Genomic DNA, 72089 nt, shown 5'->3' with positions numbered 1-72089 from the left:
GTGGATGTAGATGTGGATGTATAGATGTGAATGGGAATGGGGATGTGGATGTATGTGAATGTGAATGTAGATGTGGATGTATAGATGTGAATGTGGAATGTGGATGTATAGATGTGGATGTATGGGAATGTGGATGTGGATGTATGTGAATGTGAATGTGGATGTGGATGTATGTATGTATGTGGATGTAGATGTGGATGTATGTATGTATGTGGATGTATGGATGTGTATGTATGAATGTGGATATGGGATGTGGATGTATAAATGAGGATGTGAAAATGGAGGTAAGCATGTAGATGTGGATGTATGGATGTGAATGTGGATGTGGATGTGGATGTATGGATGTGGATATGGATGTGTATGTATGAATGTGGATATGGGATGTGGATGTATAAATGAAGATGTGAAAATGGAGATAAGCATGTAGATGTGGATGTATGGATGTGAATGTGGATATGGATGTGGATGTATGGATGTGGATATGGATGTGAATATATGATATGTGATGTGAAGGAATTTGAAGTGAAGAGATGGAAAATGAGGTGATTGGATGAGTACACATATAAATGGAATGTGGAATAAGTAATGTGGATTAATGAGGAACAATGTGGAAAAATGAGAGTTAATATAGAAACTGTATTTGTAAACTGTTTGTAAATGCTGTTTGTAAATGGCTGTTTTATGTCAAGAATGCTGGGGAAGCATTTTGACCGTCTTGTGATTAAGGTCGTGGAGACCTAACTGATAAAGTTGCAACTGCTGACGGAGAGTCAATGGAGGACGTCTCGCGTAGCAAGGTCGACCGAGGTCTTGACCAGCCTCGGTTCGATTAAAATGGTGAGCTTCCGGTACGGTGGATGAGGGACCAAGGAAGCGGCCTATGAGTGAAGCGCTAGGTCACCTGCGAAGGATCCTAGAGGGTGCTGACCATACGGTGCTCGGGCTCTGGGTCGCCTAGGATACCCACGCGTGCATCGAGGAAGATATTGGAACAAGGAGTAAGAGTTGTTTTGTGAAACCGGGCATGGATCTGGTTGACTGACCTTGCTGGTCCTCAACGGATGAGTCCATGGCTCTTTTATATGGATCTGTTGGTTGATCTTGCTGATCTTCAACGAGAGTCCATCTTGATAAATGATTATATTGCCGAGTATTATGGGCTAGGAACTATGGAAACGGCCTTTGAGTGGACAGGTGGTGAGCGTTCTAGTTGCCAATGATGCCATAGATACTCTGATGATGAAGGAATGATGGGAAATTTGAGAATCAACCGGATAATTTGGAAGACTGTGATCAGTGGTACTATGGTTTCATTAAAGGATTGTTTTAAAGTTAGCTGATGCTAAAAATAAGGCAATTTCATATTGGGTGTGTAAGTGGTGTGCCTAATTTTATGTTTGCATGAACTTCCGGCTAGGGGGCCTTGGAACTCTTTTCCTTGGTACCCGGGACAAAACCTAACCAAATTCCAAATTGGATCCCATCACTACAGTGGTTGGGCGGTTGGCTAACCCATGGGATCGGATGGGGTTAGGCTGGACTGATGGATCCGTAAATCGAGACTCAACTTTTGTTAATACGATAGATAAAGTAAATCCCGGACAGTAATTGTTCTATGGATAGGAATCAACGGCTGTGCCTCTTGAATGGGGAAAAAAGCGTTGATCCCAATGATCCAAGTGCAAGTTTCTTCCTTGATCTGATCTAGTATCTTGAAGATACAATTGGATCAGCTTGATCAGAAATGATCTTGTCTTCGTTAGAGAAAAAAATTATCCTGGTGGAATCGCCCGTGCTTTCCGGTAAGGGAAGTTTTTTCCGGGTTCGGTTTTGGAAAAACCGACGGATTAGTCTCTTGTCCGGATATCCGTGGACGAGGCCCCAAATGTGGGACCCCTGTCCCGCGCGAGAAGTGCTACTTCCGCTGCTAGTACCCGAATCCGTTGCTCGGTGGGAACAGGGGGACCTCACACCACTAGCTAAGAGGAACCACCAGGAACCCAAGGACAAAGAGGCAGTACCCCCACCGCCCAGTCCATGCCCTACACAGGAGGAGCTGGTAGCAGAGGAAGCAAGCAGAAAGGCCTGGGAGGAGGAAGAGAAGCAAAAGTAAGATTTCTTCAAGCAAAACCTCTATGAGACACCACTCCCATACCACTTTACAAATTTCCCATCTTTCATAGAGGCTGTGTAAGATTCCTCCCCCACCCCCTTTTTGATGTCTAGTATCTTCCCCTGTAATCAATCCCTCTTCAGAAATATAAAGACCTTGTTTCTAACTATTTTAACCTAGAGAGAGAAAATATTCTAGAGAGAGAATATTCAGATTTTGAATATTTTTGGATAGAAAAATATCTCTTATAATTAAGATGAATTTCCCTAAAACAGAAATTCAAAAAGAATTTTCCAATGTGTAATTGGAATTTATTGGAAATGTGTATAAAGGACCTTAGCCTAAGGGTCTAGATTTTCAGAAATTTATGTAATTCTTAACTATCATTAATCAATTAACTTCAATAGCATTCATCAAATTATGTAACTCTTCACTACCATTCATCAATTAACTTCAATAACATTCAAAAACCATTCTAATTAAGCTTCTCAAGCTTGAGAGTGGTTGAGAAGAGAGAAACATTGAGAAATTATAGAAAATGATCAAAATTCACTAATTACCTTACAAATTGCTTGATTCTTTGTTCATGGTAGAGGCTCCCAACCAATCAATTGGTTAAGTATGTTGATGGAGCCACCAATGGGGATTGAAGAAAGAGGGAAGCTCCAAAAACTAGTGAATTATTAATGAATTCACAGTTCTTGGCTTAGGTGGAGTAGAGTAACGATGTATAAACACTATATATTTTTCAATAAGGGGTAGGCTTCTATTTATAGGAAAAATTGAGCTCCTAACCAAACAAACTGATTCTAGAATTTTCCAAATCAGTTTGGTCAATTTTTGACCATTTTTAGGTCAGTTAAGCTAACTTTTTGGAACTAGACTTGAATGAGGAGAGAGGAGAGATGAAATATCTCAATTTTTATGAGTTTAAAACTCATTCAAGCATGTGAAATATGCACCTCCTTTAAAGAACTCCCCTTCCTTACATATGTATCATAGTTTTTTTTTACTAATAAACCTTGTACATTTTCAACTCTTCATCTTATGTGAAATATACACCTCCTTTAAAGAACTCCCCTTCCTTACATATGTGTCAAAATGGAATCATTATACCCAAAATATCTCATATTTTTAATATTGTTCATAGTTTTTTACTAATAAACCTTGTACATTTTTAACTCTTCATCTTATGTGAGCATTTACTCATTTTTGGATACCCAAAATATCTCATATTTTTAATATTGCTCATAGTTTTTTTACTAATAAACCTTGTACATTTTCAACTCTTCATCTTATGTGAGCATTTACTCATTTTTGGGTATCTTCTTTTACAAATTGGATTTATCTCCTCCCTACACATGGATTGATGCTATTGGCCCATAAGAAACTTAATTGGACCATAATCCAAAAATTTCTGAAAATCTAGACCCTTAGGCTAAGGTCCTTTATACACATTTCCAATTAATTCCAATTGCACATTGGAAAATTCTTTTTGAATTTCTGTTTCAAGGGAATTCATCTTAATTATAAGAGATATTTTTCTATCCAAAAATATTCAAAATCTAAATATTCTCTCTCTAGAATATTTTCTCTCTCTAGGTTAAAATAGTTAGAAACAAGGTCTTTATATTTCTGAAGAGGGATTGATTACAGGGGAAGATACTAGACATCAAAAAGGGGGTGGGGGAGGAATCTTACATTCTACCCCACTTAAAAAATGCGAGATGTCCTCATCTCGCAAACTAGGGTAATTTCGCAAGATGCACGAATATGAGACTTAGAGAAAAATTTTAATCAAGATTAACCACCAAGAAAAGTCTCAAAGAGAGCAAGATAAGAACAAGATTTAAACTTTATTCATTCTCAGAACTTATACAGTAAAGATAGAAGAACTCTTTACACTTCCATAAGCCCGTCCATCATATGGTCACAAAAGCAGCACTCACAAGCTGCACAAGTATAAGGTAACTCATCTATGGGAATAATTTTGTTGGTTATTGCCGCACCTGTCTCAGTGGAATGAGGTGATCTAACAAAAGGACCTCTGAGAGGCAAGCCAAAAACGGGGTAAAGGCATATCTTCTCATGAGGAAGAAAACATGCCAGTAAGAAGACCCGCTCAGAAAACCCAAGATGCCTTGATCTCATGACGCAGTAGTATCGGGGACCCAAACCCAAAGCTTCAATAACAATGGCTAAGCGGACATTGTTACGAAAGTGCTGCTGACCCCAGGGTGTTACCCTAGTTATGTCTTGATAGGTCCGCCATTTGGTCTGAGCTACAGAAGTTCCCAAGTGAGGGAAAAGTGAGCGCTCATATTGTTCTATAAAATCCTTCTTCACAGACTCACTTGCGTCTTGAAGGTGAGGAATCATTATGGATAAAACTAATTCTTGTTGCCAAGCCATGAAGGAGATTAAGAAAGAAAGGAGATCGATGGGAGTAAGATTACTGTGAACGACAAGTAAAAGTTACGACTTATATAAAGGAAGGAGCTAGCGTAACTTAGAAGCCAACGGTAACTTGCCACTGAAGTTTTACCGTCTTTCCATGATTTGGGTTTGGCACATTTTTCTATAGAAGGCATTCAGAACTTTGAGATGAGGAGATAAAATAAGGGGCCGTACTCGAATGAAGACCAAAACCTTGATATCCAAAACATCGATTCTCACTTCTGAACTCATTGTTTTGAATCCTTAAAACAGGCGGGACTCTTGAGAAGTATTCAGGGAAAAGGTTCTTCCTTTTTTAAATAGAAGGCATTTAGAACTTTGAGATGAGGAGATAAAAGAAGTTCGTAAGCTAAATCACCTACTTTCATTGGTCCACAATATCTGGGAGATAACTTCTTATACTTCCCAAGAGATAAAGAACTTCTTTTGGGCCGTACTCGAATGAAGACCAAAACCTTGATATCCAAAACATCGATTCTCACTTCTGAACTCATTGTTCTGAATCCTTAAAACAGGCGGGACTCTTGAGAAGTATTCAGGGAAAAGGTTCTTCCTTTTTTAAATAGAATCTTTCTTTTATTTTAGAGAGAGAATAATTATAAGATCAGAAAGGGAGATTCTTACTCCTGTATACCTCGAAGGCTGGGGGAGAATCTTACATACCAGGAATGATAATAATGATTTTAGCAAATCACTATAAGATTAGTGGATTGTGCTGTCAGATTGCTATTGTTAACACTTGACCCGTAGATCAAGTTAAGGGATGACAAATTGAGAACTTCCTTCACTGAAATTTCCGTGGAGGAATCTTCAGAAGGAAATTTTCGGTCTAATGGACCATTATCATGTTAAAGATATGAATGATATGATTTGAATGAATTGTCATTTAATGATGAGTTCCATTTAAAGGGATAATTATCCCAGTATTCTGTTGGGTTGACCAGAATATAAGGAATCCAGGAAAAAATTGGGTTGACCACAATATAAGGAACCCAGGAAAAAATTGGATCTTAAGAAAAAGAGTTATCCTCTACCTTGCGAGATGAGGACATCTCGCACTTTTCAAGTGGAGTAGAATGTAAGATTCTCCCCCAGCCTTCGAGGTATACAGGAGTAAGAATCTCCCTTTCTGATCTTATAATTATTCTCTCTCTAAAATAAAAGAAAGATTCTATTTAAAAAAGGAAGAACCTTTTCCCTGAATACTTCTCAAGAGTCTCGCCTGTTTTAAGGATTCAGAACAATGAGTTCAGAAGTGAGAATCGATGTTTTGGATATCAAGGTTTTGGTCTTCATTCGAGTTCTTTATCTCTTGGGAAGTATAAGAAGTTATCTCCCAGATATTGTGGACCAATGAAAGTAGGTGATTTAGCTTACGAACTTCTTTTATCTCCTCATCTCAAAGTTCTGAATGCCTTCTATAGAAAAATGTGCCAAACCCAAATCATGGAAAGACGGTAAAACTTCAGTGGCAAGTTACCGTTGGCTTCTAAGTTACGCTAGCTCCTTCCTTTATATAAGTCGTAACTTTTACTTGTCGTTCACAGTAATCTTACTCCCATCGATCTCCTTTCTTTCTTAATCTCCTTCATGGCTTGGCAACAAGAATTAGTTTTATCCATAATGATTCCTCACCTTCAAGACGCAAGTGAGTCTGTGAAGAAGGATTTTATAGAACAGTATGAGCGCTCACTTTTCCCTCACTTGGGAACTTCTGTAGCTCAGACCAAATGGCGGACCTATCAAGACATAACTAGGGTAACACCCTGGGGTCAGCAGCACTTTCGTAACAATGTCCGCTTAGCCATGGTTATTGAAGCTTTGGGTTTGGGTCCCCGATACTACTGCGTCATGAGATCAAGGCATCTTGGGTTTTCTGAGCAGGTCTTGTTACTGGCGTGTTTTCTTCCTCATGAGAAGATATGCCTTTACCCCGTTTTTGGCTTGCCTCTCAGAGGCCCTTTTGTTAGATCACCTCATACCACTGAGATAGGTGCGGCAATAACCAACAGAATTATTCCCATAGATGAGATACCTTATACTTGTGCAGCTTGTGAGTGTTGCTTTTGTGACCATATGATGGACGGGCTTATGGAAGTGTAAAGAGTTCTTCTATCTTTACTGTATAAGTTCCGAGAATGAATAAAGTTTAAATCTTGTTCTTATCTTGCTCTCTTTGAGACTTTTCTTGGTGGTTAATCTTGATTAAAATTTTTCTCTCAGTCTCATATTCCTGCATCTTGCGAAATTACCCTAGTTTGCGAGATGAGGACATCTCGCATTTTTTAAGTGGGGTAGAATGTAAGATTCCTCCCCCACCCCCTTTTTGATGTCTAGTATCTTCCCCTGTAATCAATCCCTCTTCAGAAATATGAAGACCTTGTTTCTAACTATTTTAACCTAGAGAGAGAAAATATTCTAGAGAGAGAATATTTAGATTTTGAATATTTTTGGATAGAAAAATATCTCTTATAATTAAGATGAATTCCCCTGAAACAAAAATTCAAAAAGAATTTTTCAATGTGCAATTGGAATTAATTGGAAATGTGTATAAAGGACCTTAGCCTAAGGGTCTAGATTTTCAGAAATTTTTGGATTATGGTCCAATTAAGTTTCCTATGGGCCAATAGCATCAATCCATGTGTAGGGAGGAGATAAATCCAGTTTGTAAAAGAAGATACCCAAAAATGAGTAAATGCTCACATAAGATGAAGAGTTGAAAATGTACAAGGTTTATTAGTAAAAAAACTATGAGCAATATTAAAAATATGAGATATTTTGGGTATCCAAAAATGAGTAAATGCTCACATAAGATGAAGAGTTAAAAATGTACAAGGTTTATTAGTAAAAAACTATGAACAATATTAAAAATATGAGATATTTTGGGTATAATGATTCCATTTTGACACATATGTAAGGAAGGGGAGTTCTTTAAAGGAGGTGCATATTTCACATAAGATGAAGAGTTGAAAATGTACAAGGTTTATTAGTAAAAAAAAACTATGATACATATGTAAGGAAGGGGAGTTCTTTAAAGGAGGTGCATATTTCACATGCTTGAATGAGTTTTAAACTCATAAAAATTGAGATATTTTATCTCTCCTCTCTCCTCATTCAAGTCTAGTTCCAAAAAGTTAGCTTAACTGACCTAAAAATGGTCAAAAATTGACCAAACTGATTTGGAAAATTCTAGAATCAGTTTGTTTGATTAGGAGCTCAATTTTTCCTATAAATAGAAGCCTACCCCTTGTTGAAAAATATATAGTGTTTATGCATCGTTACTCTACTCTACCTAAGCCAAGAACTGTGAATTCATTAATAATTCACTAGTTTTTGGAGCTTCCCTCTTTCTTCAATCCCCATTGGTGGCTCCATCAACATACTTAACCAATTGATTGGTTGGGGGCCTCTACCGTGAACAAAGAATCAAGCAATTTGTAAGGTAATTAGTGAATTTTGATCATTTTCTATAATTTCTCAATGTTTCTCTCTTCTCAACCCCTCTCAAGCTTGAGAAGCTTAATTAGAATGGTTTTTGAATGTTATTGAAGTTAATTGATGAATGGTAGTGAAGAGTTACATAATTTGATGAATGCTATTGAAGTTAATTGATTAATGATAGTTAAGAATTACATAAATTTCTATTTATGCTTAATTCAAATGGTTTTTATGAAATTTCTCTCTCTCACTCAAGAAATGGTCATACTCATGACCCATTCTCAATCCAAATGAAGCTTTTCATAAAGCTTTTCCTTAATCTAAGATTAATCTATACTTGAGGTCAAATTAATGGCTTTTTTCTATGCTTTTAGTTTATGTATTTCATGAATATTAATGATTCAATCCATTATGGATTATTGATCCAATTAGGGATCATTCTAATTAATTCTTAATGATAAGCTTTATCCCTTAGAAAAAAATTGAGATTTATCAGTCATAGCAGCGGAGCTATGACAAAAATTTTATAAAAAGTACGCATAAAATAATTTCATTCAAAGCATGAAAAGAGGACTTCCTACCATATTCTAGGAATTATCATCCTAGATTAATTGAAGATATTCATAGAGAAATTGATTTTTATATTATGCATAATTGATTTTCATGCATAGAGGTATGCATAATAGATTATTATTTTAACATAAAAGTGTTACTTTTATCATAATTAGATTTCATGCATAGAGGTATGCATAAAAGATTATTATTTTAATGTAAAAGTGTTACTTTTAGCACAATTGAATTTCATGCATAGAAGTATGCATAAGAGTTGATTATTTTATTATAAAAGTGTTACTTTTATCATAATTGGATTTCATGCATAGAGGTATGCATAAAAGTTGATTATTTTATTATAAAAGTGTTACTTTGATCACAATTGTGAATTTCATGCATAGAAGTGTGCATAAGAGTTGATTATTTTATTATAAAAGTGTTACTTTTATCATATTTGGATTTCATGCATAGAGGTATGCATAAAAGTTGATTATAAAAGTGTTACTTTTATCATATTTGGATTTCATGCATAGATGTATGCATAAAACATGATTATTTTATTGTAAAAGTGTTACTTTTATCATATTTGAATTTCATGCATAAAATTATGCATAAAAGTTGATTATTTTATTATAAAAGTGTTACTTTTATCATATTTGGATTTCATGCATAGATGTATGCATAAAAGATGATTATTTTATTGTAAAAGTGTTACTTTTATTTGGATTTCATGCATAGAGGTATGCATAAAAGTTGATTATTTTATTATAAAAGTGTGACTTTTATTATATTTGAATTTCATGCATAAAGGTATGCATAAAAGTTGATTATTTTATTTTAAAAGTGCGACTTTTATTATATTTGGATTTCATGCATAGAGGTATGCATAAAAGATATTCTTTTATACTAAAAGTGTGATTTTCATCATAAATGGATTTTATGCATAACTTAGATGCATAAGAGAAATTCTTTTATTCTAAAAGTGTAATTCCTACCAAATTGAATTTATGCATAAGAAGATGCATAAAAGATTGATTTTTACTTCGAAAGTATTAATCTCCTTAAATAGAATTTATGCATAACTAAATGTGTAAAGAAATCTTATATCAAATATAAGAATTCTCTTGTATTCTATAAATAGATATGAGATGTGATAGGATGTGATAAGAGGTGTATAAGATGTGACAAGAGGTGATAAGATGCTTATGAAATAAGTTATGAGGTGATAAGATGAATTAAGATTTGATAAGATGTGTATGGGATGAGGTAAGAAGTGTATGTGATAGGATAAGATGTATATGGGTTGTGATAGGGCGAGAATGGATGTGATGTAAAAGATTAGATGTGAAGGCATATGGGGTTATATGAATGGGAATGTGGAAATGGATGTATGTATGTGGATGTGTGGATGTGGAGATGGGAGTGTGGATGTGGAGATGGGAGTGTGGATGTATGAATGTGGAAAGAGATGTATGCATGAAGATGTATATGCATAGATGTGAATGTGGATGTAGATGTGGATGTATAGATGTGAATGTGGATGTAGATGTGACTGTATAGATGTGAATGTGGAATGTGGATGTGGATGTATGTATGTATGTGGATGTATAGATGTGAATGGGAATGTGGATGTGGATGTATGTATGTATGTGGATGTGGATGTATGAATGAGGACGTGATAGTGGATGTATACATGTGGATGTGGATGTATGGATGTGGATATGGATGTGTATGTATGAATGTGGATATGGGATGTGGATGTATAAATGAGGATGTGAAAATGGAGGTAAGCATGTAGATGTGGATGTATGGATGTGAGTGTGGATGTGGATGTGTATGTATGAATGTGGATATGGGATGTGGATATATAAATGAGGATGTGAAAATGGAGGTAAGCATGTAGATGTGGATGTATGGATGTGAATGTGGATGTGGATGTATGGATGTGGATATGGATGTATGGATGTGAATGTGGATGTGGATGTGGATGTATGGATGTGAATGTGGATGTGGATGTGGATGTGGATGTATGGATGTGGATATGGATGTGAATATATGATATGTGAGCCCTACAAGGCAACGTCCAAGATGGCCCCATCCCAAAAACGCCAGAATATTACCTTGGGAGGAGCGTGCAACAATGAGATTAGAGAAGATGCTCCTCTAAGGCGGCCCCAACCCTCCCGTTACAAGCTCCTCAAGGAAATGGTAGCCAAGTTAGCTTGGTTATCTTTTAAAGAAGAGTTTTTTTTAAATATTAGTGTTAATAAATGCGTATCTTTTTCTTTTAAAATAATGAAATAAAATTGTATGAAGCTACGATTTGAAGTGATGCTGTATTCAATGAATTGTATTGAAATTGTTATCTTTAAGAGAAAGAGTGCAAGTTTTTCTTGGCTTCGACGCTAACTCCGTTCCGTGCTTGTGTAGCTAGGCGGCGTCGTTAGCAAAGCTCGAGAATGGCCCAAGGTATCCCTCATACCCTTGGGAGAATAAGGTTTGCCGATTGAGGCGAGAGATTATGATGCTGTCTAGTTCTGAGGGCCCAGGATAGTGTGGTGAATAAGCCCACCCTAGTGCGCAAACATCCCTCTGAGGGGCGGGAGGATCCTGTGAGACGGAGCCTGAGAGGGCGACAAGCCGGCTTGAGTCCTCGCCATAGCGACCGACGATGAGGTGTATGGTCCCGTAGGGTTTTGCCCAGCATGTAGAGAATGGAAGGCCAAATTCTAGATCATCGGCAGTATAAAGGAAAAGAATAAGAGAGCCGGTTTGGCCGGTTTGGCTTGTATGGAATTGATTCATGTAGAAACTTTTTTATAATTCTTGTCTTTGGCATTATTGTACTGTGGAAAAAGGCTGTTTTAACAAACCTTGTGAAAAGGGCCTTAGTTAAGGAACAGGTTTATTTATGTCAAGCAGTAAGGTAGAATTAATTAGAAAACAAAATTGAAGCATGAGTAGGGTGGAAAGTGGGAGGATGGAATGCCCCGATGGCACCATCCTACTACGGACGGCACGGATGGACCCGATTAGGCGGGTGGCTTTCCAATAGATTAAGTGAAAGCCCTACGCTAGATAAATAGGTTCTCAGGCAATTCTATTCTAGAAGACTAGGCCAACGGGGTTGTGCCTTGCATGGATGAGGAAAAAAGCATTGTCTCTAGAAATCAAGACTAGTAGTTTCTCAATTATTTATGATCAATTACCCTATAGGTGATTTGATTTTTAGAAGATCACGCTCTCCCTGCAGGATAGGACTAGGTCTTACCTATGAATCGTATCCTTGAATCTCTGCATGGTCAAGGTGCCGATGAATAGGAAATTTTCTCCAAGTGAAGACTTAGTGACTATCTTAAGTATTTCCCCTATTTGGGAAGGGGGGAACCTTAAAATATGATAGAATTAAAGAAAAAATATGCCTAGGATAAGGTGATATAGGTAGGACATAGGTTTGGGGCTAAGGACCTAAAAAACACACATGGTTGTAACCTTTGACTACAAATTTGGGAGGAGGTCATTAAAAAAAATGCTTGATTATGTATCCATGTAACCTTTCAATTGTATCATAAATAATATCGCTACATAGTAGATGTCAAAATCCACGATAGCAAAAGAGTTAGATGAGATAATCCATGATGACCTGTAATCCATTGTGAAAAAAGGTGAATTTAGATTCGAAAAAAAGAGAGAGAAACCTAACATAATATTATTATTTTTACACTTTTTAGGGATTCTAGAAGGAGAGATAAAGCCCTTAAAGGGCCCATTTGAAGCCCGAATTTCCACTAATGGTTATTTCGCACCAATTCACTCGAGCATAGGTGCATGGAAATGTGGAACCACTGTGCAGAACCCCCCTGTGAAAAGCCTTTTTTTTAAAGAAAGGGTACGGACGTACACTTTGAAATGGTACAGGTGTACGCTTTCAAAAGCTGAAGGGAACGGGCGTATGCTTCTCAGGGGCAGATGGCACGAGCATTCACTTTCTAAAGGACACAGGTGGGCTTTCATAAAGGAACGGGTTTTTTCGTTGGAATGGAGAGGGAATCGGCATTCGCTTTTAAAAGTTGAAGGGAACGGGCGTTCACTTTCAAAAGCTGAAGGGAATGGGCATTCGCTTTGGAATGAAGTAATGGGTGTTTTCTTAAAGGACACAGGCAGGGCTTCACAAAGGAACGAGTGTTTGCTTTGGAATGGAGAAGGAATGGGTGTTCGCTTTTAAAAGCTAAAGGAAACGAGCATTTGCTTTAAAAAGATGAAGGGAATAGGCATTCGCTTTTTTCTGAATCAAGTGCAAAAGAGAATGGCATGGGCGTGGAAAAATTGACACAACCGTGGGCAAACACAATGAGTCTCAGGAAATGGGCATAACCTTTAGGAAGGAGGGGTGATGGCAAGATTGGAACAGCCGTGGCACTATCAGAGAGTTACACCCACTATAATCTCTGACATATTCAGTTACACCCACTTGATTGAATTCAATTGAATGCACTTTATGCCCAATTTAATGCAATTATTCTAATTTTAATGCAACTGCCACATTCAAGCTAAAGATCTTACTAGATTTGGCCAATTGAGAAGGAAACGGGTGTGGCAAATGTGCCACAAGTATGGCCTGTAAAGCAAACGACTGTTTTCTTCTCAAAGGAGCCAATAGAATGAAATGTGTGCTAGGTTTTTTTCTCCAATTCCTGCTGATTCAGGTATTTTCCCACTAATTTTTTGTGTTTTTGATTCAAAAGAGAGCTAGAGCTAGTCTCTAACTATCTGTTAATTCCTACAATGCATAATGAAAACTAACCAACCAAGATTAATTTATGGATTAAACTAAGTTACAAAATAGAAAATAAAAGTTTTGCAGATGAATATAAAGGGTAATGTTAGAGCACTTACTTGCTTCTCCCATGCTTGGTGATCGCTCCAATCCAACTATGCTAGACAAAGATACTAGCAAATGAACAAAGTGGAGGACCCTAAGTTAAATGCATTCCCCAGCAAATGGCACTAGATATGTTAAGCCTAACACACTTCCTTACACACAAAGAAAGAAAGAGAAGAGAAGAGAGACACATACAAGGGTCGAAGTCTGGAGAGTTGCACTTAGCCAAACCTAATGAGGGTTAACTCCTCGATGTGAAGCTCTTAGGGTCTCACTGCACCTCTTCTTGTGTCACCCAAGAAGAGATTCAATGGCTAGGTGTTGAGAGAAAGAAAAAGGGAGCTATAAAAATCTCAACCTTCACTTCATGCATGTAAAAGGGGGCTTGGTAGAGAGCAAGGAGAGGGGAGAGAAGGAGAGAGGTTAGAGCATCATCATCCCTATATGCACACACCAACAATCAAGCATGCAAGCAAGCAAACAAAAGCAAGCATACATCCACAAGCTCAAATGAGAGAGAAAGAGAGGAGGCAAAGCTCAAATGAGACTAATTGGATTTTTCCTTTTCATATTCCATAAAATGACTTATATACAAGAGCTCATAGTTACAATGGCTGGCCTCCCATTTACAATTGGGGGCCCAAAACTAGTCTTCCTAGTCTTTCTAACTCTATGTACAACTATTCCTCATGATTAGCATTACACAGGCCGTAAGCTTGGTCATTCCATGTCTCTTTTACATTAAGCGCTTTGTGTGGTTACAAAATATAGATTACAATAAGTGTGGCCACTAAGTGTGGCCACACTGAAGGTAATGTTAACCAGAGAAGTTAACATACCCCCCTCCGTAATGCAGGTCCATCCTTAGAGCTGGTCGGATCTATCCGTAGAGTAGATCGAGTATGTTTGGATGAAGTTATGGTGCATGGTTGGAGTAGGGGGGGCTCAATGGAGGACTTTGTAGCTGGTCTAGAAGGTTAGCTCCATCATGTCTTCAAATGTCTACAAGCACCAAATGGGCATCCACATGCATTTAGCTTAGGGTCCTCCACTTTGTTCATTTGCTAGTGTCCTTGTTTAGCCCGATTGGAGTGCAAATACACCGGTTGGTTTCTTGATTTTATGTTTGTTTTTGTTTTTGACGGTGATTACGTGGAGCATTGAAGGTTAATCGAGCATTGGAGCATTGAGATCTTCATCGAGTAGTACAGGAGAAGCAAGTGCTCTAACATTGACCTTGACATTTATGCAAAACTTTGATTTTCTGTTCTTTTGTCTTCAAGCTTGCATCTTAGTTTAATCCATAAATTAATCTTAATTAGTTATTTTTCATTATGCATTATAGGCACCAATAGATAGCTTAAGACTAGCTATAGCTCTTTATTGAATCAAAAACACAAAAAATTAGTGGGAAGATATCTGAATTAGCAAGAATCTAAGGGAAAACTAGGAGAAAATTGCATTCTGTTGGCTATTCTAAGAAGTAAACGGCCATTTGCTTTACAGGCCATGGCCGTGGCACATCTGCCATGGCCATTACCTTCTCAATTAGCCAAGGAGAATTACGTTATAACAGCTGGCAGCAGGGAGTCATTGAAAGACGTCTCTTGCAGCAGCGACAAAGCCTGCCAAGGTCTTGACCAGCCTCCTCGGTATGGTTAAAATGGTGCGCTTTCGATACGATGGGCGAGGGCCGACGAACCCATCCCTAAGTGAAGTGCTAAGACACCTAAGGAGGATCCTAAAGGGTTCTGACTAGGTGATGCACAATGTAAGGTCCGGTGACCTAGAGCCCGAGCACCGTATGGTCAGCACCCTCTAGGATCCTTCGCAGGTCACCTAGCACTTCACTCATAGGCCGCTTCCTTGGTCCCTCATCCACCGTACCAGAATCTCACCATTTTAATCAAACCAAGGCTGGTCTCAAGACCTCGGCCAACCTTGCTACGCGAGACATCCTCCATTGACTCTCCGTCAACTATTACAACTTTATCAGATTAGGTCTCCACGACCTCATTCACAAGACGTCAAAATGTTTCCCCAGCATTCTTGACATAAAACAGTCATTTTAAAAAATAGGTCATAAATACAGTTTCTATAGCGAACTCTCGTCTTTCCACATTGTACCACATCATTCCTCATTTATTTCATCTGTATTTCCTTTCTCATCACATCATAATTTTTCACATCATAATTCATATGACACCACATCAATTCTCGTCCATCACATTCAATTACATCACATCCATTTACACCCATCACATCTCATTCATTCATATCCATCACATTCGTTCATTCATACCACCACATACATTCTCATAACCATCCCATCACATACATTCTATCCACATTATATCACATCACTTCTGTCCACACCATATCTCATTCATACACATCTATTCATACATTCATATCTATCACTTCACATCCACATATATTCATGTCACATCACATCATCTTTCATCACATCACATTCCTTCGCATACACATCCACATCACATTTCTTTACATACATTCACATCCATTCTTTCACATACATTCACATCCATTCTTTCACGTACATCCACTCACATCCCATATCATTCATTTACATCCTGATTCAAATGACATCACATCTCATCACATCTCATCACATCTATTCACCTCACATCTCTGCACCCCTATTCACATCACATCCATCCATCCATTCATGCACATCTATCTGATTCACATCACACATCTCATCACATCTATTCACCTCACATCTCATCACCTCTATTCTCATCGCATCTATCCATCCCTTCATTCACATCTATCTGATTCACATCACACATCTCATCACATCTATTTACCTCACATCTCATCACCTCTATTCACATCACATCTTTGCATCCCTTCATTCACATCACACATCTCTTCACATCTATTTACCTCACATCTCTTCACATCTATTTACCTCACATCTCATCACCTCTATTCACATCACCTCTATTCACATCACATCTATTCATCCCTTCATTCACATCTATCTGATTCTCATCACACATCTCTTTACATCTATTTACCTCACATCTCATCACCTCTATTCACATCACATCTATTCATCCCTTCATTCACATCTATCTGATTCACATCACACATTCTCATCACTTCTATTTACCTCAAATCTCATTTTCTTCCTGAATTATCTTTGTCGAAAAGGGGGTGATATTTCAATCACTAATTTACTGAATTTCATTCATTGAATATTCACTTAACTGATTTCTAAATTAATCACGAATTCTAATAAGGAATAAATTAATCATTTATCTGAATATTTCGACTTCGATAGATTTCTTGAATTTTCTCTTTACAAACCGAGTGAATATGAAACGATAGAATTTTTCCTCTCAGAGTATTTAGTTATTCATTTATCAAATATTCATGGAAATTAAACATAGAACTAAAGAGAATCTAATTTGATATAAAAATTCTTTATGCATCTATTTAAGCATAAAATCAATTTAATAGGAATAACACTTTTAAAATAAAAAGATTTCCAATATGCATCTTTCTATGCATAGAAATTGAATCTAATGAAAATAACACTTTTATAATCAAAATATTTCTATTATGCATCTTTCCATGCATAGAAATTGAATCTGATGAAAATAACACTTTTATAATAAAAATATTTCTATTATGCATCTTTCCATGCATAGAAATTGAATCTGATGAAAATGACACTTTTATAATAAAAATATTTCTATTATGCATCTTTCTATGCATAGAAATTGAATCTAATGAAAATGACACTTTTATAATAAAACTTTCCAATATGCATCTTTCTATGCATAGAAATTGAATCTAATGAAAATAACACTTTTATAATAAAAAAATATCCAATATGCATCTTTCTATGCATAGAAATTGAATCTAATAAAAATAACACTTTTATAATAAAAAAATATCCAATATGCATCTTTCTATGCATAAAAATTGAATGTAATGAAAACAACACTTTTATAATAAAAATATTTCTATTATGCATCTTTCCATGCATAGAAATGGAATCTGATGAAAATGACACTTTTATAATTAAAATATTTCTATTATGCATCTTTCCATGCATAGAAATTGAATCTGATGAAAATGACACTTTTATAATAAAAATATTTCTATTATGCATCTTTCCATGCATAGAAATTGAATCTAATGAAAATGACACTTTTATAATAAAAATTTCCAATATGCATCTTTCAATGCACAGAAATTGAATCTGATGAAAATGACACTTTTATAATAAAAATATTTCTATTATGCATCTTTCCATGCATAGAAGTTGAATCTGATGAAAATATCACTTTTATAATAAAAATTTCCAATATGCATCTTTCTATGCATAGAAATTGAATCTAATGAAAATAACACTTTTATAATAAAAAAATATCCAATATGCATCTTTCTATGCATAGAAATTGAATCTAATGAAAATAACACTTTTATAATAAAGAAATATCCAATATGCATCTTTCTATGCATAGAAATTGAATCTAATGAAAATAACACTTTTATAATAAAAGAAAATCCTTTTATACATCTATTTATGCATGAAATAGGAATAACACTTTTAAAATAAAAAGAATTTCTTTTAGAATGCACAAATGGTGGGGATTATTCTTTTTGAATAACATAAAGATAAAACTTATTTCCACAAAATTTAAGAAAATTTCGGTATATATGGGTAGTCACGATCCTTAGAATTATAAGGTAAATACCATCATGTCTAGGCCTCAAGTAAGTGAGGGATTCCATATAATGGCGGTACTTCTATCTGAAGACCCAATTACCAATTTATGAATTTAAGTCTGAATAATAATTTAAATGAATTTATCACATAATTTCAACCTTTTACTGCTACTTCATCAATTTTTAACATTTTTGGCTTCTCAGTTGATCCACTTTAGCTAAATTTGCTATGATACCAGCTGTAAGGTCATCCGGACAAGAGACTAATCCATCGGTTCTTCCAAAACCGAACCCGAAAAAACTTCCCTTGCCTAGAAAGCATGGGCGATTCCTCTAGGATAATTTTTCTCTAACGTAGTCAAAAAGTCTTAACTAACTGATCTGATCAAACCCGTAAGTCCCATAGTCAGATCAGGGAAAGATTGCGATTGGATCATAGAGACCAACACTTTTTTCCTCATTGAGAGGCACAGCCGTTGATTCTTTTCCATAGAACAATTTTTGTTTGGGATTTACTTCATCTATCGTACCATAACAGAATTGAGTCTCAATTTAGGGATCCGTCAGTCGAGCCTAACCCCATCCGATCCCATGGGTTAGCCAACCGCCCAACCACTGTAGTGATGGGATCCAATTAGGAATTCGGTTAGGTTTTATCCCGAGTACCAGGGAAAAGAGTTCCTAGGCCCCCTAGCCGAATATTCATGCAAACTTAAAACTAGTCACACCACTTACACACCCACCAATATGAAATTACCTTTTTCACAGATTCAGTTGTCTTTAAAATAGTCATTTAATGAAATCATAGTCAATGATCATAATCCTCCAAAATTTTTTGGTTGAATTCTAATTTCCAATCATTCCTTCCTCAGTGTACCTATGGCATCATTGGCAATGAGAACGCCACCACCTGTCCACTCATCGATGGTTCCTAGCTCATAGTACTCGGCAATATTCACATATCAAAATGGAATCTTCGTTGAAGATGCAAGATCAACCAACAGATCCAAAGACCGTATTAGGTATTATGGAAAAAATCTCGCATTATGGGAATTTTGAAATTGAGAGGTTTCATGTATTATGGGAATTTCCCACTTAATGTGGGAATAGTTATTGTGGAATTTCATGCATCTTTATATGCTCCGCCATTGGTAGTAGAGGTGGATCTCCTTTTGGTAACCTTGGTTTACCTTCACTGTCTGTCTTCCAAAGACGGATACTTCCACTCCAATTACGAATAGCTACATGTGCCTTAAATTGCATTACCGGTGTGTCTCCTTCCATGAAGAACCTGAATAGAAGTGGTTTGGAGTGACCTATAAGTGCTTCTTGCCCATCACAAATGTAGCCATCACAATATGCCTTGAAGTTAGGGACCTCTGTAAGCAAGAAGGGAGCTGGAGAAGAAGTTGAGCTGGTTCTTAAAGTATCCATCAAATGTGGTAAAGTAAAGGTTTGCCCCACTCTTAATTTCTCTGAAAACCTGCTAAACATGGCATCTATATCCTCATGTGTATGTCCGACCATTAGAAATCCCAACTGTACAGTTTTGAAAGCACCCCGTGCAACAAGCAATGACAAATAGGCAACAAATAAGTACCGATTTTTATTTTCTCCAGCACAATTATCTAGTTGTAGCAACAAGTTTTCTAGCAACTTGCAAAACGAGGAAACCCAATTCATTGTGTCTCCCTGATTTATACATGGTTCAACAATGGGATCTTTACCATCACTCATATTGTGGTTGTGTCTAAAGCTGTCCTTGAATTTAAAGCATGTAGAAGTGTAACATTGCTCCTTGGAAGCCCATTTGTTACTAGATCACCAATTGGATGCTTATCCATCCTCTCTAAGTTATGTAAACAACTTGCAATTGAGCCAATTGTTAGATTGGGATCAGATGGCTATAAACCATTCAAAATAAAGTGTCCATAATGACCTTCTGCATGGCCATGAGTGATCATACCAATCAATGCAATTGGTAAATTATATCCCGAATCCACACCCTTGGGAAGGACCCATAGTCTAGAAATGGCTGTTTTCTTTTGATCCATCTTGTCATGGATGATGCATACATACTTTTGTGGTTGGGTTTTCGAAAATATGCACCATACATAGTACAAGCTCTTGCAACTTTGTTGTTGTCGCATGTGAATATCTCTTTCACTGAGGAGCCTTGGTCTTTCTTCTAGACTAGGTTTGGCTTCTAGCACATAAGCCAAACTGATCTCTCCTGCAGAGAGTCTCTCCCTGACATAATGGTAGTGCACCTCAATGTGCTTCGTACGAGCATGGAACACTGGGTTCCGCGCAACTGCCAATGCGCTCTGACTGTCAGTGAAGATGGTGGTGGCAGATGGCTGCCCAACACCCAAATCAGCCATAAGGCGTCTGAGCCACACACACTCAACCGTAGCTGTGAAAGCTGCCCTGTACTCAGCTTCACAACTAGAAGTGGCCACAGTAGGCTGCTTCTTGCTCAACCATGATATGCATGAGCTTCCAAGCATGAAGCAAAAACCACTCGTGGACACGCGTGTGTCATAACAACCAGCCCAGTCAGAATCTGAAAAAACATGTAAATCTGGCGGCAATGATCCCCCCTTGGGATAAAACAACCCAAGATGCCGAGTACCACTCAAATAGCGAAAGATACGCTTCACTGCCTGCCAATGCTTAATGCCTGGGCTATGCATAAATCTGCTCACCTGTGAGACTGCAAACTGAATGTCTGGCCTCGTAATGCATACATAAATGAGGCAACCAACAGCTGTCTGATAGAGTGTGACATCAAAGTGATCTCCAGCATCATGAAGACTCAACTTCAAACCTGTCTCCATTGGAGTAGCAATAGGCTTGCAGTCTTCAAGGCCAAATCTCCGCAACAATGTTTCAATATACTTTGTCTGACACAAAGCAATACCTCCATCACACTGCTTAAATTGTATCCCCAAATAATGATGCAAATGCCCCAAATCTGACATCTCAAAAGAGGCATTCAAATCAGCCTTAAAATCAGCAATATGACTCTCATTTGGTCCTGTGAGCAGCATGTCATCGACATAGAGAGCAATGATTAGATGTACACCATCCACACGTTTAACATACAAAGTGCTTTCTGTTGGACTATTCTGAAACCCATGTGCAGTCAAATATGCATGTATTTTTTCATACCAAGCTCGTGGAGCTTGCTTTAAACCATATAAAGCCTTTTTTAACCTGCACACTTTGTTTTCCTGCCCTCTTTGAACAAAACCACGAGGCTGCGATACATACACCTCCTCATGCAAATCTCCATTTAAGAACGCAGTCTTTATGTCCAGCTGATGTACATTCCAACCATTATGAGCTGCTAATGCACAGATGCTACGAACAGTGGTCATACGACATGTGGGAGCAAAAGTCTCATCAAAATCAATGCCCTTCTCTTGAGCATAACCTTTTGCAACAAGCCTAGCCTTATGGCGATCCACTGTGCCATCAGGCTTACGCTTCAATTTGTATACCCACTTAGTGCCAATGGCCTTCTTGCCAGGGGGCAAGTCACATAAAGACCATGTACTATTCTTCATAATAGCATCGTATTCTGCTTGCATAGCAGCCATCCAATTTTCTGAATTTTGTGCCTCATCAAATGAAACAGGCTCACTTTCATCGCACATACTAGAAACAGCCAATGCATAACAATCTGACGCATAAGAGGCACCATGAGAGCCAGAACGAGTGCGACTAGACAAAGGGGCATCCAACTTGCTGTCACGCAAAGTCTGCACCAGCCATCTAGGCATGTTCCTAGAGCCCTCAATCTCTTGTCTCTCATCCTCAAGTGCATCATGCACATCTGCATCAGATATAGGCTGATCTGTGCCATCATTTAAAACCTGCATAGGCTGAAAAACTGCCTCATGAGGTATTGCACTTGACTGTGCACCACTGAAAAGAGGCAACAATGTATCATAGACATCACGTGAGCTGATATCTGTCTCCTTAGTACATGAAACCAAGGGCTGAACTGCATCTTCCACAAATACAACATCACGGCTAACCAAAATGCGTTTTGTCTGTGGATGATACAAACGATAGCCTTTGCTCTCAGCACTATATCCAACAAAAATACATTTGACAGCTTTGTCATCCAATTTTCTGCGATGTTGCACAGGCACTAATGCATATGCCAGGCAACCAAAAACACGTAAATGGCCAACAGATGGCTTGCGGCTATGCCAAGCCTCATATGGAGTGACAACCTGTAATGCTTTGGTGGGACACCTGTTTAGTACATAAGTGGCACACATGACAGCCTCAAGCCAAAAACCATGTGGTAGACTTTGACTCTTAACCATACATCTTGCCATTTCCATGAGAGACCTATTTTTTCTCTCAGCCACACCATTTTGCTGTGGTGTATACGGCACTGTACATTGGTGTTTTATCCCACGCTCAGCTAGAAATGCATTAAATTCTGAAGACATATACTCCCCCCCTCGATCTGAACGGAGGGTGCCCATCTTACTTTCTGACACATTTTCAGCCATAACCAGAAACTGTTTGAAGCACAAAAACACTTCGGACTTTGCCTTCAAAGGATATACCCATGCATGCCTGGTAAAATCATCAATGAAAGTCACGAAGTAAAGGTAGTTTCCAAATGATGGAGTTTGCATGGGACCACAAACATCACTGTGAACAAGCTGCAATCTGCGTTCAGCTCTCACTGATCCATCTTTGGGAAAGGAAGCACGCTGCATTTTACCCAATATGCAGCCCTCACAAACATGCTTGACAGGTGCCTCAAGCTTAGGCAAAGAAGACACCATTTCAGATTTCTGCAGGCGCAGCAAACTTGCAAAATTCAGATGACCAAAACGTGCATGCCACAGTTTTGCATTTGAAATAGCCTGCGTATCCATAATAGCACATGCTGAATCCTCTACACATTTGCCATCCATATTGAGCTTATACAGCCCTCGACATAGTGAACCAGATGCTACAATGATGTCACCACAAGAGAGATCATGAACAGTACATCTGTCATCCACAAATTTTACAACCAAACCTGTTTTGGCAAATGCGGAGACTGACAGCAGATTCTTTTTGATCCCTGGCACATACAATGCATCAAAAAGTGTAAAGGTGTTGCAATTTGCAACATTCAGCACAATCTGTCCAACTCCTTTAACGGGATAAGAGGAGTTATTGGCACAAGTGACAGTATTCCCTGTGGGAGCAGACTCAAGGAAAGTGAATAAACTGCGCTGCGAGGTGATATGCTTAGTGGCACCACTGTCAAAGTACCATACATCTGAATCTACTGCAGACATACATGTGTCATGCAAAGATGGGTCATAACTGCACTGCGCATTGAATGCCCATTCTGTATCTTGAACAACATTAGCAGATTCATTGTTAGAAGGAGAGGCATCTGCAACAGCCATACCAGCCTCTTTCTTCTTAGCCTCTTTCGCAGCCAGCTTAGGACACGCTTTGATGACATGATCATTTCCCTTACAGTACTTGCAAAATGTCTTCTGTTTGTCACCCTTCTTCTCATCTTTGTCTTCCTTCTTTGGTTGCGCAGCATTTGCAGATTTCTGCTTACTAGAAGAAAAGCCAGCTTTACCTTTCCCGCTTCTCTGACTAGCAACGAAAGCTTGATCTGCGACACGCATAATATTCCTGTTTTGCCTTGACTGGTCTTCTTGCAGCAAAACAGAAACTAACTCCTCAAATGATAAGGCATTGGGATTGCCTTTCATCATCAAGCGAAGAGTGGAAGCAAAACCCTGATAAGAATCTGGTAGACCATTCAAAACAGTCTGCACAAGTGAACTGTCTGACAGGATTTCATCTGCAGAAATGAGCTGCTCTTTGAAATCCTTGATCTTTGTCAAAAAGCTATCCATAGAATCACCTTCGTTCATATGCTCACTCTCCAACTGTTTTCGGAGGTAAGCAACACGAGCCTCATTTCTTGCCTGATACAATGTGGCAAGTACATCCCAAGCATCCTTAGAAGTCCTGCAGGAGCGAATATGTGGGATAATGGTACGTTTGACAGACAGCGCAATCAAGGCATGAGCCTGCGCATCTCTACCATCCCAACGAATCTGCTCTGCTGAAAGTGGTGGTTCTCGAACAGCTGCTATAGCACTTGTGCCTGCACCATCATCAACAGTACCTGTTTCTGATGTGTTTGCAGCATTCCCAGCCACAATAGGACGTGCATCAATACCCTGCACAATGTTCCATAACCCCTTTGCTACCAATACATGTCGCATCATATATGCCCACAATGGATAGTTGGTGCCATCCAACTTATCCTCAGCAGCCAACATGCGGAATACATCATTGTTGTCAGCCATGGCCAATGACTGTACTACTAGATGTAAATGCTGTCTGTAAGAGGTAAACCTGTATAAAATCGACCTGTGCTATGTAGCACAGCCCAAAACAGACGAATGGGCACCTGTCCTGCAGATTTTAATCTTGACAGAAAATCTGCACAGTAGGACGATTTTGCCTGCGCAGTACTTGGAATGCAAAAACTGAGGGCGAAATGACTTCAGATCAAAATTCTGAAACGAACAAGCCCTACAGGCTCTCCCACGGCATATACCAACCTGCAGACGCTCGTGAAACCTCGTCGCAATCGGAGGAGATGAAGCGGCAGGTGCCGGTGATGCTGCCCGGGAGGAGGAAGCCTGCTCTGATACCAATTGTTGGAATTAGGGTTGCAGGAATGCACACACAACTTCAAGAAGATGAGGAAGCTTGAGCACAACACAGTAGTGTATTATGAGTGCCAAAAATGAAAGATAACAAGCCCTAGAAGATAATGGGCGTATATACAATGCACGGGGGAAAAAACCTCCTAGTGAGGGAAAAAGTGCCCCGGCGGTCCTAAGTGTGTTCACACACATCACTACTATAATATGGTAACAGTGGGTACTCTTTATTCCAAATTCTACTAAACGGTGACTTTGATAGCCTCTTCTCATGTCCCAACTGCTCAAGTGTTGCGTTGATTTCATTTAAAATGTCAACTTGCTTGAATATTGATGGAATCGACAACCTGGTTTCCCTTGAGCCATCTAGCATTGTTCTACTTTTGTGTGGCGCAGGCTCGGAGTTCATGTTCACAAATTCATCAAGTAGTGCGCTTGCCTCACTAGCATGTTGTAGGCCTCTCCTCGCTACCCCTGTGTTTCCATGCAGATATTGACACACACCGGACTCAAACTTTTCCCTGTAATGGTAAAAGGATGTCTTTGGTATACCATGCATCTCATACCATGCTCTGCAACAAAATGCTCTGCAACAAACAATCACCCCATTTATCCTAAATTCATATTTAATTTTTTGAGCTGAATCACGATGCCAAGCTGTAGAAAGCACATCATATACATAATTTGTACGAGACTCCTAAGATTGTCCCCAAAAGTCTTGTCGTATCCTCATTAGTACATCACGATCGATTAGCTGACAACATTTTTTTGCATGAAATCCTTTGAACTGATTCACGTGACATATATAATGCAGAAGCTGGTTGTGGTCTCTGCTTTGGAATCCTATTTATGAAAGTGTAGCGTCTTTTTGCAGAGGTTTGGGCAACAATAACCTCATTAGTTACATCTCCATCATTATCCTCATTACATACATCAGCATGTTCAACATGCATGCCATTAAGCGGAACATAGCGTTGCAATGGGCTCCCATCCAAAGCATTGTCAGCTGTTTAATAGGCCATTTAACTAGGGTGATACTATCCACTTGCGGCATAGTTTGAAATACGTTTGCACTTTCAATAGCCACACCCACACAATCATCACCAAGTTGTTGAAAGTTGACACATTCAAATGGAAACACATATAAGATAGTCCCTTGATTGATAGTTTGCATCATGCTCTCATCCTTTAGAAGAACCATCTCATTCTTCCAAGATTGTCGGATTTGCATGTCAAGTTCTGGAGATGTTATCGGTATTGCATCTATAATTGGAGGTTCCACAGACTCTTCTTGATCTGCATCACTACATCTTTCACTCCACTCTCCAAATTCCAGCTCCCTTGTGAAAGGCCTTAAAAGCATTTTTGGCCAACGAACATTACTCCATAATGCATTTTTTAGATAAATGGTATCCATTGTAGGGAATGGTAGTTCCACATCCTTCAAGCATTCCTCCACAAGTAATGACACATTTCCTTGACCAATCTTTGTTCCACTACAAGTGGAATTTGGATCAATTCTACACACGCAGCCAATACCAACAGAATCATTGTTCCAAATTCCACTACAAGTGGAATTTGGATCAATTCTACACACGCAGCCAATACCAACAGAATCATTGTTCAACATCATGTAGACCCTCCCTCCAGATTGGAAATCCATCCTGCACATAATCATGTTGGACTTGTTAAACTAGTAATCAAATCTAGCAAGCAATTATTTTTAGATTGAAACCTACATCAGACTCTACCATGAAGTATAGCTCTACCATGTGGCCAAGCTAGAACTAGAGCTAGAACTAGCTCTATCATATGGTAGAGATAGAACCCATTGAAGACTATCTCTACTATGTGGTGGAGTTAGACTTAAAAGCATTCTAGCGATACCATGGTGTCTAGATAGATTATTTTGATATAGCTCTACCACATGGTAGAGCTAGTTCAATGAACTCTAGCTCCGTTACATGATATAGTTACATTGATGCATTCTAGCTCCACCACATGATATAGTTACCAGATAGTATAGCTAGTTCAATGTATTCTAGCTCCACCACATGGTAGAGCTAGACCTCTAGGCATTCTAGGTCTACAAGTGGTTTATGGTACAACTAGATTGATGCATTCTAACTCCACCACATGGTAGAGCTAGACCTTAAAGTTCTACGATGTGGTCTAGGTAGAATACAGCTCTACCACGTGGTAGAGCTAGATCAAATACTTTGAGGTCTAGCTCTACCATGTGGTGGATGTAGAATTACATTTAAGGTCTAGCTCTACCATGTGGTGGAGCTAGAATGCATCGATCTAACTGTGTACCATGCAGATTAACAAAACCAATTACTCCAAGAAGAGACCTACTTCACATGACAAGAACCAAGGAGCTAGAATTGCATTTGATCTTGCTCTACCATGTGGTAGAGCTGTATTCTACCTAGACCACATCATAGAGCTGGAATTATTTGAGGTCTAGCTCTACCATGTGGTGGAGCTAATACAAATCAATAAAACTAATTACTCCAAGAAGAGACCTACTTCACATGATGAGAACCAAGGATCTAGAAAAAAGGTCAGACTCCATTAGTCCTAAAAATAGGTTATTTATAAACTTAAATTATATGGGTTTTTATATAAATAGGTTTGATTTATATAGCTATATAAAGTCTATAAATAAGTAAAGTATAATTGTAAACTATAAACATGCTTTAAGTTACTATAGTTAACCTACATATTTAAATATAGCTTTAATCCTATTTAAATAATCGCTTCACGGCCCATCGCTTCTCAGCCCTCTCTCTCCCGTCCGGGCTGCTTCTGCAGGCTGGGGCCAGCCATGCCCACCGCTCACCTCTCTCTCCCTCACGATTCTACCCCCGTGCGCACACATGGCAATCTCTCTCTCTCTCTGCTCCATCTTCCACCGCCATAGCTAGGCTCCTTCATTCAAATTTCAAATTTGAATCTCCCTCCCTCCAGTCAAGGGGCCATTCCCACGTGCCACTTCCACAAACACTAGGGTCTTTTCACATTACAATTAAAAAAAGACCTAACAAGGCTTGAAAAAGGTAAGTTGAAGAAGTTATAAATATCTATACCAAATAATGATCAAAACTAGGGCAATGTTCAGTCTCAATACCTATTAACCTAAGGCTCTTGATCATCAATTAATACACACATAAGCATAAATTTGTTGGTGGTTCTAGATTTAGAAGGTGATATGGGGCCACGTATCAACTTGACCCATGCCCAACACATGACCTCAAAAACATCATATTCGACACAAGCCTCACCTTATTGTTATAATTATTCCTATGCTTTACAAGGGTTATCACAACCCTTTTTTGCAACCCGTGAGTTGGAATAAGTGCCTATAGGCACGGTGAGTTGGAATAAGTGCTACGAGCATAAATCCCAAAAAAAAACTTAACCCTCGCCTTCTTAAACTTATCTAGTTTCAATCGGAGCTCCAGGTTCACTAAATCAATTATAGAAATCTTATATGCCCCCAGATACACTTGTAGTGCAAGCATAATTGTGTTTGCTAGGTCACTCATGCCAAACAATCGAGCACCCTTAATGCAACCACATGAGGCATGGTAATTTTCCACCCATATATAACACCTCTCGGGGATTACACTGAAGGTATGCTTCAAATATTAAACCCGTAGGAAGGGGTTGGGCATGTAGGTAGTCCACATAATTAGAAACCCACATGCAAAACTAACACATATTGCCACATGCATGAACAAATTTGATGGAACAAGAAACAAATTTCAACATTTAGAGTTGTTTGATAACTTTTAGAAACCCCCTTTACATTGACACTTAAGGCAAGGTGATCCAATGGTTTGGATCACCTTTTAGAAACTCTAATTAACAAAATTAAAGTTTCAATTTTAAACTGAATCGCTGCAACCTTATCACAGTAGAAATTTGGTAACCACCTTGGAACCAAACGACTAAAAAGTTACAAATTGTAATCTAATTTAGATTGATGATTATCATTTGGTAACTTTGCAATAGTAAAAAATTACAAATGATAACTCACCTTTTAAGAAAAATTACCATTACGATTTTTCTATAAGCCTATATGATGCATGCTTAACAAGGCTCAAATTGATAACTTGAGGTTCACCAAGTAGAAATCACTATAATGTCTTGCTCTTTTTTCCAAGTTCTCTCAGTTCTCTCAATAACTGATAGAAATAGCTTTAATTTTTTGAAACTCATACAACATCTAGCATGTATGAAAGAAATGAAGAGATCTTTGGAAACTTTAAGATCTAGAAAATTACCAAATTGTAACTTAAAATTTGGTATATGTTACCAATGCTAATTTCATGTTACCAATGCTAATTTTAAAAAATCTCAAATTTATAGTAATCCTTATCCTCAACCTTATCCGGCGCACGTTCTGGGCGGCTCTCTCTCTCTCTCTCTCTCTCTCTCTCTGCGTGGCGAACGTATCCGGGTGGCTCTCTCTCTTTGCGGGTTCAGTGGGCGCACGTTCTGGGCGGCTCTCTCTCTCTCTCTCTCTGTAGGGCGCACGTTCGTGGGCGGCTCTCTATCTTTTTGTAGGTTCTGTGTGCGCCTCCATCAACACAAGCTACAACAATTCTCTCCTCTGTTTGCAGGTTCTGTGTGCGCCTCCATCAACACAAGCTACATGGCTACAACTCTTCTGCGGGGCGCACGTTTGCGTGGCCGTTGTAGGCTTGCGTGGCCTGCTTCTCTCTGGGCGGCTCTCTCTCTGTAGCCCCCCTTATGCGCATCTTCTACTCGCCCCTTCAGTAGCTCTATCCCTTGAATGCTTAGCATTATGTACACCTGGGGTTATTTATCTAAGCTTATCCGTCCCTCCACAGCCATGCAATCTGGATTCTAGCAAGTATATGGGCATCTCTTAAACTCTAATTTTTTTATTTTCTCTTCTGAATCAGACGATAAAAAAGATAGAGCATGTAGTAGTCGTAGTTTCATTAGCAACCATGTAGAGCATTGTAGGTCATAAAGGGCAATAAACAGGCCATAAATCTCTCATGCTTGGTTTTCTTTAGGCGTCTCTTATTGCTGTGAGCAGGCCCACTCTCCTACGCAGCCTATACAAGACATTGCATAGTTGCACGCCACATCTTCTACAGCATCGCAGATAGAGCAGCCAGCATAAAAACTTGTCTACGCAGGTCCATTCCTGATTTTCTCTTCGAGTTTTTTCTCTTCAACCATTCCTGAGTTTTTGAATTCTTGCATGCTTTTATTTTCTACTCTATGTCAATGTTTATGATCTGATTTTTAATTGACATGTTCAAAACTTTAAATCTAATCATAGATAATGATTTAATATGAGACAAAAATATGTGTACCTTGTTGTATCGTTGAATTTGATAATGGATGCGGTGATGTCCAAGTGCTAGTTGTCAATGACAAGATGGGAAAGTAGGTTTGTATTACATAAGCGACATGGACGTCAAGGAAAACTTGAAAAATAGCAAGTCTTAGACCATTTAAAATTCTTTAAGAGCGGGATAATTTGAATTTAAAATTGGGCAGGATAATTTGAATTTAAAATTGGGCAGGATAATTTGAATGCTCTACCACATGCTAGAGTTGGAAAAATGCATTCTAGCTCTACCACATGGTAGAGCTGGAGTAGAAATGACTTAAACTAGTGCAAGATTACTTGAAATGAAAAACCATCCATCTAGTATCGTACCTCTATTCATAGCATAGCTTCTCCCCTCTCTCCTTGCTTGAAATTGTACTTTCCTGCTCTTACAATCTAAGCATGAGATCTATGCAAGAGAGCTCTCATAAAAATGCAAGATGTAGCTCCTAATGCTCTTACTCTCTAAGCATGAGAACTCTTTTACTTTTTACATGACATCTATCCATGGGAGCTCTTATAATAATGCAAGATATAGCTCTATGTATGAGAGCTCTTATAATAATTAATGCAAGATCTAACTCTATGCATGCGATCTCTATGTATGAGAGCTCTTAATGCAAGACTTAGCTCTATGCATGAGAGCTCTTTCACTCTATACATGAGATCTATCCATGGGAGCTCTTATAATAATGCAAGATATTATAGCTCTATGCATGAGATGTATGTAAGAGAGCTCTCATAATAATGCAAGATCTAACTCTATGCATGTGAGATCAATGTATGAGAGCTTTGAATGCAAGACCTAGCTCTATGCATGAGAGCTCTTTCACTCTATACATGAGATCTATCCATGGGAACTCTTATAATAATGCAAGATATAGCTCTATGCATGCGAGCTCTATGTATGAGAGATCTTAATGTAATACCTATCTCTATGAATGAGCGCTCTAATGCAAGACCAAGCTCTATGCATGGGAGCTCTATGTATGAGAGCTCTTAATGTAAGACCTAGCTCTTTGCATGAGAGCTCTAGTGCAAGACCAAAATCTCTATAGCTCTCATGCATGATATGAGAGATCTATGCATATGAGAGCTATTAATGCATGAGAGCTCTTACAATGCAAGAGGGATCTCATGCATGAGACCTCTTAGAATACAAGAGAGCTCGATGCATAAGATCTCATGTATGATAACTCTATATGCATGAGAGCTCATCGATATGCATAAGAGCTCTCATGCATGAGATATATATGCATGACAGCCCTCTATGCATAGGAGCTCTCACAATGACTCGCACTTGATAATAGCTGATCTATATGCATTAGAGCTCTCTTGGCATGAGATTTGCGATCTATATGCATGGGAGCTCTCACAATGAATCACACACAATGTTAGCTCTATATTTATGAGATCTATATGCATGGATCTCTCATGGAAGAGATCCACGCTTGAGAGCTTTATGTAAGATCTCTCACAATGCATGAAAACTCTCTATGCATGAGAGCTCTCACACCTTGCGTAGATATATCCTAGATCTATATGCATGAGAGCCCTTTATGCATAATCGATAACACATGCATCATAGTAAATAAAAATATGTAAATAATTCTCTATTGTGTTATTCTCTTGACCTCACGTCCTGACCCTGCTTTGGTGTTAGGTCCTCACCACCTACCGAGTTGTGGTAAGCTCTAAGCCCAATGCTCTCTTTTTTATGTTGCAACCCATAAGGGTGCTATGGGAGTTTTTTATAAGAGCATTAGATATCTCATGGTGACTGCAAGAGATCTCTATGCATAAGATCTCTTATTTTCATTTATTTGCATTGAGTGTACGAGCTCTCGTGCGCTGCATGATATCTCTATATGCATGTGAGTTCCCTATCCATGAGAGCTCGCATTTATTAAGAGCTCTTTTTTCATGAGAGCTCTCATTTGCATCTTTTTCGAGAACCCGGATTCGGACAGTTAGAAGTTGAGGATCCGGGGCCCCATCAGAGAACGGACCACACGGACTTGTGCTAGGGAAGTTGCTCTATGTCCACATCACTCCGTGCATGGATTTGGGCATAGCAATCACTTCTCCCAACGCGTCAAAGTTGGGTCCCAGTGCCATTCAACACACTTGTTTATCTCCTTGGTTCTCGTCATGGTCTCTTCTTGGAGTAATTGGTTTTGTTGATTTATATGGTACACAGCTATTCTAGCTCTACCACATGGTAGAGCTAGACCTCAAATGCAATTCTAGCTCCACCACATGGTAGAGCTAGACCTCAAAGCAATCTAGCTCTACGATGTGGTCTAGGTTGGATATAGCTCTACCATGTGGTAGAGATAGATCAAATGCAATTCTAGCTTCTTGGTTCTTGTCATGTGAAGTAGAACTCATCTTGGAGTAATTGATTTTGTTGATCTGCATGGTACACAGCTAGATCGATGCATTCTAGCTCCACCACATGGTAGAGCTAGATCGGATGCAATTGTAGCTCCTTGGTTCTCGTCATGTGAAGTAGGTCTTTTCTTAGAGTAATTGGTTTTGTTGATTTGCATGGTACACAGCTAGTTGTGGGTTACTTGCCACACATTTTTCCATGCATGATTCGAATTTCATGCCTCTTCGGTGCCATTTGCGCCACGGTTGGAAATTTCTGCCATTTGGCACGCTCGTTCATCTTTTTCGAGAACCCAGATTCGAACAGTTAGAAGTTGAGGATCCCGGATCCCATCAGAGAACGGACCACACGGACTTATGCTAGGGAAGTTGCTATATGTCCACATCACTCCGTGCATGGGTTTGGGCATCGCAATCACTTCTCCCATCGCGTCAAAGTTGGGTCCTAGCGAAGATAGTGCAAAATCGCCATAACAGAGTTTCAGATTCGAAATGAGTCCGAATCGCATCTGAACACAACAACAAAGATCCGGGTTGCTTGCCACACATTTGTCCATGCATGATTCAATTTTCATGCCTCTTCGGCGCCGTTTGGTCTACGGTTGGAAATTTCTGCCATTTGGCACGCTCGTGCATCTTTTTCGAGAACCCAGATTCGGACAGTTGGAAGTTGAGGATCTGGGACCCCATCAGAGAACGGACCACACGAATTTGTGCTAGGGAAGTAGCTCTATGTCCACATCACTCCGTGTATGGATTTGGGCATCGCAATCAGTTCTCCTAGCGCGTCAAAGTTGGGTCCCGGCAAAGATAGTGCAAAATCGCCATAACAGAGTTTCGGGTCCGAAATGAGTATGAATCGCATCTGAACACAACAAGAAAGATCCGGGTTGGTTGCCACACATTTTTCCATGCATGATTCAAATTTCATGCCTCTTCGGCGTCGTTTGGGCCAGGGTTGGAAATTTCTGCCATTTGGCACGCTCGTTCATCTTTTTCGAGAACCCGGATTCGAACAGTTAGAAGTTGAGGATCCGGGACCCCATCAGAGAACGGACCACACGAACTTGTGCTAGGGAAGTTGCTCTATGTCCACATCACTCCGTGCATGGATTTGTGCATCGCAATCACTTCTCCCAGCGCGTCAAAGTTGGGTCTCGACGAGGATAGTGCAAAATCGCCATAATAGAGTTTCGGATCCGAAATGAGTCCGAATCGCATCTGAACACAACAAGAAAGATACGGGCTGTTTGCCATACATTTTTCCATGCATGATTCAAATTGCATGCCTCTTGGGCGCCGTTTGGGCCACTGTTGGAAATTTTCACCATTTACCATGCTCGTGCATCTTTTTCGAGAACCCGGATTCGGATAGTTAGAAGTTGAGGATCCGGGACCCCATGAGAGAATGGACCACACGGACTTGTGTTAGGGAAGTTTCTCTATGTCCACATCACTCCGTGCATGGATTTGGGCATCGCAATCACTTCTCCCAGCGCGTCAAAGTCGGGTCCCGACGGCGAAGATAGTGCAAAATCGCCATAACAGAGTTTCGGATCCGAAATAAGTCCGAATTGCATCTGAACACAACAAGAAAGATCCAGGTTGAATGCCACACATTTTTCCATGCATGATTCGAATTTCATGCCTCTTCGGTGCCGTTTGGGCCACGGTTGGAAATTTTTGCCATTTGGCACGCTCGTGCATCTTTTTCGAGAACCTAGATTCAGACAGTTAGAAGTTGAGGATCTGGGACCTCATGAGAGAACGGACCACACGGACTTGTGCTAGGGAAGTTTCTCTATGTCCACATCACTTCGTGCATGCATTTGGAGATCGCAATCACTTCTCCCAGCGCGTCAAAGTTGGGTCCCGGCGAAGATAGTGCAAAATCGCCATAACAGAGTTTCGGATCCGAAAATAGTCCGAATCACATCTGAACACAACAAGACTGATCCGGATTGGTTGCCACACATTTGTCCATGCATGATTTGATTTTCATTCCTTTTCGGTGCCGTTTGGGCCCCTGTTGGAAATTTTTGCCATTTGGCACGCTCGTGCATCTTTTTCGAGAACCTGGATTCGGACAGTTAGAAGTTGAGGATCCGGGACCCCATCAGAGAACGGACCACACGGATTTGTGCTAGGGAAGTTCCTCTATGTCCACATCACTCCGTGCACGGATTTGTGCATCGCAATCACTTCTCCCAGCGCGTCAAAGTTGGGTCCCAGCGCCATTCAACACACTTGTTTATCTCCTTGGTTCTCGTCATGGTCTCTTCTTGGAGTAATTGGTTTTGTTGATTTGCATGGTACACAGCTAGATCAATGCATTCTAGCTCTACCACATGGAAGAGCTAGACCTCAAAAGCAATTCTAGCTCCACCACATGGTAGAGCTAGACCTCAAAGCAGTCTAGCTCTATGAGGTGGTCTAGGTTGGATACAGCTCTACCACGTGGTAGAGCTAGATCAAATGCGATTCTAGCTTCTTGGTTCTTGTCATGTGAAGTAGATCTCATCTTGGAGTAATTGATTTTGTTGATCTCCATGGTACACAGCTAGATCGATGCATTCTAGCTCCACCACATGGTAGAGCTAGATCTGATGCAATTGTAGCTCCTTGGTTCTCGTCATCATGTGAAGTAGGTCTCTTCTTAGAGTAATTGGTTTTGTTGATCTGCATGGTACACAGCTAGATCCGGGCTTCTTGCCACACATTTTTCCATGCATGATTCCATTTTCATGAGTCTTTGGCACCGTTTGGGCCACGGCGGTTGGAAATTTTCGCCATTTGGCACGCTCGTGCATCTTTTTCGAGAACCCGGATTCGGACAGTTAGAAGTTGTGCTAGGGAAGTTGCTCTATGTCCAAAGTAATTGGTGGCCACTCTTGCTTAAAACAAGAGTAGAACCCTCAATTGTTTTATAGTTGATTAAAGTAAATTCTAATGCTATGCCTTGATGAATAGGCCACCACCTCCTTCTCTTCTTTACATTCCAGCCTTTCTTTATCCTAGAATGATTAACAAAAAAATTAATTAAACTTTACTTTTTGTTTATTCTCTTGGAAATTAAAAATTGTGTAGATTGTAGTACTATACATCTAATTGGGGTTAATTTAAGTTAGAATTAGAATGATAAAAATGAGAAATGGTCAGCCATACTACAAAGGAGGTTATGGCAAAATTTTTCATATTTTTGTGGAAAAGAAAGTTTGTTTTTATGTTATTCCAAAAGAGTAATTCCCCCTGTTTGTGTATTCTATAGAAAAATTTTAATTTACTCCATGTACATATTCACCTATGAATATGCATGGATACCACTGATATTAATTATTAAAATTAATTTCTTTGCATAGAAAGATGCAAAATGGATCTGGGACCCCATGAGAGAACGGACCACACGGACTTGTGCTAGGGAAGTTGCTCTATGTCCACATCACTCTGTGCACGGATTTGGGCATCACAATGACTCCTCCCAGCGCGTCAAAGTTGGGTCCCGGCGAAGATAGTGCAAAATTGCCATAACAGAGTTTCGGATCCGAAATGAGTCCGAATCGCAACTGAACACAACAAGAAAGATCCGGGTTGGTTGCCACACATTTGTCCATGCATGATTCGAATTTCATGCCTCTTTGGCGCTGTTTGGGCCCCTGTTGGAAATTTCTGCCATTTGGCACGCTCGTGCATCTTTTTCGAGAACCTGGATTCGGACAATTAGAAGTTGAGGATCCGGGACCCCATCAGAGAACGGACCACACAGACTTGTGCTAGGGATGTTGCTCTATGTCCACATCACTCCGTGCACGGATTTGGGCAGCGCAATCACTTCTCCTAGTGCATCAAAGTTGGGTCCCAGCACCATTCAACACACTTGTTTATCTCCTTGGTTCTCCTCATGGTCTCTTCTTGGAGTGATTGGTTTTTTTGATTTGCATGGTACACAGCTAGATCAATGCATAGCTCTACCACATGATGGTAGAGCTAGACCTCAAATGCAATTCTAGCTCCACCACATGGTAGAGCTAGACCTCAAAGCAGTCTAGCTCTACGATGTGGTCTAGGTTGAATATAGCTCTACCACATGGTAGAGCTAGATCAAATGCAATTCTAGCTTCTTGGTTCTTGTCATGTGAAGTAGATCTCTTCTCGAAGTAATTGATTTTGTTGATCCGCATGGTACACAACTAGATCGATGCATTCTAGCTTCACCACATGATAGAGCCAGACCTCAAATTAATTCTAGCTCCACCACATGGTAGAGCTAGATCTTAAAGCATTCTTGCTCTAAAATTTGGTCTAGGTTGAATACAGCTCTACCGCGTGGTAGAGCTAGATCAAATGTAATTCTAGCTCCTTGGTTCTCGTCATGGTCTCTTCTTGGAGTAATTGGTTTTGTTGATTTGCATGGTACATAGCTAGATCAATGCATTCTAGCTCTACCACATGGTAGACCTAGACCTCAAATGCAATTCTAGATCCACCACATGGTAGAGCTAGATCTCAAAGCATTCTAGCTCTAGAGCTAGATCAAATGCAATTCTAGCTCCTTGGATCTTGTCATGTGAAGTAGGTCTCTTCTTGGAGTAATTAGTTTTGTTGATGTGTATGGAACACAGCTACATCGATGCATTCTTGCTCTACCACATGGTAGAGCTAGACCTCAAAGCTTTCTACCTCTACGACTCTAGCTCCACCACATGGTAGAGCTAGACCTCAAATGCAATTCTAGCTCCACCACATGGTAGAGCTAGACCTCAAAGCATTCTATCTCTACAATGTGGTTTAGGTAGAATACAGCTCTACCACAGTAACCTTCAACCTCGGTCGGTTACATTCAACCTCAACCCATTACATTCAACCTCAGCCGGTTACATTCGTTGAAGTCTGCAAGATCCCTGTTCCCACCGAGCAACGGATTCGGGGTACTGGCAGCGGAAATAGTGCTTCTCGCGCGGGACAGGGGTCCCACACTCGGGGCCTCGCCCACAGATATCCGGATAAGAGACTAATCCGTCGGTTGTTCCAAAACCGAACCCGGAAAAACTTTCTTAACCGGAAACACGGGCGATTCCACCAGGATAACTTTTTACTCTAACGTAGTCAAGATCATTTCTGATCGAGATGATCCAATTACATCTATAAGATACTTAGTCAGTTCAAGGAAGAAACTTGCACTTGGATCATTGGGATCAACGCTTTTTTCCCCATTCAAGAGGCACAGCCGTTGATTCCTATCCATAGAACAGTTACTGTCTGGGATTTTTTTTTTCTATCGTAAAAACAAAAGTTTGAGTCTCGATTTACGGATCCATCAGTCCAGCCTAACCCCATCCAATCCCATGGGTTAGCCAACCGCCCAACCACTGTAGTGATGGGATCCAATTAAAAATTTGGTTAGGTTTTGTCCCGGGTACCAAGGAAAAGAGTTCCAAGGCCCCCTAGCCGGATGTTCATGCAAAATAAAACTAGTCACACCACTCACACACCCAATATGAAATTACCTTTTTCAACCAGATTCAACCAGTTTAAAACAATCCTTTAATAAAACCATAGTATCATTGATCACCATCTTCCAATTTATCCAATTGATTCTTAATTTCCCATCATTCCTTCATCAGAGTATCTATGGCATCATTGGCAACTAGAACGCTCAGGAGCCGTTTCGATAGTTCCTAGCCCATAATACTTGGCAATATAATCACTTAACAAGATGGACTCTCGTTGAAGATCAGCAAGATCAACCAACAGATCCATATAAGGAGCCATGGACTCATCCATTGAAGACCAGCAAGGTCAATCAACCAGATCCATGCTCGATTTCAGAAAACAACTCCAACTCTGTTCCAATATCTTCCTCGACGCACGCATGGGTATCCTAGGCGACCCAGAGCCCGAGCACCGTATGGTCAGCACCCTCTAGGATCCTTCGCAGGTAACCTAGCGCTTCACGCATAGGCCGCTTCCTTGGCCCCTCATCCACCGTACCGGAAGCTCACCATTTGAATCGCACCGAGGCTGGTCAAGACCTCGGCCGACCTTGCTACGCGAGACGTCCTTCATTGACTCCCCGTCAGCAGTTGCAACTTTCTCATCACGACCTTAATCACAAGACGGTCAAAATGCTCCCCCCAGCATTCTTGACATAAAACAATCATTTACAAACAGCATTTACAAACAGTTTACAATACAATTTCTATTTTAACTTTCATTTTTCCACATTATCCCTCCTCAATCTACATTACTTATTCCATATTCCATTTATATGTATACTCATCCCATCACATCATTTCCATCTCATCACTTCAGATTCCCTCACATCACAATCGTATATTCACATCCATACATCCACAACTATATGCGTACATTCACATCTACATGCATACATCTACATCCCTATGCATACATCCACATCCACATTCACATTCACCTCCGTACATCTACATCTACATGCATACATCCACTCCACATTCACATCCACATCTATACATCTACATCTACATGCATACATCCACCTCTACATCCACATCTACGTCTATACACCTACATCTACATGCATACATCCACATCTCCATTCACATCTACATCTATACATCTACATCTACATGTATACATCCACATCTCTATTCACATCTACATCTATACATCTACATCTACATATATACATCCACATCTCCATTCTCATCTACATCTATACATCTACATCTTCATGCAAACGTCCATATCTCCATGCATAATAATATTCTATTAATTAATCTAGGATGATAGTTCCTAGGATATGGTAGGAAGTCCTCTTTTTATGCTTTGAATGAATTTATTTTATGCGTGATTTCTATAAAAATTTTGCCATAGCTCCGCTACTATGACTGATAAATCTCAAATTTTTTTTTTCTAAGGGATAAAGCTTATCATTAAGGAAATAATTAGAATGGTCTCTAATTGGGTCATCAATCCATAATGGATTGAATCATCAATGTGCATAAACTAAAAGCATAGCAAAAAGCCATTAATTTGGCCTCAAGCATAGCTTGATTAAGGAAAAGCTTTATGAAAAGCTTCATTTGGATTGAGAATGAGTCATGAGTATGACCATTTTTTGAGTGAGAGAGAGACATTACATAAAAACCATTAGAATTTAAACATAAATGGAAATTAACTTCTATAGCATTTATTAAATTATGTAACTCTTCACTACTATTCACCAATTAACTTCAATAGCATTTAAAAAACCAATTATAGAAAAGATCAAAATTCAATATACTTACCTTATAATTTGCTTGATTCTTTATTCACGGTAGAGGCCCCCAACCAATCAATTGGTTTAGTATGTTGATGGAGCCACCAATGGGGATTGAAGAAAGAGAGAAGTATCAAAAACTAGTGAATTATTAAAGAATTCACAGTTCTTGGCTTAGGTAGAGTAGAGTAACAATGCCTAAGACACTCTATATTTTGGCTTAGGTGGAGTAGAGTAATAAAGCATAAGACACTCTATATTTTGGCTTAGGTGGAGTAGAGTAACAAAGCATAAGACACTATATATTTCGGCTTAGGAGGAGTAGAGTAACAAAGCATAAGACACTATCTATTTTGGCTTAGGAGGAGTAGAGTAACAAAGCATAAGACACTATATATTTTAGCTTAGGTGGAGTAGAGTAACAAGCATAAGACACTATCTAATTTGGCTTAGGTGGAGTAGAGTAACAAAGCATAAGAGACTATATATTTTGGCTTAGGTGGAGTAGAGTAACAAAGCATAAGAGACTATATATTTTGGCTTAGGTGGAGTAGAGTAACAAAGCATAAGAGACTATGTTTTTTTCAACAAGGGGAGGCTTCTATTTATAGGAAAATTTGAGCTCCTAACCAAACAAACTGATTCTAGAATTTTCCAAGTCAGTTTGGTCACTTTTTGACCATTTTTAGGTCAATTAAGCTAACTTTTTGGAACTAGACTTGAATGAGGAGAGAGGAGAGATGAAATATCTTAATTTTTATGAGTTTAAAACTCATTCAAGCATGTGAAATATGCACCTCCTTTAAAGAATTCCCCTTCCTTACATATGTGTCATAATGGAATCATTTTAATATTGCTCATAGTTTTTTACTAATAAGCCTTGTACATTTTCAACTCTTCATCTTATGTGAGCATTTAAGGGACTCCCCTTCCTTACATATGTGTCATAATAAAATCATTATTCTCAAAATATCTCATATTTTTAATATTGCTCATAGTTTTTTTATTAATAACCCTTGTACATTTTCAACTCTTCATCTTATGTGAAATATGCACCTCCTTTAAAGAACTCTCCTTCCTTACATATGTGTCATAATGGAATCATTTTAATATTGCTCATAGTTTTTTTTACTAATAAACCTTGTACATTTTCAACTCTTCATCTTATGTGAGCATTTAAGGGACTCCCCCTTCCTTACATATGTGTCATAATAAAATCATTATTCCCAAAATATCTCATATTTTTAATATTGCTCATAGTTTTTTACTAATAAACCTTGTACATTTTCAACTCTTCACCTCATGTGAGCATTTACTCATTTTTGGGTATTTTCTTTTTACAATTTGGATTTATCTCCTCCCTACACATGGATTGATGCTATTGGCCCATAGAAACCTTAATTGGACCATAGTCTAAAGATTTCTGAAAATCTAGACCCTTAGGCTAAGGTTCTTTATACCTATTTTCAATTAATTCCAATTGCACATTGGAAAATTCTTTTTAAATTTCTGTTTCAGGGAAACTCATCTGAATTATAAGAGATATTTTTCTATCCAAAAATATTCAAAATCTGAATATTCTCTCTCTAGAATATTTTCTCTCTCTAGGTTAAAACAGCCATAAACAAGATCTCTTATATTTTAGAAAAGGAATTGATTACAGGGGAATATACTAGACATCAAAAAGGGGTTGGGGGAGGAATCTTACATTCTACCCCACTTAAAAAACGCGAGATGTCCTCATCTCGCAACTTGGAATAATTTCGCAAGATGCACGAATATGAGACTTAGAGAAAAATTTTAATCACGATTAACCACCAAGAAAAGTCTTAAAGAGAGCAAGATTCAAAATAAGAACAAGATTTAAACTTTATTCATTCACGGGACTTATACAGTAAAGATAGAAGAACTCTTTACACTTCCATAAGCCCGTCCATCATATGGTCACAAAAGCAGTCCTCACAAGCTGCACAAGTATAGGGTAACTCATCTATGGGAATGATTCTGCTGGTTATTGCCGCACCTATCTCAGTGGTATGAGGTGATCTAACAAAAGAACCTCTGAAAGGCAAGCCAAAAACGGGGTAAAGGCATATCTTCTCATGAGGAAGAAAACATGCCAGTAAGAAGACCCGCTCAGAAAACCCAAGATGCCTTGATCTCATGACACAGTAGTATCGGGGACCCAAACCCAAAGCTTCAATAACCATGGCCAAGCGGACATTGTTACGAAAGTGTTGCTGACCCCAGGGTGTTCCCTAGTTATGTTTTGATAGGTCCGCCATTTGGTCTGCGCTACAGAAGTTCCTAGGTGAGGAAAAAGTGAGCGCTCATACTGTTCTATAAAGTCTTTCTTCACAGACTCTCTTGCGTCTTGAAGGTGAGAAATCATCAGGGATAAAACTAATTCCTGTTGCCAAGCCATGAAGGAGATTAAGAAAGAAAGGAGATTGATGGGAGTAAGATTACTGTGAGTGACAAGTAAAAGTTACGACTTATATAAAGGAAGGAGCTAGCGTAACCTAGAAGCCAACGGTAACTTACCACTGAAGTTTTACCGTCTTTCCATGATTTGTGTTTGACACATTTTTCTATAGAAGGCATTAAGAATTTTGAGATGAGGAGATAAAAGAAACTTGTAGGCTAAGTCACCTACTTTCATTGAATTCAGATATAAGGATCACAATATCTGGGGGATAACTTCTTATACTCCCCAAGAGATAAAGAACTTCTTTTGGGCCATACTCGAATGAAAACCAAAACCTTGGTATCCAAAACACCGATTCTCACTTCTACACTCATTGTTCTAAATCCTTAAAATAGGCGTGACGCCTGAGAAGTATTTTAGGAAAAGGGTATTCCTTTTTTAAACAGAAACTTTCTTTTATTTTAGAGAGGGAATAATTATAAGATCCGAAAGGGAGATTCTTACTCCTATATACCTCGAAGGCTGGGGAGGAATCTTACATCCTACCCCACTTAAAAAGTGCGAGATGTCCTCATCTCGCAAGGTAGAGGACAGCTCTTAATCTTAAGATCCAATTTTATTCTGGGGTTCCTTATATTCTGGGTGGTCAACCCAACAGAACACTGGGATAAATATCCCTTATATAGAACTCATCATTAAATAACAATTCATTCAGATTATATCATTCATATCTTTAACATGATAATAGTCCATTAGACCGAAAAGTTTCCTTCGGAACATTCCTCCACACGGAATTTTCAGTCAAGCACAGCCAAATTTGACATCCCTTAACTTGATCTACCGGTCAAGTATTAACAGTAGTAATCTGACCGCACAACCCACTAATCTCATAGTGATTTGCTGAATTCGTTATCATCATTCTAGTTATGAATATCATCACAGGGACTCGTCCCATTCCCCCTCATTGTGGTTTCATTATATTTCAACTAATTTTTAAAAATCAACATTTTTCAATCAGCATTTTCAATCAGAATCCAAATCAATTCATTCATTCTCAAACAGAATTAAAAATCATATCAATCACATTCGAAATCATCATCTAGATAGCATTAACGCTTATAATTTCAAGTCTTAGATTTACTCGTATATACTGTCAGTAAGAGCTGCAGTATACTCTCGGTATATACGGGTAGTCACGGCCTTTGGAATTATAAGGTAAATACTATCATGTCTAGGCCTCAAGCAAGTCAGGGTTTCTATATAATTGCGGTACTTCCATCTGAAGACCCAATTACCAAAATTACGAGTTTCAGTTTGAATATCAAATTGTATGAATTATATCACACAATTATAACCTTTTTGTGTTTCTTGATAAATTTTTGACATATTTGTCTTCTCAGTTGATCTTTATTAACCAAATGCTCTGATACCAACTGTAAGATCCCTGTTCCCACCGAGCAACGGATTCGGGGTACTGGCAGCGGAGATAGCGCTTCTCGCGCGGGACAGGGGTCCCACACTCGGGGCCTCGCCCACGGATATCCGGATAAGAGACTAATCCGTCGGTTGTTCCAAAACCGAACCCGAAAAAACTTTCTTAACTGGAAACACGGGCGATTCCACCAGGATAACTTTTTACTCTAACGTAGTCAAGATCATTTCTGATCGAGATGATCCAATTACATCTATAAGATACTTAGTCAGTTCAAGGAAGAAACTTGCACTTGGATCATTGGGATCAACGCTTTTTTCCCCATTCAAGAGGCACAGCCGTTGATTCCTATCCATAGAACAGTTACTGTCCGGGATTTTTTTTTTCTATCGTAAAAACAAAAGTTTGAGTCTCGATTTACGGATCCATCAGTCCAGCCTAACCCTATTCAATCCCATGGGTTAGCCAACCGCCCAATCACTGTAGTGATGGGATCCAATTAAAAATTTGGTTAGGTTTTGTCCCGGGTACCAAGGAAAAGAGTTCCAAGGCCCCCTAGCCGGATGTTCATGCAAAATAAAACTAGTCACACCACTCACACACCCAATATGAAATTACCTTTTTCAACCAGATTCAACCAGTTTAAAACAATCCTTTAATAAAACCATAGTATCATTGATCACCATCTTCCAATTTATCCAATTGATTCTTAATTTTCCATCATTCCTTCATCAGAGTATCTATGGCATCATTGGCAACTAGAACGCTCAGGAGCCGTTTCGATAGTTCCTAGCCCATAATACTTGGCAATATAATCACTTAACAAGATGGACTCTCATTGAAGATCAGCAAGATCAACCAACAGATCCATATAAGGAGCCATGGACTCATCCATTGAAGACCAGCAAGGTCAATCAACCAGATCCATGCTCGATTTCAGAAAACAACTCCAACTCTGTTCCAATATCTTCCTCGACGCACGCATGGGTATCCTAGGCGACCCAGAGCCCGAGCACCGTATGGTCAGCACCCTCTAGGATCCTTCGCAGGTAACCTAGCGCTTCACGCATAGGCCGCTTCCTTGGCCCCTCATCCACCGTACCGGAAGCTCACCATTTGAATCGCACCGAGGCTGGTCAAGACCTCGGCCGACCTTGCTACGCGAGACGTCCTTCATTGACTCCCCGTCAGCAGTTGCAACTTTCTCATCACGACCTTAATCACAAGACGGTCAAAATGCTCCCCCCAGCATTCTTGACATAAAACAATCATTTACAAACAGCATTTACAAACAGTTTACAATACAATTTCTATTTTAACTTTCATTTTTCCACATTATCCCTCCTCAATCTACATTACTTATTCCATATTCCATTTATATGTATACTCATCCCATCACATCATTTCCATCTCATCACTTCAGATTCCCTCACATCACAATCGTATATTCACATCCATACATCCACAACTATATGCGTACATTCACATCTACATGCATACATCTACATCCCTATGCATACATCCACATCCACATTCACATTCACCTCCGTACATCTACATCTACATGCATACATCCACTCCACATTCACATCCACATCTATACATCTACATCTACATGCATACATCCACCTCTACATCCACATCTACGTCTATACACCTACATCTACATGCATACATCCACATCTCCATTCACATCTACATCTATACATCTACATCTACATGTATACATCCACATCTCTATTCACATCTACATCTATACATCTACATCTACATATATACATCCACATCTCCATTCTCATCTACATCTATACATCTACATCTTCATGCAAACGTCCATATCTCCATGCATAATAATATTCTATTAATTAATCTAGGATGATAGTTCCTAGGATATGGTAGGAAGTCCTCTTTTTATGCTTTGAATGAATTTATTTTATGCGTGATTTCTATAAAAATTTTGCCATAGCTCCGCTACTATGACTGATAAATCTCAAATTTTTTTTTTCTAAGGGATAAAGCTTATCATTAAGGAAATAATTAGAATGGTCTCTAATTGGGTCATCAATCCATAATGGATTGAATCATCAATGTGCATAAACTAAAAGCATAGCAAAAAGCCATTAATTTGGCCTCAAGCATAGCTTGATTAAGGAAAAGCTTTATGAAAAGCTTCATTTGGATTGAGAATGAGTCATGAGTATGACCATTTTTTGAGTGAGAGAGAGACATTACATAAAAACCATTAGAATTTAAACATAAATGGAAATTAACTTCTATAGCATTTATTAAATTATGTAACTCTTCACTACTATTCACCAATTAACTTCAATAGCATTTAAAAAACCAATTATAGAAAAGATCAAAATTCAATATACTTACCTTATAATTTGCTTGATTCTTTATTCACGGTAGAGGCCCCCAACCAATCAATTGGTTTAGTATGTTGATGGAGCCACCAATGGGGATTGAAGAAAGAGAGAAGTATCAAAAACTAGTGAATTATTAAAGAATTCACAGTTCTTGGCTTAGGTAGAGTAGAGTAACAATGCCTAAGACACTCTATATTTTGGCTTAGGTGGAGTAGAGTAATAAAGCATAAGACACTCTATATTTTGGCTTAGGTGGAGTAGAGTAACAAAGCATAAGACACTATATATTTCGGCTTAGGAGGAGTAGAGTAACAAAGCATAAGACACTATCTATTTTGGCTTAGGAGGAGTAGAGTAACAAAGCATAAGACACTATATATTTTAGCTTAGGTGGAGTAGAGTAACAAGCATAAGACACTATCTAATTTGGCTTAGGTGGAGTAGAGTAACAAAGCATAAGAGACTATATATTTTGGCTTAGGTGGAGTAGAGTAACAAAGCATAAGAGACTATATATTTTGGCTTAGGTGGAGTAGAGTAACAAAGCATAAGAGACTATGTTTTTTTCAACAAGGGGAGGCTTCTATTTATAGGAAAATTTGAGCTCCTAACCAAACAAACTGATTCTAGAATTTTCCAAGTCAGTTTGGTCACTTTTTGACCATTTTTAGGTCAATTAAGCTAACTTTTTGGAACTAGACTTGAATGAGGAGAGAGGAGAGATGAAATATCTTAATTTTTATGAGTTTAAAACTCATTCAAGCATGTGAAATATGCACCTCCTTTAAAGAATTCCCCTTCCTTACATATGTGTCATAATGGAATCATTTTAATATTGCTCATAGTTTTTTACTAATAAGCCTTGTACATTTTCAACTCTTCATCTTATGTGAGCATTTAAGGGACTCCCCTTCCTTACATATGTGTCATAATAAAATCATTATTCTCAAAATATCTCATATTTTTAATATTGCTCATAGTTTTTTTATTAATAACCCTTGTACATTTTCAACTCTTCATCTTATGTGAAATATGCACCTCCTTTAAAGAACTCTCCTTCCTTACATATGTGTCATAATGGAATCATTTTAATATTGCTCATAGTTTTTTTTACTAATAAACCTTGTACATTTTCAACTCTTCATCTTATGTGAGCATTTAAGGGACTCCCCCTTCCTTACATATGTGTCATAATAAAATCATTATTCCCAAAATATCTCATATTTTTAATATTGCTCATAGTTTTTTACTAATAAACCTTGTACATTTTCAACTCTTCACCTCATGTGAGCATTTACTCATTTTTGGGTATTTTCTTTTTACAATTTGGATTTATCTCCTCCCTACACATGGATTGATGCTATTGGCCCATAGAAACCTTAATTGGACCATAGTCTAAAGATTTCTGAAAATCTAGACCCTTAGGCTAAGGTTCTTTATACCTATTTTCAATTAATTCCAATTGCACATTGGAAAATTCTTTTTAAATTTCTGTTTCAGGGAAACTCATCTGAATTATAAGAGATATTTTTCTATCCAAAAATATTCAAAATCTGAATATTCTCTCTCTAGAATATTTTCTCTCTCTAGGTTAAAACAGCCATAAACAAGATCTCTTATATTTTAGAAAAGGAATTGATTACAGGGGAATATACTAGACATCAAAAAGGGGTTGGGGGAGGAATCTTACATTCTACCCCACTTAAAAAACGCGAGATGTCCTCATCTCGCAACTTGGAATAATTTCGCAAGATGCACGAATATGAGACTTAGAGAAAAATTTTAATCACGATTAACCACCAAGAAAAGTCTTAAAGAGAGCAAGATTCAAAATAAGAACAAGATTTAAACTTTATTCATTCACGGGACTTATACAGTAAAGATAGAAGAACTCTTTACACTTCCATAAGCCCGTCCATCATATGGTCACAAAAGCAGTCCTCACAAGCTGCACAAGTATAGGGTAACTCATCTATGGGAATGATTCTGCTGGTTATTGCCGCACCTATCTCAGTGGTATGAGGTGATCTAACAAAAGAACCTCTGAAAGGCAAGCCAAAAACGGGGTAAAGGCATATCTTCTCATGAGGAAGAAAACATGCCAGTAAGAAGACCCGCTCAGAAAACCCAAGATGCCTTGATCTCATGACACAGTAGTATCGGGGACCCAAACCCAAAGCTTCAATAACCATGGCCAAGCGGACATTGTTACGAAAGTGTTGCTGACCCCAGGGTGTTCCCTAGTTATGTTTTGATAGGTCCGCCATTTGGTCTGCGCTACAGAAGTTCCTAGGTGAGGAAAAAGTGAGCGCTCATACTGTTCTATAAAGTCTTTCTTCACAGACTCTCTTGCGTCTTGAAGGTGAGAAATCATCAGGGATAAAACTAATTCCTGTTGCCAAGCCATGAAGGAGATTAAGAAAGAAAGGAGATTGATGGGAGTAAGATTACTGTGAGTGACAAGTAAAAGTTACGACTTATATAAAGGAAGGAGCTAGCGTAACCTAGAAGCCAACGGTAACTTACCACTGAAGTTTTACCGTCTTTCCATGATTTGTGTTTGACACATTTTTCTATAGAAGGCATTAAGAATTTTGAGATGAGGAGATAAAAGAAACTTGTAGGCTAAGTCACCTACTTTCATTGAATTCAGATATAAGAATCACAATATCTGGGGGATAACTTCTTATACTCCCCAAGAGATAAAGAACTTCTTTTGGGCCATACTCGAATGAAAACCAAAACCTTGGTATCCAAAACACCGATTCTCACTTCTACACTCATTGTTCTAAATCCTTAAAATAGGCGTGACGCCTGAGAAGTATTTTAGGAAAAGGGTATTCCTTTTTTAAACAGAAACTTTCTTTTATTTTAGAGAGGGAATAATTATAAGATCCGAAAGGGAGATTCTTACTCCTATATACCTCGAAGGCTGGGGAGGAATCTTACATCCTACCCCACTTAAAAAGTGCGAGATGTCCTCATCTCGCAAGGTAGAGGACAGCTCTTAATCTTAAGATCCAATTTTATTCTGGGGTTCCTTATATTCTGGGTGGTCAACCCAACAGAACACTGGGATAAATATCCCTTATATAGAACTCATCATTAAATAACAATTCATTCAGATTATATCATTCATATCTTTAACATGATAATAGTCCATTAGACTGAAAAGTTTCCTTCGGAACATTCCTCCACACGGAATTTTCAGTCAAGCACAGCCAAATTTGACATCCCTTAACTTGATCTACCGGTCAAGTATTAACAGTAGTAATCTGACCGCACAACCCACTAAAGACCTGATACAAGTGTATGAAAAAAGGAAGGCTCGAATTGTTGTAGATCCAGAGCCACAAGTTGCGACGGCCATATCTGCTATAGCTAATGAAGAGGCCCAATCATTATATGTCAAATAACCATACTATGATGTCTTGCAGCACTTGAGGAGTCAGTGGATCTTCAACAATTCTCCGTCAAGGCCAGCATCTGGAGTAACAGAGGGCTCATCTCATCTCGTGTAGACTGGGATGTATGTCCATATCCCTTGCTCTCTTATAATTATATGTTTTGAAAAAAATACTTGATTTTGATCTTTTTTTCTTTTATTTCTTTGCAGAAATTTTTACGAATGGCTAAGATTACGGTGGGAGCATCCTTCATTTCAAAGCAGTCTCACATGGTCATTTACTCTGATGAGGTTTTCACAAAGGCTGGCTTGAAATCATGGAGAAGCAAAACAAGAAACCAATTGCCACAGTTTTCAGATGTCTTACTGGGCTAGATGAACAAGAAGTCAAACAAATACAATCAGAAATCAGGTCTGGAAAAATTATTCTTTCAAAGGAGGGTACTAAGGATGTAGATGTGATTGACATGCCAGAGCGTATCAAGCAGCTCAAGCAAGATAAAATTATTCAAGATGCATTGCTTGTAGAGTTCAACACTCTGAACAAGGACAAACAATGTCAAGATTGGTCAGAATTGACTATCACCTATAGCATCAATGAGGTTGTATACTCAGTTCTTTTGAAGTTATGTGATGTGTATATAAAGTCAAAGCTACAGGTTGGATCAAAGAAGATTGATTTTCCAGTAGAAGCAAGGCAATATGTGGAGTGGAATATCAACCTTAGCAAAGAAAGTTCAACCTTGTCCTTAGATCTTCCTTGGTGTATTTATGCTGTGAGTCTTCCATTCGACGACGGGAGTTACTACTTGAAGCGCCACCTCAACAGTTATGTGTTCTGGATAACACTGAAGATTTGGGAAGAAATATGCATTGGGATGTGGAATCATTTTGCAATCTTTTGAACGGCATTATGATCATTACAGCAGCAATTGGTAGATCTTTGCCATCCCAATATGTGTTGCTTACCTTTCTAAATATTATAGATTTTATTCACTTGCAAAACGCTTTAAAAAATTTGAGTGGCATAGCACAGGAATAGTATAATGGGGCATTACATTTTCGACGTGACAACCGATGCATTGGTGCAATAGAGTTCTTCACATCCTTAGTGTTTTTCAGCAAGGGGGGAGATGTCTTTCAAGGACTAGCAGATGTTCCTGATCCAGGTACACAAGCGACAATATTGGATACTGGACTTCTTGATATAGATAATGAAGATGTTAAAACTATCCCAGACATTGAGTTTCTAAGAATCAAGAAGAATCTTTTGATCAAGCAATGTATTCAAAAGTATTGCAGAGAAGGCTGCAAGCTTGTTGATCTTTTCAGTAATGGCTACATCATCGAGCTAGGGCTAGCACTAAATAAGGAAGTGATTTGCCTAGTGGAGAGTATTGAAGATCAAAGAAAGATGGGAACAAGGCTTCTTGACTTTGCAAAGTCAAGAAATGAGAAACCAGTACCGCCTATTACTAAGAATCCAAGGAATACCACGGAAAGATCGAGCCATGGTGAAGTTCGTTCAGCTTGAGATTTTTTGGATTTTGAAGACAGTATGTAACTTCTTAATGGGCTTTCCTTGTATCTTCAATACTTTGATTTGGTGATGTTTTGACTTGTTATATCCTTGGTTCATTTTTTAGTAGTATTTTTGTAGCTCTCTCCAAATTGGGCTTTGGAATCTAGAATCACCAAGTTATGGATCCTAACATGTTCATTGACAAATTCACTTTTTACATAACCAATTGGTGAATTTGGAAAGCCTACTTAGTGGTCGCACAATGGCCAGTTGGTGAATCTGAAAATCTTGCTTATAAATCTAAGATGATAGAGCTAGAGATCCTCTCATTTACTTCAATCCTACCCTGTGTGGTAGATCTAGATTTCAATAGGTCTACAATTTGGTGGAGCTAGCTACCTCTTCAAAGTGGTGGACCAAGAATCCATTAAAGTCTAGCTACCTCTTCAAAGTGGTGGAGCTAGGCCAATGCACCCCCCAAAGACAGTTTTTGTAGAGCATCCATTTAAGTCTAGCTCTACCATATGGTAGAGCTAGGCCAATGCATTTCTAGCTCCACCACATGGTAGAGCTAGTTCAAATGCAATTCTAGCTCCTTGGTTCTTGTCACGTGCGATGAGCTAGAACCCATTGAAGTCTAGACCTAGAACCTATGGAAGTCTACTGGCTCCACCCATAAAGAAGCTATCTTGATCCCCAACTCAACCACGTGGTAAAGCAAGACTTATAAATTTTTAGCTCTACCATATGGAAAATCTAAAACATCTAAAATTTTAGCTTTACCATATAGTTGAGTGGTTTTGTGTTTCTCACCTCCACCTACTCTTGGAGCTCAAGAGTGGATCTCAAGGCCTACTTCCAACAAGAGCTCCCTTGCAAACTGGCTCTACCAAACGGTAGAGCTAGAATAATGGGTGTATTTGAAAATCCATTTTAAACCCTCCAATTCTAGAGTGAGCAACTAGAATTGATAATTGGTATCCAAACATGATTTCCTTTTAGATTACACCAATAAACATGTGTTAAGAGTGAGTGTTACAATTGTAAATTCTTTTAGTTTGAAAGATTGTTGAGTCAATGTTACTTTTTTTTCTTTTAGATCCCGAAATTGAGATAGTAGCACCAAGTGAAGTAGCTACGGAATGCCATAATCAAACTGTGGATGAGAGCTTCTCCCACACATTCAGTGATGTCCATCCAGAAGGTTTAAAGACAAATGCTGACAATGAAATTGGGGTACCTAAATCTCCAACAAATGAAGCAATGGGTGAGAGTTTCTAGCCCGAAGAAGAAGTACCAAGAAGTACCGACACTGTTATCTCCAAGAAATCAGTGTTGACAATTGTGTTGGACCTGAATGGTCTACTACTGAAACGTTGTCAACAACAACCATCTTCAATACATGAAACTATTCAAATGGATTCAAAACGATATATTGTACTAAGGCCAGGATGTATCCAATTCTTGAAGATTTTATTAAAAAATATTAATGTTGGGATCTGGTCAACAGCAACAGAGAGTAATGTTCTTCAAATATTGAGAATATTACAAGACAGAGCAGGAGAGATATTGCCTTCTTTTGTAGTTTGGGCTCAAGAGGCTTGCGAGAAGGATAAAAGTGGTAAAATAGCTAGACCTGATAATCCAACAGTTCAGGCAATGTTCAAGCCATTGTCAAAAATTGCTTCATGTTTTAATTGTGATTCTCGTAGAACGGTTCTTATTGATGACTCTCCATACAAGGGATGTGCTTCTCCTGATAATAATTGTATATATCCTGCAAAGTTTGATGAAGAAAAGATGATCGACAATATTCTCATTGATGAGCTGCTCCCTTACTTATTGCAGCTTGATGAGAGTGAAGATGTGCGTGAGATCATTGGCTCTATTAATTGCTACGGACAACCTCCAGTATCCAATGAAAATGAATACAGAGGTGTGGTAGATTTTTGGAGAAAGCGCAATTTAAATTGGTCACAGAAGACAATCTACACTGATAGGCTACCACTATCAGAGATTATACAAAAGTATGTCGACAATCAAGAGGTATTAGCGAGACAATATGAAAACAAAAGAGAAGAGATAATAGAAATTATGGCAAAAGAACGAGTTAGTATTGCTAGCATGAGGGGACCACAAGTGATTTCTCTAGCTAGAAAATTGGGTTCTACCACAACGCAGTTGAAGGCAGCCAATGCAAGGGCTTTCATAAACAAGGTGTTAATTGAGTACAATCTTCTCCAACGGGATAGAAATAACTAAGGTACTACCCAACATAAATGATAATTATAACTAAATACATGATTTTATACAACAATTGTGTATTCACAATGAAGAAACTTAATTTATGATGGTTGTAAGATCCCTGTTCCCACCGAGCAACAGATTCGGGATACTAGCAGCGGAAGTAGCACTTCTCGCATGGGACAGGGGTCCCACATCGGGGCCTCACCCACGGATATCCGGATAAGAGACTAATCCGTCGGTTGTTCCAAAACCGAACCCGGAAAAACTTCCTTTACTGGAAAGCATGGGCGATTCCACCAAGATAACTTTTTACTCTAACGTAGTCAAGATCATTTCTGATCGAGATGATCCAATTACATCTATAAGATACTTGGTCAGATCAAGGGAGAAACTTGCACTTGGATCATTGGGATCAACGCTTTTTTCCCCATTCAAGAGGCACAGCCGTTGATTCCTATCCATAGAATAGTTACTTTCCGGGATTTATTTTATCTATCGTAAAAATAAAAGTTTGAGTCTCGATTTATGGATCCATCAGTCCAGCCTAACCCCATCCACCAGTCCCATGGGTTAGCCAACCGCCCAACCACTGTAGTGATGGGATCCAATTAAGAATTTGGTTAGGTTTTGTCCCAGGTACCAAGGAAAAGAGTTCCAAGGCCCCCTAGCCGGATGTTCATGCAAAATAAAACTAGTCACACCACTCACACACCCAATATGAAATTGCCTTTTCATAGATTCAACCAGTTTAAAACAATCCTTTAATAAAACCATAGTATCACTGATCACCATCTTCCAATTTATCCAGTTGATTCTTAATTTTCCCATCATTCCTTCATCAGAGTATCTATGGCATCATTGGCAACTAGGACGCTCACCACCTGTCCACTCATCAGGGGCCGTTTCCTAATCCCTAGCCCATAATACTCGGCAATATAATCACTTATCAAGATGGACTCTCGTTGAAGATCAGCAAGATCAACCAACAGATCCATATAAAGAGCCATGGACTCATCCATTGAAGACCAGCAAGGTCAATCAACCAGATCCATGCCCGATTTCAGAAAACAACTCCTACTCTTGTTCCAATATCTTCCTCGACGCACGCGTGGGTATCCTAGGCGACCCAGAGCTCGATCACCGTATGGTCAGCACCCTCTAGGATCCTTCGCAGGTGACCTAGCGCTTCACTCATAGGCCGCTTCCTTGGCCCCTCATCCATGGCCCCTCATCCACTGTACCGGAAGCTCACCATTTTAATCGCACCGAGGCTGGTCAAGACCTCGGCCGACCTTGCTACGCGAGACGTCCTTCATTGACTCTCCGTCAGCAGTTGCAACTTTATCAGTTAGGTCTCCACGACCTTAATCACAAGATGGTCAAAATGCTCCCCCAGCATTCTTGACATAAAACAGTCATTTACAAACAGCATTTACAAACAGTTTACAATACAATTTCTATTTTAACTTTCATTTTTCCACATTATCCCTCATCAATCTACATTACTTATTCCATATTCCATTTATATGTATACTCATCCCATCATATCATTTTCCATCTCATCACTTCAGATTCCTTCACATCACATATCATATATTCACATCCATACATCCATATCTACATCCATACATCTATTTTCACATCCACATCTACATGCACATTCATGCATCCACATCCATACATCTGCATCTACATGCACATTCACATCCATACATCCATATCTATATGCGTACATTCACATCTACATGCATACATCCACATCTCTATCCATACATCCACATCCACATTCACATTCACCTCCATACAACTACATCTACATGCATACATCCGCCTCCACATTCACATCCACATCTATACATCTACATCTACATGCATACATCCACCTCCACATCTACATCCACATCTACATCTACATGCATACATCCACCTCCACATCCACATCTACATCTATACATCTACATCTACATGCATACATCCACATCTCCATTCACATCTACATCTATACATCTACATCTACATGCATCCATCCACCTCCACATCCACATCTACATCTATACATCTACATCTTCATGCATACATCAACATCTCCATTCACATCTACATCTATACATCTACATCTACATGCATCCATCCACATCTCCATTTACATCCTCATCTATACATCTACTTCTACATGCATACATCCACATCTCCATGCATACATCCACCTCCACATTCACATCCACATCTATACATCTACATCTCCATGCATACATCCACCTCCACATTCACATCCACATCTATACATCTACATCTACATGCATACATCCACATCTCCATTCACATCTACATCTATACATCTACATCTACATGCATACATCCACCTCCACATCTACATCCACATCTATACATCTACATCTACATGCAAACATCCACATCTCCATGCATAATGAAATTCTTTTAATTAATCTAGGATGATAGTTCCTAGAATATGGTAGGAAGTCCTCTTTTTATGCTTTGAATGAAATTATTTTATGCGTAATTTCTATAAAAATTTTGCCATAGCTCCGCTACTAAGACTGATAAATCTCAATTTTTTCTAAGGGATAAGGCTTATCATTAAGGAAATAATTAGAATGGTCTCTAATTGGATCATCAATCCATAATGGATTGAATCATCAATATACATAAACTAAAAACATAGAAAAAAGCCATTAATTTGGCCTCAAGCATAGCTTAATCTTGGATTAAGAAAAAGCCTTATGAAAAGCTTCATTTGGATTGAAAAGGTCATGAGTATGACCATTTCTTAAGTGAGCGAGAGAAAGACCATTAGAATTAAATATACGTAGAATTTTATGTAGTTCTTTACTATCATTAATTAATTAGCTTCAATAGCATTTCAAAAACCATATCAATTAAGCTTCTCAAGCTTGAGAGGGGTTGAGAAGAGAGAATCATTGAGAAATTATAGAAAAGATCAAAATTCACTATACTTATCTTATAATTTGCTTGATTCTTTGATCACGGTAGAGGCCCCCAACCAATCAATTGGTTTAGTATATTGATGGAGCCACCAATGGGGATTGAAGAAAGAGACAAGTATGAAAAACTAGTGAATTATTAAAGAATTCACAGTTCTTGGCTTAGGTAGAGTAGAGTAACAATGCATAAGACATTATATTTTTTTCAACAAGGGAAGGCTTCTATTTATAGGAAAAATTGAGCTCCTAACCAAACAAACTGATTCTAGAATTTTCCAAGTCAGTTTGGTTGAATTTGGACTAGATTTGGACCTAGTTTGGTTACTTTTTGATTCGGTTTGGTTCCATTTTGATTTGGTTTGGTTCAAGAGAGATGAGAGATAAAAATATCACATTATTTTTTAGTTTAAAACTCATCAAGCATGTGAAATATGCACCTCCTTTAAAGAATTCCCCTTCCTTACATATGTGTCGAAATTTTATTGCTCATAGTTTTTTACTAATAAACCTTGTACATTTTCAACTCTTCATCTTATGTGAAATATGCACCTTCTTTAAAGAACTCCCCTTCCTTACATATGTGTCAAAATTTTATTGCTCATAGTTTTTTACTAATAAACCTTGTACATTTTCAACTCTTCATCTTATGTGAAATATGCACCTTCTTTAAAGAACTCCCCTTCCTTACATATGTGTCAAAATTTTATTGCTCATAGTTTTTTACTAATAAACCTTGTACATTTTCAACTCTTCATCTTATGTGAAATATGCACCTTCTTTAAAGAACTCCCCTTCCTTACATATGTGTCAAAATTTTATTGCTCATAGTTTTTTACTAATAAACCTTGTACATTTTCAACTCTTCATCTTATGTGAGCATTTACTCATTTTTGGGTATCTTCTTTTACAAATTGGATTCATCTCCTTCCTACACATGGATTGATGCTATTGGCCCATAGGAACCTTAATTGGACCATAATCCAAAAATTTCTGAAAATCTAGACCCTTAGATTAAGGTCCTTTATACCCATTTCCAATTAATCCCAATTGCACATTGAAAAATTATATTTGAATTTTTGTTTCAAGGAAACTTATTTTAATAAGATGAGTTATTTTTCTATCCAAAAATATTCATAATTTGAATATTCTCTCTCTAGAATAATTTTCTCTCTCTAGGCTAAAACAGTTAGAAACAAGGTCTTTATATTTCTGAAGAGGGATTGATTACAGGGGAAGATACTAGACATCAAAAAGGGGCTGGGGGAGGAATCTTACATTCTACCCCACTTAAAAAATGCGAGATGTCCTCATCTCGCAAACTGGGATAATTTCGCAAGATGCACGAATATGAGACTTAGAGAAAAATTTTAATCAAGATTAACCACCAAGAAAAGTCTTAAAGAAAGCAAGATAGAACAAGATTTAAACTTTATTCATTCTTGAAACTTATACAGTAAAGATAGAAGAACTCTTTACACTTCCATAAGCCCGCCGTCCATCATATGGTCACAAAAGCAGCACTCACAAGCTGCACAAGTATAGGGTAACTCATCTATGGGAATGATTCTGCTGGTTATTGCCGCATCTATCTCAGTGGTATGAGGTGATCTAACAAAAGGACCTCTGAGAGGCAAGCCAAAAACGGGATAAAGGCATATCTTCTCATGAGGAAGAAAACATGCCAGTAAGAAGACCCGCTCAGAAAACCCAAGATGCCTTGATCTCATGACGCAGTAGTATCGGGGACCCAAACCCAAAGCTTCAATAACCATGGCCAAGCGGACATTGTTACGAAAGTGTTGCTGACCCCAGGGTGTTACCCTAGTTATGTTTTGATAGGTCCGCCATTTGGTCTGCGCTACAGAAGTTCCTAGGTGAGGAAAAAGTGAGCGCTCATACTGTTCTATAAAGTCTTTCTACACAGACTCTCTTGCGTCTTGAAGGTGAGAAATCATCAGGGATAAAACTAATTCCTGTTGCCAAGCCATGAAGGAGATTAAGAAGGAAAGGAGATTGATGGGAGTAAGATTACTGTGAGCGACAAGTAAAGTTACGACTTATATAAAGGAAGGAGCTAGCGTAACCTAGAAGACAACGGTAACTTGCCACTGAAGTTTTACCGCCTTTCCATGATTTGAGTTACGACTTATATAAAGGAAGGAGCTAGCGTAACCTAGAAGCCAACGGTAACTTGCCACTGAAGTTTTACCGTCTTTCCATGATTTGAGTTTGACACATTTTTCTATAGAAGGCATTAAGAATTTTGAGATGAGGAGATAAAAGAAACTTGTAGGCTAAGTCACCTACTTTCATTGAATTCAGATATAAGGTCACAATATCTGGGGGATAACTTCTTATACTCCCCAAAAGATAAAGAACTTCTTTTGAGCCGTACTCAAATGAAAACCAAAACCTTGGTATCCAAAACACTGATTCTCACTTCTGAACTCATTGTTCTAAATCCTTAAAACAAGTGGGACTCCTGAGAAGTATTCTAGGAAAAGGGTCTTCCTTTTTTTAAACAGAAACTTTCTTTTATTTTAGAGAGGGAATAATTATAAGATCAGAAAGGGAGATTCTTACTCCTGTATACCTCGAAGGCTGGGGAGGAATCTTACATTCTACCCCACTTAAAAAGTGCGAGATGTCCTCATCTCGCAAGGTAGAGGACAGCTCTTTTTCTTAAGATCCAATTTTATTCTGGGATTCCTTATATTCTGGTCAACCCAACAGAACACTGGGATAAATATCCCTTATATAGAACTCATCATTAAATAACAATTCATTGAGATCATGTCATTCATATCTTGAACATGATAATGGTCCATTAGACCGAAAAGTTTCCTTCGGAACATTCCTCCACGGAAATTTCAGTCAAGGAAGTTCTCAATTTGACATCCCTTAACTTGATCTACCGGTCAAGTATTAACAGTAGCAATCTAACAGCACAACCCACTAACCTCATAGTGATTTGCTGAATTCATTATCATCATTCTAGTTATGAATATCACCACAGGGACTCGTCCCATTCCCCCTCATTGTGGTTTCATTATATTTCAACTAATTTTTAAAAATCATCATTTTTCAATCAAAATTTTCAATCAGAATCCAAATCAATTCATCCATTCTCAAACAGAATTAAAAATCATATCAATCACATTCAAAATCATCATCTAGATAGCATTAACGCTTATAATTTCAAGTCTTAGATTTACTCGTATATACTGTCAGTAAAGAGCTGCAGTATACTCTCGGTATATACGGGTAGTCACGGCCCTTGGAATTATAAGGTAAATACTATCATGTCTAGGCCTCAAGCAAGTCAGGGATTCTATATAATTGCAGTACTTCCATCTGAAGAACCAATTACCAAATTATGAATTTAAGTTTGAATATCAAATTATATGAATTATATCACACAATTATAACCTTTTTGTGTTTCTTGATAAGTTTTTGACATATTTGTCTTCTCAGTTGATCTTTATTAACCAAATGCTCTGATACCAACTGTAAGATCCCTGTTCCCACCGAGCAACAGATTCGGGATACTAGCAGCGGAAGTAGCACTTCTCGTGCGGGACAGGGGTCCCACATCGGGGCCTCACCCACGGATATCCGGATAAGAGACTAATCCGTCGGTTGTTCCAAAACCGAACCCAGAAAAACTTCCTTTACCGGAAAGCACGGGCGATTCCACAAGGATAACTTTTTACTCTAACGTAGTCAAGATCATTTCTGATCGAGCTGATCCAATCACATCTATAAGATACTTGGTCAGATCAAGGGAGAAACTTGCACTTGGATCATTGGGATCAACGCTTTTTTCCCCATTCAAGAGGCACAGCCGTTGATTCCTATCCATAGAACAGTTACTGTCCGGGATTTATTTTATCTATCGTAAAAACAAAAGTTTGAGTCTCGATTTACGGATCCATTAGTCCAGCCTAACCCCATCCAGTCCCATGGGTTAGCCAACCGCCCAACCACTGTAGTGATGGGATCCAATTAAGAATTTGGTTAGGTTTTGTCCCCGGTACCAAGGAAAAGATTTCCAAGGCCCCCTAGCCGGATGTTCATGCAAAATAAAACTAGTCACACCACTCACACACCCAATATGAAATTGCCTTTTCACAGATTCAACTAGTTTAAAACAATTCTTTAATAAAACCATAGTATCACTGATCACCATCTTCCAATTTATCCAGTTGATTCTTAATTTTCCCATCATTCCTTCATCAGAGTATCTATGGCATCATTGGCAACTAGGATGCTCACCATCTGTCCACTCTCAGGGGCCGTTTCCTAATCCCTAGCCCATAATACTCGGCAATATAATCACTTATCAAGATGGACTCTCGTTGAAGATCAGCAAGATCAACCAACAGATCCATATAAAGAGCCATGGACTCATCCATTGAAGACCAGCAAGGTCAATCAACCAGATCCATGCCCGATTTCAGAAAACAACTCCTACTCTTGTTCCAATATCTTCCTCGACGCACGCGTGGGTATCCTAAGCGACCGAGAGCTCGATCACCGTATGGTCAGCACCCTCTAGGATCCTTCGCACGTGACCTAGCGCTTCACTCATAGGCCGCTTCCTTGGCCCCTCATCCACTGTACCGGAAGCTCACCATTTTAATCGCACCGAGGCTGGTCAAGACCTCGGCTGACCTTGCTACGCGAGACGTCCTTCATTGACTCTCCGTCAGCAGTTGCAACTTTATCAGTTAGGTCTCCACGACCTTAATCACAAGATGGTCAAAATGCTCCCCCAGCATTCTTGACATAAAACAGTCATTTACAAACAGCATTTACAAACAGTTTACAATACAATTTCTATTTTAACTTTCATTTTTCCACATTATCCCTCATCAATCTACATTACTTATTCCATATTCCATTTATATGTATACTCATCCCATCATATCATTTTCCATCTCATCACTTCAGATTCCTTCACATCACATATCATATATTCACATATATACATCCATATCTACATCCATACATCTATTTTCACATCCACATCTACATGCACATTCATGCATCCACATCCATACATCCGCATCTACATGCACATTCACATCCATACATCCACATCTATATGCGTACATTCACATCTACATGCATACATCCACATCTCTATGCATACATCCACATCCACATTCACATTCACCTCCATACATCTACATCTACATGCATACATCCGCCTCCACATTCACATCCACATCTATACATCTACATCTACATGCATACATCCACCTCCACATCTACATCCACATCTACATCTACATGCATACATCCACCTCCACATCCACATCTACATCTATACATCTACATCTACATGCATACATCCACATCTCCATTCACATCTACATCTATACATCTACATCTACATGCTCCACATCCACATCTACATCTATACATCTACATCTTCATGCATACATCCACATCTCCATTCACATCTACATCTATACATCTACATTTACATGCATCCATCCACATCTCCATTTACATCCTCATCTATACATCTACTTCTACATGCATACATCCACATCTCCATGCATACATCCACCTCCACATTCACATCCACATCTATACATCTACATCTACATGCATACATCCACATCTCCATTCACATCTACATCTATACATCTACATCTACATGCATACATCCACCTCCACATCTACATCCACATCTATACATCTACATCTACATGCAAACATCCACATCTCCATGCATAATGAAATTCTTTTAATTAATCTAGGATGATAGTTCCTAGAATATGGTAGGAAGTCCTCTTTTTATGCTTTGAATGAAATTATTTTATGCGTAGTTTCTATAAAAAATTTGCCATAGCTCCACTACTAAGACTGATAAATCTCAATTTTTTCTAAGGGATAAGGCTTATCATTAAGGAAATAATTAGAATGGTCTCTAATTGGATCATCAATCCATAATGGATTGAATCATCAATATACATAAACTAAAAACATAGAAAAAAGCCATTAATTTGGCCTCAAGCATAGCTTAATCTTGGATTAAGAAAAAGCCTTATGAAAAGCTTCATTTGGATTGAAAAGGTCATGAGTATGACCATTTCTTAAGTGAGAGAGAGAAAGACCATTAGAATTAAATATACGTAGAATTTTATGTAGTTCTTTACTATCATTAATTAATTATCTTCAATAGCATTTCAAAAACCATATCAATTAAGCTTCTCAAGCTTGAGAGGGGTTGAGAAGAGAGAATCATTGAGAAATTATAGAAAAGATCAAAATTCACTATACTTATCTTATAATTTGCTTGATTCTTTGATCACGGTAGAGGCCCCCAACCAATCAATTGGTTTAGTATGTTGATGGAGCCACCAATGGGGATTGAAGAAAGAGAGAAGTATGAAAAACTAGTGAATTATTAAAGAATTCACAGTTCTTGGCTTAGGTAGAGTAGAGTAACAATGCATAAGACATTATATTTTTTTCAACAAGGGAAGGCTTCTATTTATAGGAAAAATTGAGCTCCTAACCAAACAAACTGATTCTAGAATTTTCCAAGTCAGTTTGGTTGAATTTGGACTAGATTTGGACCTAGTTTGGTTACTTTTTGATTCGGTTTGGTTCCATTTTGATTTGGTTTGGTTCAAGAGAGATGAGAGATAAAAATATCACATTATTTTTTAGTTTAAAACTCATCAAGCATGTGAAATATGCACCTCCTTTAAAGAATTCCCCTTCCTTACATATGTGTCGAAATTTTATTGCTCATAGTTTTTTACTAATAAACCTTGTACATTTTCAACTCTTCATCTTATGTGAAATATGCACCTTCTTTAAAGAACTCCCCTTCCTTACATATGTGTCAAAATTTTATTGCTCATAGTTTTTTACTAATAAACCTTGTACATTTTCAACTCTTCATCTTATGTGAAATATGCACCTTCTTTAAAGACCTCCCCTTCCTTACATATGTGTCAAAATTTTATTGCTCATAGTTTTTTACTAATAAACCTTGTACATTTTCAACTCTTCATCTTATGTGAAATATGCACCTTCTTTAAAGAACTCCCCTTTCTTACATATGTGTCAAAATTTTATTGCTCTTAGTTTTTTACGAATAAACCTTGTACATTTTCAACTCTTCATTTTATGTGAGCATTTACTCATTTTTGGGTATCTTCTTTTACAAATTGGATTTATCTCCTCCCTACACATGGATTGATACTATTGGCCCATAGGAACCTTAATTGGACCATAATCCAAAAATTTCTGAAAATCTAGACCCTTAGATTAAGGTCCTTTATACCCATTTCCAATTAATTCCAATTGCACATTGGAAAATTATATTTGAATTTCTGTTTCAGGGAAACTTATTTTAATAAGATGAGTTATTTTTCTATCCAAAAATATTCATAATTTAAATATTCTCTCTCTAGAATAATTTTCTCTCTCTAGACTAAAACAGTTAGAAACAAGGTCTTTATATTTCTGAAGAGGGATTGATTACAGGGGAAGATACTAGACATCAAAAAGGAGCTGGGGGGAGGAATCTTACAATGGTTTCTTGCATATTTATTTCAAGGATATTGTTCCAAGGAGTATTCACTTAAAGAAGCCATTTGTCACCAAGGATTGTATTTTTTTTGAAGGAATTTTATTTTTTTGTAATCATGAATTGACAAGAAATTTTGTCTTGTTTTTAAAGTAGTGGCAAATGTATTACTCTTCAAATAATTTTATAAATGTTGGAGTGCACTCTACTATAAGGGTCCTAATTTGAAAATGTATGGAAGCTTGATCTTTGTCTTATGATTTTAATTCCTACATATATGGACTATGGTAGAGCTAGATCAATGCCTTCTAGCTCCACCTCATGGTAGAGCTAGACTTCAAAGCATTCTACCTCCACGACATGGTAGAGCTAGACTTGAAAGCCTTCTAGCTCTACCATATGGTAGAGCTAGATCAATGCATTCTAGCTCTTCCACGTCACCACACATGGTTGAGATGGACTTCAAACCATTCTAGTTCTACCATGGGGTCTATCTAAAATATTTTGATACAGCTCTACCACGTGCTAGAGCTAGACTTCAAATATTATTTCTAATTTTACCATGGGATCGAGCTAGAATACTTTGATATAGCTCTATCACATGGTAGAACTAGATTTAAAAATATTCTAGCCCTACCACATGGTTGAGCTAGAACAGTGCATTCTAGCTCTACCACGTGGTTGATCTAGATCAATGCATGCATTCTAATTTCACCACATTCTGATACCTGCTAGCACATTTTGTTGCGTCTTTTTAGAATCAAATGGAAAGAGTCTTTGCATCTTGGGTCATTTTGTAATGCACTTAAAGTCAACATTTTAGAACAGTATATAGTTTAATGTTAGCGTGCATAGTCACATTTGTTTTGTAATTGTTTAAAATCTATCTTTGCATAAAAGTAGTTGTAACATGCCTTCCCCCACATGCCCACCTTTATCATTAAGCATGCTCATTTTTTTCCAGGTCATGTGATTGATTCTAATTGGTAGAGGCGACTTCTTCGTCACTCACAGAGCATTAGTACGTCACATGTCCAAGAAAATCCAGAGTGTACGAAGACAATTGGTTGAGCGCCGTCTTGATCGTCTACGGGAAATCGATGCAAGGTTGCGCTTTGTGCATCCCTCTGAGGGGGTTATCATACTGACATGGTATTCGTCAGACCCAATATGCGTACCCCTACGCAAAGAGGATGATAGGAGGGCTATTATTCTAAACCTTAATGGTTTGTTGTGCCATGTTGTCGAGACCCAATATGATGAGAAGGATCCTCCTTATAGCAACGAGTTGGTAAAATACCCAATTAACCAATATCGTTATGTCCTATGTCACAAGGATGCACATGAGTTCTTAGATTGGTGTATTCAATTCTTTTATGTTTTTATTTGTAGCGCCTGTAGGAGAACTAAGCTCTCTGGAATAATTGACACAGTATTTCCACAACAAAAGCCCAAGTTTGCAGGTGTTCTCTCACAAGAGCATTGTTCAAAATCCACATGGGTTGTGCAGAATAGACAAGTTTTCTTTAAAAAGCTTGAGACCTTTTGGGGTCTCCATCCTTTGTACAACAAGAAAAATGATAATTGATGATAGCTACTATAAGGTGTTTAAGAATGAACGAGGAACCTGGTTAATAGTCCGAGAATTATACCATCAACCTTCCAAGGAAAGGTATAGTTTTTTGACAGAAGATTTAAGAAATTGGCTGTTTTTATGGCTACAGAATGAAGATCGGCAAGAGTATACATGGGATAATGCCTTTGAAGAAAAACCTAACCAATTCTCAGATGATGTGATGAAGAAATGGCTTGAAGAAGAGAAATTGGAAGTAGAGAATAGGAAAAAGACAGAGGTGTGGAAGCAACAGCAGGAGGCTGATGCTGAGGCAGAGAGGCAAGAACAACTTGAAATTCAAAGAAAGCAAAGAGAGGAGGCTGAAGCTGAGGCAGAGAGGCAAGCAGAGAGTGAAAATCAAGCAAAGCAACAAGAGGAGGCATCATGAAAGTAATACACCACCATGAAGCTCATTTTGTTTGTCCCTAATATAATCAAATGTAGAGGATGCAAGTATTTTGGCCTTTTTTTAATGTAATAAAAAACCATATATTGAAATATGATATTGTAATCAGGCCTCTTATGGAGCATACTGTTCAAATGTTTGCCTTTGCAAAGCATTGAACAAATTCTAGCACAAGCAATAAATTCATGTTCATTTATAATGTCTTATTATAATTGAGTCATAAATGGAGTGCATCCTTCTCTAAGGGGACTCCTTTTATCCTTTTATCTTTTGGTCAAACTTTGCAAATTATTATTTTTTTAGTAAGAGTAGGTGAAGACTTTTAACTATCATTTTGACAAAGGTCATCCTACTGCAAGGAGACTCTTTCTATCTTTAGTAATGTTAATTTGTAGTAGTTGTGTATATAAGGAAACTTTCACCATGTCAAATTATAAATTCTTGTTTCAAATTATTTAGTCTTTGTTCATTACAATGCAGTCTTAAAATTGGAGAGTGCATCCTACTCTAAGGGAACTCTCAATATACAATCTCTTGTATCAATGTTTTTACTTGGGGGTCTAGATTGAACAAATGGTAGATCTTGGTTCTTTCAATACGTTCTTGCTCCACGTGGTAGAGCTAGCATTCTATGTCTATATCTACCATGTGGTGGAGCTACCATCCATTGAAGTCTAGCTGTATAATTTCATGGAGCTAGCTGGCTCCACCATGTGGTATCTTATTGAGCTCTAGCTCCACCATGTGGTGGAGGTAGCAGCCATGGTCTCTTCATGGAATTTTGGCCTTACCACATGGTGGAGCTAGTATCCATGTGTGGTAGACCTAAACCTTTGGAAGTCATAAAATACGACTAGAATTTTGAGTCTAGATCTAGCGTTTGGTGGAGTTTGCATCCACTGAAGTCTAGCTCTATAATGTCCAAGTGGTGGAACAGGATCTAGAATGGATAAGTCATGGATCAAGAAATCCTTTTCAGCTCTATAATAGACAAGTGCTAGATCTAAAGTGAAGAGATAAAGTGATTGACGTTGGACTGCTAGCCATGCTAGCTAGACACCTCAATATGAGCAACAAGGCAAATATCTCGCTACATTGTCCATTTCAGATAAATAACTACACGAGTTTTCTTCAAAAAAGTTCATTTCTTTTGGGGTCTCCATGTTTTGTACAACAACAAGAATACATTGAAACTCGATGATAGCTACTACAATGTGTTCAACAATCAAGATGATAATTAAGATAATAATTGAGAGAATAATCTAAGTGTATAATCTTGTGAGTACACAAAATGAACATGCTTAAAAAGAAGCTCAATACCTCATTCAACCAATACACCCCCATGACACTAGTACATTTTGTTACTCCCTTTTGTAATTGAATGTAAATGGTCTTTGTAAATGGTCTCTATTATAATAAAATATAAAGGCTCTTTGTAATCTGGCCATCTTCGCGAGCGTGCTGTTCAATTGTGTGCCTTTTGCAAGGCATTGAACATATTTTAACACAAAAAAATAAATTCATTTTCATTTACAATGTTTTATTATAATGGAGTCGTAGATGGAGTGCATCCTATTGTAAGGAGACTCCTATCTATTGACAAAGTGCATCATACTTTAAGGGGACTCTTTAGTAGAATAAGCTTTGACATCAAAATGAAATCTTTTAACCGTAATTTTGACAAAGTGCATCCTACTCAAGGAGACTCTTTCTATCTTTAATAATGTTAATCTATAGCGATTGTATATATAAGTATAATACCTTCACCACCTCAATTTATAAAATCTTGTTCATTTTGTCTTGTTCATTACAATGAAGCTTTAAAATTGGAGAGTGCATCCTACTCTAAGGGGACTCTCAATATACAATCTCTTGTATCAATGTTTGTAACTGGGGGTCTAGATCAATCAAATGTTATATCTTGGTTTCTTATGGACTGTAGAATGGCCAAGTGGTGGATCTAAAAATCTTTAAATCCTCCTCAATGTGTTGTAGCTCCATATGGTAGAGCTAGCTCAAAATTCTAGCTCTACCATGTGGTGGAGCTAGAACCCCTTAAAATCAAAATTACAGCTCTACCATGTGGTGGAGCTAGAACCCCTTAAAATCAAAATTACACCCCCATGATACTAGCACATTTTGTTACTTCACTTTATAATTGAATGTAAATGGTCTTTGAATATGGTCTCTATTATAACAAAATATAGAGGATCTTTGTAATTTGGCCAACTTTGGGAGCAGACTGTTCAATTGTGTATCTTTGCAATGAATTGAACAATTTTTAACACAATAAATAAATTCATAGATGGAGTGCATCCTAGTCTAAGGAGACTCCTTTTATGCATCCACAATGTGCATCCTAGTCTAAGGAGACTCCTTTTATGCATCCACAATGTGCATCCTACTTTAAGGGAACTCCTTTTATCCAGCTATCTTTTGGTTGTTAATGCAAAAGTTTTATTATTTGTTTAGTAGAATTAGCTTCATCAAAATGAAAATTTATAATCGTAATTTTGACAAAGTGTATCCTACTCCAAGGAGACTCTTTCTATCCTTAATAATGTTAATTTGTAGTGGTTGTGTATATAAGGATACCTTCAAGTGGTGGATCTGAAAAATCTTGAAACCTTTCTATTTCTAAGATCAAGCTAGGTTCGATCTAGCATCACTTGATAAAGCAAACCATTTTTAAAATTTTTATACTAGGTCGAAGAAGGTAGATTCTAGATTAAATGCATACAATTTTTCAATGTGGGAATAGGATTTTTCCCACTTTACCTAATACGGTCTTTCCATATAAAAGAACCATGGACTCATCCGTTGAGAACCAGTAAGGTCAATCATCCAGATCCATGCCCGAACTCAGAAAACAACTCTTACTCCTTGTTTCAATATCTTCCACGATGCACGTATGGGTCTTTGGTGACCCTGAGCCCGAGCACCGTATGGTCAGCACCCTGTAGGATCCTTCGCAGGTCACCTAGCGCTTCACTCATAGGCCGCTTCCTTGGTCCCTCATCCACCATACCAGAAGCTCATCATTTTAATCGAACCAAGGTTGGTCAAGACCTCGGCCGACCTTGCTACGCACGATGTCCTCCATTGACTCTCTGTCAGCTATTGCAACTTTATCAGATTAGGTCTCCACGACCTCATTCACAAGACGGTCAAAATGTTTCCCCAGCATTCTTGACATAAAACAGTCATTTTAAAAAACAGGTCATAAATACAGTTTCTATAGGGAACTCTCGTCTTTCCAAATTGTTTCACATCATTCCTCATTTATTTCATATGTATTCCCTTTCTCATCACATCATAATCATTCACATCACAATTCACATGACACCACATCACATTCAATCACATCACATCCATTTACACCCATCACATCTCATTCATTCATATCCATCACATTCGTTCATTCATACCACCACATACATTCTCATAACCATCCCATCACATACATTCTATCCACATTATATTACATCACTTCTGTCCACACCATATCTCATTCATACACATCCATCCAATTGTTCACCTGTATGACTACCCACATCTATTCATACATTCATATCTATCACTTCACATCCACATATATTTATGTCACATCACATCACATTCCTTCCCATACATATCCACATCACATTCTTTTACTTACATTCACATCCATTATTTCACATACATCCACTCAAATCCCATATCATTCATTTACATCCTGATTCACATGACATCACATCTATTCACCTCACATCTCTTCACCCGTATTCACATCACATCCATCCATCCATTCATGCACATCCATCTGATTCACATCACACATCTCATCACATCTATTCACCTCACATCTCATCACTCACCTCTATTCTCATCACATCTATCCATCCCTTCATTCACATCTATCTGATTCACATCACACATCTCATCACATCTATTTACCTCACATCTCATCACCTCTATTCACATCACATCTATGCATCCATTCATTCACATCACACATCTATTTACCTCACATCTCATCACCTCTATTCACATCACACATCTATTTACCTCACATCTCATCACCTCTATTCACATCTATTCATCCCTTCATTCACATCTATCTGATTCTCATCACACATCTCTTCACATCTATTTACCTCACATCGCATCACCTCTGTTCACATCACATCTATTCATCCCTTCATTCACATCTATCTGATTCACATCGCACATCTCATCACTTCTATTTACCTCACATCTCTTTTTCTTCTTGAATTATCTTTCTCGAAAAGGGGGTGATATTTTAATTACTAATTTATTGAATTTCATTCATTGAATATTCACTTAACTAGTTTCTAAATTAATCACGAATTCCGATGAGGAATAAATTAATCATTTATCTGAATATTTTGACTTCGATAGATTTCTTGAATTTTCTCTTTACAAACCGAGTGAATATGAAACGATAGAATTTTCCCTCTCTTAGAGTATTTACTTATTCATTTATCAAATATTCATGGAAATTAAACATAAAATTAAAGAGAATCTAATTTTGATATAAAAATTCTTTATGCATATATTTATGCATAAAATTAATTTAATAAGAATAACACTTTTAAATTAAAAAGATTTCCAATATGCATCTTGTTGGGAAAAGCATAATGAGAGATGATAAAAGCTTAATGAGTTCATTGAGTGATCAAAGAGCTATGGTGGTTCAAGATAACCCATGATGGTCACATGAACAAAAAGTGATTAACTAGTACTTAATCCAAGATTAAGAGAGCATAATGACAGCACAATAAGGGGCATTACATAGCATATAAAATTCGTGTTTTTCTCATTAGGAGGGCCACCATTTTATAGCCAAAGAGTACATGTTTGAATGACATCATTGCTTACATCTCACCAAGAGCATCCAAGGCCATCTCCCCCCCACATGGCTCCCTAGAATATAGCCTCCAGGAATCTTCTGAAACTCGCCTACTTCAAGTGGGGTTTGACCCTTACATTCACCTGGATTCTCCTCACTTTACATGGTCCTTTTACATTTTATTGTGTGCTCTAACCTTAGACCATGACATTGATCATAAATTCCAACATATTCCAATACCCTCCCTTGATCATGGCATGGTATATTGCCCTCCCTTGATCCAAACATTACATGAAAGAAAAAGCTTAACTCATAAGGAGTATAGCTCTACAGTACATAAAGGAAATTAGCATCGCTCATAGGGAGCATAGCTTCTACATTGCGAAAAGAAAATGACATGAAAACATTCCTACATGAAAACATTCCTCCATTCCTCTCCCATACCCCATCATCATCATAGCATCATCATTTATCATATCCATGGGCATCATCATCATTTGTTGGTCATGGAGACCCAACTCCCCATCAATCCCCCCTTGAGGGCTACATGGCCTACTGAGAGATATTGTGAGCATCATAGAAACACATAACCTACATCATCGGTTAGAGGTGTCCATACATAAACATTTGGGTAAGAGAGGGCATAAACATTGTTGGCTTTAGAAAGCCCATTCTGCATCTACCTCTGCATCAAAGGAGGTAGTAACATTGTTGCATGCTTGGATTTCTTCTGCTGAATCATTCGAAATGCTTGCCATATTTTCCTGGTTGGTGTAACATTTGTCGGCGAGATGACCTGGCTTTCCACATTTGGTGCATATTCGCTTTGGCTTGTCTTTGTGGTAGCAATTCTTGGCAAGGTGTCCTGTCCTTCCACAATGTGTACATTGGAGTGATTTGCCGGTTTGCTTTTGAACAAGGTATGCCTGGTTTGAGACAAGATCAATGGCTCTACCTTTCAGCTTCTTCTCTTCTTCCAAGAGAACACTCTCTATTCCCTCCAAAGTGGGATCCTGCATATACTTTAAGGTCGGCATGAGTGTATCATACTCGGATGGCATTGACTTTAGGAGGATGGCTATGGCATCACTCTCCTTGACTGGTTCATTGATGGCTTCGAGCTGGGCCATCAAGCTCTTCATGGTGTTGATGTGAGATGCAAGTGTCTCATCAATCTTGTACTCTAGACTGTAAAAGTCTACTTTGAGACTGATTTTGCTGTGGAGGCCTTGAGCACCAAAAGATTTATCCAGTGAATTCCACGCAATTTGTGAAGATGTTCCATTACCAATGTAATGTATATAACTATCTTCAACTCCAAGGGCAATGAGAGCTAATGCTTTCTCATCCTTGGTTTGCCAAGAGATTTCTCCTTCTCGTGTGGCAGGTTTAGGTATAGTGCCATTGAC

The sequence above is a fragment of the Cibotium barometz genome, unplaced genomic scaffold (assembly GCF_041138505.1).
Source record: "Cibotium barometz isolate CiBa-2024 unplaced genomic scaffold, ASM4113850v1 ctg493, whole genome shotgun sequence".
Lineage (NCBI taxonomy): Eukaryota > Viridiplantae > Streptophyta > Polypodiopsida > Cyatheales > Cibotiaceae > Cibotium > Cibotium barometz.
Note: the sequence above shows the minus strand (reverse complement) of the source record.